The following is a 72,089-nucleotide window of genomic DNA, read 5'->3' as shown; positions in this document are numbered from 1 at the left end:
TCAGATAGCTGTGTAATTTATGTGTTAGAGAAATATGGTACCGATGTGTAAAGTTGTATAAGCAAATACCATATTAGCTAGGGCTCCTTGTGCTTGCCAAACAAATGGTACACAAAGTAAGCGTGTACCCCCCTGAGGATTAATGTAATTATACCCTCAGGTGTTACAGATTACAGCAATCGAATGAAATGTATCACCGAAAACTTTCTTTGTATTTTTGTGAATCAAAAATCTTTAAAAATAAATGTTTTAAGTACAAAGTTAATAACTCAGATACGTGTCCTTTAGCGCTAAATGTGCGTCTTGCTGTAAAATAATTCTGTGGAGGTGTCGTAGTTATCGTCCTCAGAAATCTAAGTTCTGCAGAAGTCAATGTACTTACCTCATCATAAACAAAAGTGAAATGCTATGCGTATGGATATCGTAGTTATTACGTACATTACCGTGATCAAGAAAGTACTGTTCCGTAACGTATTGTTCTGTTACGGAAAAGGCTGTCTCATTGTAACCATACAACAAAAGTTACTACTAAAACATGTTTTACTTTCCAGATTAATGCAGAAAAACTGTGCAGATATAAAACAGGTACAGTGTAAAAGCAATAATATAAATTGTGTCACTCATTAGTAGCGTCGTGATATAATCGTGTAGCTGTCAAATAAACTAACCACTGTGTCATCTCGTATCTCTCAGAATGTACTTTAAATCCAGAATGTATTTTCAAGTAAACCAAAATGTTGCAATATAATCTCATTAGCAGTACCGGTATATGTTCTAAGTATGTAAGCCTTATAGTCGTTACGTAATCGTGGAACTAACAAGCAAGAATGTACACACACAATAACACTGTGACGTCTGTTCACTATAACAAAGCATTCGTAATTTCTGTTTAAATAAGTTCTCTTGGTTCTTGACTGGATTTTTATCTTCAAACATTGTTGCATGTTAACAGATTCTAAGTTTGACAAAGCATACTAGTAATGTAAAGTGAAAAGTTATTTGGCAGAGACAAAGTTAAAAAGCAGATTATCTTTCAATAAACGGTTTTACATGTGAAATGTGATGTAAACCTTTACTCTTCCTAGTACGCAGAGTTTCAACTTCAACGCAATTATCATGTGGTATACGTCGGATTCTGTAAGGTCCATTGTAAACTAGAAAGAATTTGTGACTCAAGTGTTTCCTCTTATGTGACAATGAATGAGCTTTAATGAGAACTTTCTGACCAATACATAATTTCTTTGTATTTGCTCTACCGTGTAGTTTTCTCCTTTTGTCTGCTGCAGATTTTATATGTTTAAAAGCCAAATCAGTTATGTCTTTGTGTCGAATTTTACGTGTATTCGTGAAAGGTACAAGCTCTCTGATTCTGTTCGGTGGTTCTTCATTCTTCAGTACAAGAATAGGTGGTAAAGCAGTGGAGCCATGAGGCATTTAATTCAGCAAGTTTTGAAATAAGTGTAAATATCTGTCCCAGTGCTGATGCTTTCTGTGACAATAAAGTCTGCAAAGCTTATTGATTTCTTTCATAATCCGTTCAGACAGGTTACAATGTGGTGAGTACAATGAAATAAAAACAATTTTGATTTTATGATTCCGAAGCATGCGTGACCAAACAGCAGATCTGAATTGCGGTCCGTTATCTGAAATGACTTTACTAACGTGTCCAACTTCACGTAAGAAATTTTTAACAAAGGCGTTGGATACAGACCGTCCAGTGGCTTTACGTAACGGAGTGAAAGAAACAAATTTTGAAGTAAGTTCAACAGCGACCAGAACGTACGAAAAACCATTCGATGTTCTGACAAGGGGTCCCAAGAGATCAACAGCAGCAAATTCTTTTCATTTAGAAGGAATGATAGGAAACAACGGAGCACGATGTGAGATAGTAGATGGTTTCGCCTTTGGACAAAGTTTACAAATAGACAAGACTCTACGAATTCTCTTTTCCATATTGTTAAAATAGTAAGTCGTTCGAAGAATATGATAACATTTTCGAGGACCAAAATGTGCGTAGCTGAAATGAATGTACCAAATGAGCTTATTAACAAAATTGTCTGGAATGCAAAGTACCCATAGCTTGCCATCAACAGTGCAGCGTTTGAAGAGTATGTTGTTTCTAACCAGATAATACCGAATCTGAGTTTGTGTCTTTTCATGCCATTTACTTCTGATGTCTTTCCAAATGGGATCTTTATCTTGTTCATGAGCAATGTCTTTTAAAGATGTGGTGATGAAATTTTCAAAGGCGACTTTCTGAATGTAAAGAACACTGAAATTTTTCTCGAGGTTGCCTTCTGTGATACTTGTCTCAAGGCCAGCCGGTGCGCGTGACAGTGCGTCCGCAACAATGTTCTCCTTGCCGGGAATGTAGACTATTGTGAAGTGGAATTCTTGCAGAAACAATGCCCAACGTTTTAACCTGTCATGATTTAATTTTGAAGACATAAGAAATTGTAATGCACGATGATCACTGTGTACTTTTTACGTGCTTATCAGAAAGAAAGAAACGGATTTTGTTAAATGCCAAACGATAGCTAAAGATTCTAATTCAGTGACGGAATAATTATTTTCAGATTTTGTTAGTAGTCAGCTAGCAAAAGTAATGGTTTTCTGAACACTAGCATCATTTTCTATGGCTTCTTGAAATAAATGGGCACCAAGACCCACTCTAGAAGAACCCGTGCTAAGGCAAAGATCTTGTGAGAGATCTGGATGAGCTAGTATTGGCGCGTTAAGTAGCAATTCTTTCAAAGAATTGAATTGCAAGTGTGCTAGTTCGTCCCAGTTCCAAATAGTATTTTTTCCAGTGAGAGAACAAAGTTTCAGTGTATCTAGAATTTGAATATTTAGAAAACGACGGTAAAAATTTACAATACCTAGAAAACTGCGGACTTGTTTTCTTGTGGATGGAACTGGAATGGCACTGATTGCTTCTAACTTTTCAGGATCCGACTGAATGCCTTCAGAAGAAATAATATGTCCCAAAAACCTCACCTTTGACCTTCCGAATTCAGACTTTTCCAAGTTAACTGTAATTCCAGCTTCTGCAAAAATATGTAACACGCTGTTGAGGATGCAGTTATGTTGTTCCCATGAGGCTTCTCTATCAGAATATCATCCACATATAAGGTGATGTGACGTTTTAAGAACTCAGGTAATATGGAATTTAGCCCGCGAATGAATGCTGCCGAAGAAATGTTCAAACCAAAAGGAAGTTTCCGGAACTGATAACAAACGCCGAAACAAAGGAAAGCTGTGAATTTTCTACATTCTGGATGAAGTTCGATCTAATAAAAGCTGGATCTGAGATCAATAGAAGACAACACTTTTACACCATTAAAATTTTGAAGAAGTTCTTCCAACGTTTGCGGCCTGTCTGTTTCAGGAATGATGATAGTATTGATTTGTCTCGAATCTAAGACAAGCCTGATCGATCCATTTTTCTTCTCAACAACATGTAATGGTGTAACTCTTCAGGCTTTCCCGCCGATCTAATGCCATCTTGGGTTGTCGGGGGTTCTGCCGGATATCAGCGTCGTACTTGCACGATATTTCCATCACGTAGCTCGTGACCCTCATCAGGTGCGACCTGCGACTGCTCCTCGAGTGGACCTGGTCAAGTATTTATGCCTATGGCCTTCCCCCTCCACCAACGGCTGCAGGCGCTTCCTCTGTGGTCCGCACCCATTCCCTGCGACCTGTTGGAGCTATGCCGCTCCGTTTTTCGTCCGCTGCGGCTCTGGATGTTCGCTCAGCGGTCCGCGCCATCCTGTCCCACGTCTAGGTGTTCCATCTTCGGTCTGGTGCGCCTGGCAGTCCGTCAGGGGCTCGTTTTCCATCTCCATATCTCTGGTTCTTCTGTTTGTGTAGTGTTGCAGCTGACCCCGTTGCTCCTTTAGCAATTCCAGAGCCGGATCCCAGGCTCTGCTTAGCTGGTACCCTGTGTCACGGTTCATAAGATCGTCAGCCATTTTAATTTCTATCGATTCTCTTATAACACTGTCCCAAAATCTGGGTGTTTGTGCTAGAATCTTGGTATCCTCATACTTCATGGCATGATCTAGTTCTAGACAGTGTTCAACAATGGCTGACTTAGTCACCTGTCTTAATCTAGTGTGCCTCTGATGTTCTTTGCACCTGATCTCCACAGTTCTTGTCGTCTGGCCAATGTAGGATACGCCACATTGACAAGGTATATTGTAAATCCCTGGTTTTTGTAACCCCAGGTCGCCTTTGACACTCCCCAGCAGTCCCCGATCTTGTTGGATGGACAGAAAACACACTTGATATTGTGTTTGCGGAGGATCCTACTGATTCTGCCAGAAATAGAGCCAGCATAGGGCAGATATGCCACCTTCATTGCTTCATCTTGATCTTCTTCAGGAACCTGTGGTACAGTGGCTGGTAGGAGTGCCCTCTCAATTTGTCTGTCTGTGTATCCATTCTTGGAGAAAACTGATTTGAGACGTTCCTTCTCTATAGGTAGATTCTCTTGGACTGACAGCGCATGTGCTCTGTGGACCAAAGTCTTCAGAACCGCATTCTTCTGTGCAGGGTGTTGAGAGCAGATGGCCTGCAGATATAAATCAGTGTGTGTTGGTTTTTGGTACACACTGTGGCCAATTGATCCATCTGCTTTCCTCAGGACTAGTACATCCAGAAATGGCAGCTGGGCATTCTTCTCCGGTTCCATGGTGAACTTGATATTAGGGTGGCATGAGTTAAGATGTTCAAGAAACTCATTGAGCCAGTCCATCCCATGTGGCCAGATCAAGAAGGAGTCATCCACATACCTAAAGAAGCATGTGGGTTTAAATGTGGCTGTCTCGTATGCCCTCTCCTCAAAACTCTCCATAAACATGTTGGCAACCACAGGGGACAGTGGGCTGCCCATAGCTACACCTTCAGTTTGCTCTTAATATTGGTTTCTGTACAGGAAATACGTGGATGTCAGTGTATGACTGAACAGGTACAACAGAGCACCGTCAAATTTCTCTGCAATCAGTTTTAGTGAGTCCTTCAGTGGGACCCTGGTGAACAGCGATACCACATCAAAACTAACCATGACGTCCGAATCTATGATGTGCAGTTGCTTGAGGCGTTGCAGGAAATCTTCTGAGTAGCGTATGTGGTGAATACATTTCCCCATATATGGAGACAGGAGACCTTTCAAGTACTTGGCTGTTGTGTACGTAGATGCCCCAATAATACTGACAATAGGACGTAGGGGCACGCCCTCCTTGTGTATTTTAGGCAGACCATACCGTCTAGGTGGCACTGGCACTTTTTCCCGTAGTTGTCTGATGATCTTATCGGGCATCCCTGTTTCCTTCAAGAGAGCACTAGTCTTCTTGGCCACCTTGTCTGTGGGGTCACACTCCAGAAGTCTGTATTCAGGGTCCTCCAGAAATTGGCGTACTTTCTCATCATAATCCACCCGCTACAGGATGACAGTGGAGTTCCCTTTGTCTGCTGGCAGTACCACAATGCTGTTGTCTTCCCATAGTTTCTTGAGTGCAAGCCTCTCCTCGGTTGTGATGTTCGATTTCGGCGTCCTGGCCTTGGTGAGGGCCCTGCAGGTCTGTCAGCGGACTTCCTCTGCCACATTAGGTGGAAGTGTGGCTGCAACTTGCTCCACTGCATTGATGAAACCAGAAATGGGTACGTTTCTAAGGGTTGTAGCAAGGTTGAGACCCTTGCTGAGTACCTTTAATGTTGTATCATCAAACTGTATACCACTCAGATTCGTCACAGTGCGTGTCTTTTGAATCTGCTGTGCTTTCTTACTCATGCGGTCAAACTTTGCAGAATGGCAAGATGAGGCATTCCTTCTAGCACACTCAGCTAAAGACCAGGAGGCACCGTCTACCCAATCCCAATCTTCTCTTGTTAAGGAGGCTGCCATGTACAGATGAATGTGTAACAGCTCCCTGGCTACAACATCTAACCTGTGGCACATATCTCGAATCTTCTCTCTCACCAGTGCCATGCTTGGCTCTGTGTTTTATCTTGTTCGCCGCTCTGGAGTTGATGAGATGTTTAATTCTGGCAAATACTGCTACCACTTCTCCTTCTCGACACCTCAGCAAAAAACTGAGAGAACTCAGCATCTTCCCTTTCTTCTGCCGTAGCTTCTCCAACTTCTTGATATTATGATACATCTTCTCCCCGTAGAGACTTTTGATGTAACTCTTCAGGCTTTCCCGGTGATCTAATGACATCTTGGGTTGTCGGGTGTTCTGCCGGATGTCAGCGTCGTACTTGCGCGATATTTCGGTCACGTAGCTCGTGACCTTCATCAGGTGCGACCTGAGACTGCAATTCGAGTGGACCTGGTACAGTATTTATGCCTATGGCCTTCCCCCTCCACAAACGGCTGCAGGCGCTTCCTGTGTGGTCCGCGCCCATTCCCTGCGACCTGCGGGAGCGTTGCTGCTCCGTTTTCCGTCCGCTGCGGTTCTAGGTGTTCCCTTTGCGGTCCACGCCCATCAAACCCGCTCCTGTGGTTTGATCTACGGTGTGGGGTACCAAGCGTTCCCCCTGCGGTCCGCGCCCGCTCACCACGACCTGTTGGAGCGTTGCCGCTCCGTTTTTCGTCCGCTGCGGCTCTGGATGTTCCCTCTGCGGTCCGCGCCCACCAGTCCCACTTCTGGGTGTTCCATCTTCGGTCTGGTGCGCCTGGCAGTCCGTCAGGGGCTCGTTTTCCATCTCCATGTCTCTGGTTCTTCTGTTTGTGTAGTGTTGCAGCTGGCCCCGTTGCTCCTTTAACAATTCCAGAGCCGGATCCCAGGCTCTGCTTAGCTGGTACCCTGTGTCACGGTTCATAAGATCGTCAGCTATTTTAATTTCTATCGATTCTCTTATAACACTGTCCCAAAATCTGGGTGTTTGTGCTAGAGTCTTGGTATCCTCATACTTCATGGCATGATCTAGTTCTAGACAGTGTTCAACAATGGCTGACTTAGTCACCTGTCTTAATCTAGTGTGCCTCTGATGTTCTTTGCACCTGATCTCCACAGTTCTTGTCGTCTGGCCAATGTAGGATACGCCACATTGACAAGGTATATTGTAAATCCCTGGTTTTTGTAACCCCAGGTCGTCTTTGACATTCCCCAGCAGCCCCCGATCTTGTTGGATGGACAGAAAACACACTTGATATTGTGTTTACGGAGGATCCTACTGATTCTGCCAGAAATAGAGCCAGCATAGGGCAGATATGCCACCTTCTTTGCTTCATCTTGGTCTTCTTCAGGAACCTGTGGTATAGTGGCTGGTTGGAGAGCCCTCTCAGTTTGTCTGTCCGTGTATCCATTCTTGGAGAAAACGGTTTTTAGACGTTCCTACTCTATAGGTAGATTCTCTTGGTCTGACAGGGCATGTGCTCTGTGGACCAAAGTATTCAGAACCGCAATCTTCTGTGCAGGGTAGTAACAGCTGCTGGCCTGCAGATATAAATCAGTGTGTGTTGGTTTTCGGTACACACTGTGGCCAATTGACCCATCTGCTTTCCTCTGGACTAGTACATCCAGAAAAGGCAGCTGGCCATTCATCTCCAGTTCCATGGTGAACTTGATATTAGGGTGGCATGAGTTAAAATGTTCAAGAAACTCACTGAGCCTGTCCATCCCATGTGGCCAAATCACGAAGGTGTCATCCACATAACTAAAGAAGCATGTGGGTATAAATTTTGCTGTCTCCAATGCCCTCTCCTTAAAACTCTCCATAAACATGGTGGCAACCACAGGGGACAGTGAGCTGCCCATAGCTACACCTTCAGTTAGCTCTTAATATTGGTTTCTGCACAGGAAATACGTGGATGTCAGTGTATGACTGAACAGGTCCAACAGAGCACCGTCAAATTTCTGCTGCAATCAGTTCTAGTGAGTCCTTCGGTGGGACCCTTGTGAAGATCGATACCACATCAAAACTAACCATGATGTCCGAATGTTTAATGTACAGTTGCTTGAGGCATTGCAGGAAATCTTCTGAGTTGCGGATGTGGTGAATACACACTAGATTAAGACAGGTGACTAAGTCAGCCATTGCTGAGCACTGTCTAGAACTAGATCATGCCATGAAGTATGAGGATACCAAGATTCTAGCACAAACACCCAGATTTTGGGACAGTGTTATAAGAGAATCGATAGAAATTAAAATGGCTGACGATCTTATGAACCGTGACACAGGGTACCAGCTAAGCAGAGCCTGGGATCCGGCTCTGGAATTGTTAAAGGAGCAACGGGGCCAGCTGCAACACTACACAAACAGAAGAACCAGAGACATGGAGATGGAAAACGATCCCCTGACGGACTGTTAGGCGCATCAGACCGAAGATGGAACACCCGGAAGTGGGACTGGTTGGCGCGGGCCGTAGTGAGAACATCATGAGCCGCAGCGGACGAAAAACGGAGCGGCAACGCTCCAACAGATCGTGGTGAGCAGGCGCGGACCGCAGGTGGAACGCTTGGTTCCCCAGACCGTAGATCAAACCCCCAGGAGCGGGTTTGGTTGGCGCGGACCTCAGAGGGAACTCCTAGAACCGCAGCGGACGGAAAACGGAGCAGCAACGCTCCAGCAGGTCGCAGGGAATGGGCGCCGACCACAGAGGAAGCGCCTGCAGCCGTTGGTGGAGGGGGAAGGCGATAAGCATAACAACTGGACCAGGTCCACTCGAGGAGCAGTCTCAGGTCGCACCTGATGAAGGTCACGAGCTATGTGACCGAAATATCGTGCAAGTACGACGCTGATATCCGGCAGAACACCCGACAACCCAAGATCTCAACATGTAATGGATTGTTGTATGAGCTTACTGCAGGCTCAATAATTCCCTCGTCAAGCATAGCTTGTATTTCTGTTCTAACATGGTCCATATGATGTGCCGGAATTACGTATGTTCTAAAATAAAATTTAGTATGCTCACGAACACGAAATTGGTACTGAAATCCGTTGTTTCTTTCCTGTTTTGTGAGTAAAAACTGTGGAATGTGGTTGTAAAATCTAAAATTAGGTCTTGCCTCTCAGTGTCATTACAATTCTCAATTGTTTGAATTTTATTCTGAATTAACTGATTAGTATCAAATACGCCGTCAATATCATCCCTGTCAGTACTTGCAGAGTGACTGTTAGTGTCAAGTTCCGTCGAAAATTCCGAACTGTTGTCTAACTGGAGGTGAGGCCGATTAATTTCTTTGTCATGGTTTGAGAGCCAATCTGCAAATTTCAAAGCTGTTGACTTACCTTCTTTCTCTAAACTTATTTCGGCATCGTGAAAGTTTAAATTGCTTTGTATTCATTCAAAGGGTCTACTCCAAATATAATTTTCTTCGAAAATAATGGAACAATAAGAAAGTTCATAGAGAAGCTGTGGCTTTGACAAAAGAATTCAAATGGTTAAAATGGCTCTGAGCACTATGGGACTCAACATCTTAGGTCATAAGTCCCCTAGAACTTAGAACTACTTAAACTTAACTAACCTAAGGACACCACACACATCCATGCCCAAGGCAGGATTCGAACCTGCGACCGTAGCAGTCCCGCGGTTCCGGACTGCAGCGCCAGAACCGCTTGACCACCACGGCCGGCTGACAAAAGAATTCTAAGTTGGTTTGTTGGTGTACATCTACACTATTTCCAAAGATTGAACCTTGTAATTTAATCTTACGTAACGGAAGTGTGGGGCAATCGATCGATTTGTTGCATTTGCTAAAGGCTGTTTCACTAATTACTGAAATGGGACTGCCAGAGTCAAGTACTGCCGTAAATTTTATGTCAATTAATGTAATTTAAATTACAGGAAATGCACTGTTGTTATGTTTTATGTCAGGTTCCTGGAGTAAGATGACACTAATATCTTCCATTTTTACGTAATTACTAGCTATGGCAGCTGAGTCGTCTGTTTCATAAGTACGTTTTGTGGCTGCCAGCGGTATGAGTCATTGCCTATTGTCTCTTTGATGGCGGGCATCGTTATTGGGATTTGGAGACCTAACTTCTACAAATTCACCTTGTCGAGGGGGCCCTGCCCTGTTTGAATCCCGCCAATTCTGATGCAATTCATGTCTGTCGTTACGATCATATCGTCTGTAGTCATGTCGGTAGACTCCATAGTTTCTTTCTTGTCGGTCACGTGGTGCAGAATTTCTCCCTGAATCGTAACTGCAGGCTGGACCGTTGCGTCTGAAGTTATTCTGTCTCCCTTGATAATAATTATTTTGGTTCCCATATTGTCTGTTTCTCTGATTCTCTCTGTGATAGCCACTACCACGGAGAGGTGATCTTTCCCTGTGATTATTACTGCGCTGCCAACAGTTGTCATATGGGTGGTGTCTGTTTTGGTCACGATATGTGTGGTGAGAATAGCCTTGTCGTATCCAGTTATTATTTCTTTCATCTTGGAATTGTGACGGATGTGACCTGTTATTGTTGTGCTACTGTCTTCGCGTTCTGTGATTGTCAGTGTCAATTTCCAATTCTTGTTAGAGTCCCTGAAAAGATTAAATGTCGTCTTTGCAACGTCGTGCCAAAATAATATGTCGTAAATGTCCAGGTAATTTGATTAAGCAAATGCAGATGAGTTCTGAGGGGCTGTATGGGTTTTACAGGTACTGATTCTTGTGCAACATGTCTCCAAAATATCACAAGACTGGACAATTCAGATTGTTCGTAATGTTTCATCATTGTGATGCTATGTTTTACTTGGTCTTGTGTAGCTTGAGACCAATATGCTGAGAGGAAGGCATGATAAAATTCTCCTTCACTGTGACAATCGTGAATGACCGATCGCATTCTTACAGCTGGTTCATTCTCTAAATAGCCACACATAAATTCTAATCTGTGCTCTAATGACCAGTTAGGAGGAAAAAATGAGAGAATTGATGAAACCACGCTTGTGGATGAATGTCGTTGCCGGAATTCTTAAATGTTTTGAATTTACGTGTTGTATTAAACAGCTTATAGTCAAAATCATCTTGTCGGCGAGTCGCATATAGGTCAGTGTTACTTCGTTTCGGTGGTTCCATCGCAAAATTCGGTGAACCTTGCCAATTTCTTTCATAATTTCCGAAGTACCCCGTGTTATTATTTTGTGGTTGTTCCGTATTTCTATGTCCCTCTTCCCGTATTGGAGCTCCAGTGTCCTCTGAAATACGTAATTCTTGTATTACCTGTGACAGCTGATCTTGTACTACCCGAATTTCTCTTTGGTGTTGCGCATTAATTTGATTCTGATTTTGTTTGAATTTCCTGATTTGTTAGCACTCTTCTGTGTCATTAAAGACTACCGGTTTTGTGTCATTCAGATTACCATCTACCTTAGTAGATAAATTACTTAGCTGATCCGAAAGTTCGACTACTTTCTCTGATAATGAACTAATTTCCTCCATGTGTCTTTCTGAACCAATTTTCAGAGTATCTACTGTGTCCTTTAAGTTTTCCTGAGTTTCGGCAACTTGCGTAACCGAATCGGTAGATGCAAGTGAGTCAGTTTTAGCTTGCAAGGTCTCGTGATTTTCATGAACAATAGTTTGCAGTTCTTTTATGGCTGCTTCGTGATTTTGTAATGCATTTTCATGCTGCGAAAAAATAGGTTGAAAATGCTCACAAATTTGTATTTTTACGTCATTACAGACTTTTTGACATTTCGCTTCAATGTTATGTAACTCAGTAGTTAAATCTACACGTGTTTGTTCAAGCGTGATGTCTAACTTCCGAAGATTTTGTTCCATTGTGTCTAACTTTTGAAGCTTTTGCTGTGTTTGTCTCTGATTTTGTTCCATTGTGTCTATGTATATGTCTCTGATTTTGTTCCATTTGTTGCATTAATTGCAATAATAATGCATTAGTGTCTGGAATCTGTTTCTCTATGCTTTTTGGCAGTGCATTTTCACCGGCAACATTCACATTTTGTCAAGCAGAAAATGTATCTTGGCTCATTTGAGAAAACGGTGAGGACCCAAAACCTGAGTCTACAGTAATTGCAATATTGTGTTCTGTCATTTCGGATTCCTGAGGCGAGCTGTTGCCGACCGATCAATCGATAATGCTTCCCTGTTCACTATTTGTTTGACTGTCTACGCCATTATTTGCCGCCCGCTCCATTTCCCTATGCACAGTTACCAAATTACTACTTTTAATGTCTGTTAATTCATTACACAGTGGTGCTGATAAGCTACGCTCGTCGTCACTGTTTATTTCTCAGTTTACTTTGGAGCCTAGTGTTACGTTTTTGGCTCTGAGCACTACGGGACTTAACATCTTAGATCAAAAGTCCCCTAGAACTTAGAACTACTTAAACCTAACTAACCTAAGGACATCACACACATCCATGCCCGAGGCAGGATTCGAACCTGCGACCGGAGCAGCCCCGCGATTACGTTTTTCACACGCCATTATTGTCACAATATTTCAAACGATAACACAGAAAAGCACAATTTGAAGAGCAAAATAAGAAAACTCATTAGCATAGCACTGAAAATAATATCTAGTTAATTGCAAATGCAGCTGCGAAATACTTGGTGCAAATCTACTTGCATGCCACAACTGTTTTACTGTACATCAACGAAAGACTGCAACTACAATGGAGATTCTCTCTACAATTACGCGCTAGCAATAACCAAAATCTACACTAATTACACAAACTACAAGAAAAAATCAGTAGATTCCAGTGAGGTATCCTCGGCTAAGGGTCGACATATGAAACGTCCCCTTATAAAAATTACACATGACTGTGCTTAAACTGCCACATAATATTTTTTAACACAACGCAATCTGACTTTCAATAATCCCTACAGGAGAATGGCCCTGACTAAATTAACCTATACGTTTCACAAATCACTTACCTCACGAAAATCTTCGTTACTGAAACTACTGCAATACAGCGAGCGCCACTACTGCCGGCTAAATAAAAGATTCAAACTACTGAAGGCACTAACTACTGATAGGCACAGTTAGCAAATGAAAGATTTTGATAGAGAACAAACAATGTATTTACCTTAATAGTGTTCAAAAGTCATTATATATGTAGCAGTTCATGACATCCAGTCTTACAAATGTTCTGTTTCTGATAGACACACGTCCAGATCATCCGCTCTCAAAAATCCGCCATCTCACTTCCCCACATCCACCACTGCTAGCGGCTCACCTCCAACTGCTCAGCGCTACGCGCTGTTAGCAGCCAACTGCCCTACACTACAATAGCAAACTCCAACAATGCCACCCAGCCACAGACTGCACACAGCACAGCCAGTGATTTTCATACAGAGCGCTACGTGGCGGTGGCGTTATCAATATAAGAACCTATACAGCCTACTTACAACATATCCAGTTGGTGTGACAAACATCAGTTAGCCCTAAATATGGAAAACTGTAAGCTGATACGGATGAGTAGGAAGAACAAACCTGGAACGTGTGTATTACTAGTGTCCAGCTTGACACAGCCAAGTCATTTACATATCTGGGCGTAACATGGCATCGTGATATGAGGTGGAACGAGCATGTGAAAACTGTGGTAGGGAAAGTATATATTAGTCTTCGGTTTACTGGGGGAATTTTAGGAAAGAGTGGTTCACATATAAAGGAGACCGCATATAGGACGCTGGTGCGACCTATCCTTGAGTACTGCTCGAGTGTTTGGGATCCATACCAGGTCGGATTGGAGGAAGACACTGAAGCGGTTCAGAGGAGGGCTTCTAGATTCGTTAGCGGTAGGTTCGAACAATACGTAAGTGATATGGAGATGCTTTGGGGACTCAAATGGTAATCTTTGGAGGGAATACGGAGTTCCTATCGGGAACACTATTGAGAAAAATTAGAGAACCGGCATTAGAAGCTGACTGCCTGACAATTCCGCTGCCGCCAACACACATCGCGCATAAGGATCACGAAGATAAGATACGAGAAATTAGGGCTCATGCATAGGCGTAGAGACAGTCGTTTTCTCTCGCTCTGTTTGCGAGTGGAACAGGGGGGGGGGGGGGGAATACCAAGTAGTGGTGCAGGGTACCCTCTGCTACGCATCTTACAATGGCTTTCGGAGTATCTGTGTAGATATAGATGTAGGTGTTGTAGGTTGTATATAGTTGTAAACTATATACAAAACAAGGAGAACAAGAATGGTCTCAGGTTTGTGTGGATCTCAGGTGAGCGTCAGAGGCTTAGGAGTCTTGACGACAGACTCCAGTTATCATATGGTGGCCTGTATACAAAGTTTCAAAAATCAGCATTAAATGAAGGATGTAGTAATGTGCTCTAGACATATGAACTGGCAATACAAACTAAGACTAACGGCGCAGGAAGAGACATTTGATCAGTCAAACTTCCGACCACTCCAAATGCGAAACGAAAGGAAATTAACCACCATGACATGTGGTACAATGATAGGAAACCTCTCCCATGAAATTGACAGTGACTTAGAAAACATATATTTGTATATGTAGATGTAAGGTGTTTTCAAAGAAACTATGTGTGGTCACTGTGGCACAGATCTTCCCAGTGACCAACGCTTCATTCTTTCTCTTCTTCACGTTGCCTTTTCCGGCGGCCACAGCCGTTATGAAACCCATCAAATGAATTCGCAATTGTAGGTAAAGCCATTGTAAGATGCGTATCAAAGGGTACCCTGCACCACTACTTGTCACCCCCCCCCCCCCCCCCCTCTGTTCCACTCGCAAACAGAGCGAGGGAAAAACGACTGTCTCTACGCCTACGCATGAGCCCTAATTTCTCGTATCTTACCTTCGTGATCCTTATGCGCGATGTGTGTTGGCGGCAACGGAATTGTTAGACAGTCAGTTTGAACAACCTACGTCCTCAATTATCTGCTGGTTGTATTCCAATCTTTGTCTTCCCTTCATTTACTACGCTCTGCAGATCTCTCTGGTACCCTGATGTCTTGTTACATCATCCTGTTCCTTCTAGTTACCAGTGTTTTCCATATATTCCTTATCTCGCCGATCTTGTGGATAACCGCCTCTTTTCTTACCTTACTGATCCATCAAATTTTTAACGTTCTTCTGTAGCACCACATCTCAAACGCTTGAATTCTCTTCTGTTCCGATTGTCTCACAGTCCGTGTTTCACTATCATACAGTGCTCTGTTCCAAACGTACATTCTGATAAATGTCCACTAAGGCCTATGTTTCATGGTGGTAGATTTCTCTCGGCCGGGAATGCACTTTTTCCCAGAGTGAGTCTGCTATTTTTGTACGTCTTGCACCGGCCATCATGGGATATTTTGATGCCTAGGTAGCTGAAATCCTACAGTTTATCTACTTCGTGATCCACAATTCTGATGTTCTCATTTGTGCTACTTCTCGTTACTTTCTTCTTTCTTAGATTCACCCATAATCTCTATACTGTTAGAATTTTCGTTCCATTCAACAAATCCTGGAATTCTTCTTTACTTTCACTGAGGATATCAGTATCATCAGATAATCTTAGCCTTTATATCCTTTTAATCTTGAATTGTAATCCTACTCTGGAACCTTTCTTTGATTCCCGTCATCCACTTCTTCGAAGTACAGATTGAACAGTATGGGCGAAAGACTACGTCGCTTTCTTACACCCTTTTTAAACCGAGCACATGGTTCTTGGTCCTCCACTCTCATCCTTCCCACTTGGTCCTTGTACAAGTTGTATAATAACAAGCTTTCCATACAGTGTACCCCTATTTTCATGAGACTTTCCAACATGTTTCGCTATTTTACGTTATCGGACGATTATTATATGTCGACAGATCCTACACACGTTCCCTGATTTTGCTTCAGTATTGCTTCCATTAGCAACAGCAACGTCAGAGCTGCCCCTCTGGTGCCTTTACAGTGAGGTGAAAGAAGTCATGGGATAGAGATATGCACATATATGGATAGAGGTAGTATCTCGTACATAGGGTACAAAAGGGCAGTGAACTGGCGGACGTGTCATTTGCACTCATGTGAAAAAGTTTTCGACGGGAGTTTGAATGCGGAAAGGTAGTTGGAACTAGAGGTATGGGACGTTCCATTTCGGATGTCGCTACGGAATTCAGTATTCCGGGATCCACAGTGTCGAGAGTGTGCCTGCAGTACCAGAATTCACGCATTATGACATATCGCGGAGAGCGCGGTGGCCGACGGGCTTCACTAAACCACCGTGAGCAACGGAGTTTGCGTAGAGTTGTCAGTGCTAACGGACACGCAACACTGCAAAAAATAATCGCATAAATCAATGTGTGACGTACGATGAACGTATCCCTCAAGATAGTGCGGCAAAAATTGGTGTTAATGGGCTACGCCAACAGAATCTCGACACGAGTGTCCTTGCTAACGGCACGAGGTCGCCTACAGCACATCTCCTAGGCTCCTGACTACATCGTTTTCATTCTAGACGCTGGAAAACCTTGGCGAGATCAGATGAGCTCCGATTTCAGTTGGTAAGAGGTGATGATACGGTTCGAGTGTGGTGCGGACCTCACTAACCCGTGAACCCAAGTTGTCAACAAGACACTGTCCAAAGTTGTTGTTGCTCCATAATTGCGTGGTCTATGTTTATATGGAATGGACTGAGTCCTCGGGTAGAAATGGTTATGTTCTGTTAGTTGCAGACCATTTGCAGCCATTCGTGGACATCAGGTTCCCAAACAACGATGGAATTTTTGTGGCTGAAAATGCTCCATGACATCAGGCCACAGTTATTCACAGTTGGTTTGAAGAGCGTTCTGGACGATTCTAGCTAATTATTTGGCCACCCAATTCGCGCGACGTGAGCCTTATCGAACATTAATAGGACATAATCGAGAGGTCAGTTCGTGACCAAAATTCTGTACTTGCAATACTGTGCAAATTATGGGTTGCTGTAGAGGTAGAGTGAATGAATGTTAACGCAGAGTACTTCCAACGACTTGTTGTGTCCACACCATCTCGATCTGCTGCACCATCTATATCTAAATCTACGTGATTACTACGTGATTGTTACTCACAATTAAGTGCCTGGCAGGGGGTTCAATGAACAACCTTCAAACTGTCTCTCTACCGTTCCAATCTCGAACGGCGCGCGGGAAAAACGAGAACTTAAATTTTTCTCTGCGAGCCCTGAGTTCTCTTATTTTATCGTGATGATCACTTCTTCCTATGTAGATGGGTAGCAACAGAGTGTTATCGCAGTCGGAGGAGAAAACTGATGACTGAAATTTCACGAGAAGGTCTCGTCAAAACAAAAAGCGCCTTTGTTTTAATAATTGTCACCGCAACTCATATATCATGTCTGTGGCACTATCTCCCCTAATCGCGATAATACAAAACGAGCCGCCCTTCTTTCAACATTATCGATGTCATCCGTCAGTTCCACCTGAGGCGGATTCCACACCGCATAGCAGTACTCCAGAATAGGGCGGACAAGCGTAGTGAAAGCACCCTCTTTAGTAGATCTGTACAACCTTCTAAGTGTTCTACCAATGAATCGCAGTCTTCGATTTGCTCTACCCACAACATTATCTATGTGATCGTTCCAATTTAGGTTATCCGTAAATGTAATCCCTAAGAATTTATTTGAATTTACAGGCTTCAAATTTGTGTAACTTATGACGTAATTGAAGTTTAGCGGATTTCTGTTAGTATTCATACAACTTCACACTTTCCTTTAATCAGGTTCAAAAAAATGGTTCAAATGGCTCTGAGCACTATGGGACTCAACTTCTGTGCTCATTAGTCCCCTAGAACTTAGAACTAGTTAAACCTAACTAACCTAAGGACATCACAAACATCCATGCCCGAGGCAGGATTCGAACCTGCGACCGTAGCGGTCTTGCGGTTTCAGACTGCAGCGCCTTTAACCGCACAGCCACTTCGGCCGGCAATTAGGATCAATTGTCACTTTTCGCACCACACAGATATCCTATCTAATCCATTTTGCAATTCGTTTTGGCCGTCTGATGACTTTACAAGACAGTAAATGACAGCATGAACTGCAAATAATCTAAGAGAGCTACTCAGATTCTCTACTATGTCGTTAATATAGCTCAGGAACAATGGAGGGCCTATAACACTTCCATGGGGAACGCCGGATATTACTTCTGTTTTACTCGACGACCTTCCGTCTATTACTAAGAACTGTGACCTTTCTGATAGGAAATCACGAAACCAGTCGCACAAATGAGGCGATATTACATAGGCACGAAGTTCGGTTAGAAGACGCTTGTGAGGGACGGTGTCTAAAGCCTTCTGCAAAACTAAAAATATGGAATCAATTTGACATCCCTTCTCGGCAGCACTCATTACATCATGAGTATAATGAGGTAGTTGTGTTTCACATGAACGATGTTTCCTGAATCTGTGCTGACTATGTGTCAATAAATCGTTTTTTTTAAGTACTTCATAATGTTAGAACACAATATATGTTCCAAAACCCTACTGCAAATCGACGTTAGTGACATGGGCTTGTAATTCAGCGGATTACTCCTATTTCCCTTTTTGGGTGTCGGTGTGACTAGAGCAATTTTCCAGTCTTGAAGTACGGAGCTTTCTGTGAGCGAGAGGTTATATGCAATTGCTGAATATGGAGCTAATGAATCAGCATACTCTGTAAGGAATCTGACTGGTATACAACCTGGACCGGAGGCCTTGACTTTATTAAGTGATTTAAGCTGCTTTGCTACACCGAGGAAATCTACTTCTATGTTTCACATCTTCGCAGTTGTTCTCGATTGAAATTCAGGAACATTTACTTCGTCTTCTTTGCTGACGGAGTTTCGGAAAACCGTGTTTAATAACTCTGCTTTGTGCCACTGTCATCAGTGACTTCACCGTAGTTATCGCGCAGTGAAGGTATTGATTGCGCATTGCCACCGGTGTGCTTTATATATGACCAGAATCTCTTTGGGTTTTCTTCCAGATTCCTAGAAAGAGTTTCGTTATGGAAATTATTAAAATTATCTTGAATTGAAGGACGTGCTATATTTCGAACTTCTGCAAAACTTTGCCAATGTTGGGGATTTTGCATCCGTTTAGATTTTGAGTTTTTTTTTTTTTTTTTTTTTTTTGTTGCTTCTTCAACAGCGATCTGATCCGTTTTGTGTACCATGGGGGATCAGCACCATCACTTATTAATTTATATGGTGTATATCTCTCAAATGCCGTCGATACTATCTCTATGAAATCCTTACACATCTTTTCTACGCTTACGTGGTCAGATCGGAAGGAGTGGAAACAATCTCTTAAAAAGGCGTTAAGAGCATTTAATCAGCTTTTTTAAATAGATGTACTTTGCGTTTCTTTTTGATGGTTGTGGCTGTTAACTTATTCAGCCTGGCAACAACTGCCTTGTGGTCGCTAATCCGTGTGTTCGTCATGATACTCACTGTTTGTCGAGGATTATTTGTTGCAAAGAGGTCAAGTATGCTTTCGGAACCATTTACGCTTCGAGTGGGCTCATGACCTAATTGATCAAAATAATTTTCTGAGAAAGTATTCAGTACAATTTCGGATGACGTTTTATGCCAGCTACCGGCTTTAAACATATAAATTTTCCAGCATATCGGCGGTAGATTGAAGTAGCCACCATCTATAATTGTATGAGTGGGGTACCTATTTGAAATGAGGCTGAAGATTTTTTGAGCAGTTCAGCAACTAGATATTCTGAGTCGGGTGGTCGGTAAAACGATCCTATTAATAGTTTAGTCCGATTGTCAGGTACAACTCTACCCACACTATTTCGCAGGAACTGTCTACTTCAATTTCACTACAAGGCAAGCTACTTCTGACATCAGTAAATGCTGCACTACCACCTGTATTTAATCTATACTTTCTGAACACTGTTAGATCGTTTGAAAAAATTTCGCTTGAACATATTTCGGACTTTAGTCAGCTTTCCAGACCTGTAACTGTTTGAGCTTCAGTGCCTTCTATTAGAGCATGTAACTCTGGTTCTTTCCCATTACAGCTACGACAATTTACAACTACAATACCGATCGTTTATATAACTACCTTACTGTGTTTTACCAGCCCTCTTTCAGACGGACGCCGTTTCTGTGGTTTCATTAGACCTTCTAACCTAAGAAACCGTCCAGTGCCTCCCGCACAGCCCCCGCTACCCGTGTAGCCGCTTCCTGTGTGTAGTGGACCCCTGACCTATTTAGCAAAACCAGGAAACCGACCACCCGATGGCGCAACTCAAGGAATGCAGCCTACACGGTCACGAACCGCCTGAGCCTCTGATTCAGACCCTCCACTCAGCACGCCGGGCAAAGGGGTGTCCGACACCATATTAGGAGGTGTTCCTTGCCTTTCGTCGCCTCACTGTATACACTGCACAATAATATGGTAAACATTAATCAAGTTTACTGATGAAAAGTGTCTAGGTATTGAATTAGTTAATTAGTAACACAACATTTGGTTCGAACATATCTTATATTAAACAGAATTTGTTACTATCAATAGATTTTGTTAGCCCTTTAAATATATTTCACTAGAAACTACTTTCTTTACTTTGCAAAATTATTTGTTATTCATGAGCTTTGGCGTCCTTTGAATAAATCACATTAAATAAGTTATTTCTACATGTCATAAGAACTGCTACTCAATACAGATGTCGATACTCCATCAGAAATTTCATTACTGTAAATAAATTTTACTTTGTATTAAATTTTCTGCCCATCACTAATGTTTGTGGTCAATAAGAAAACATAATTAAACCAACTATTTCCCCTTAAAATAAAATTTGCTTTCGATCACTAATTTTGGGTGTCCACTAAGTACACAGTGCTTGGGTGCACACTTCCTTTTTGTAGCTGCTAGTGAGTACTCTGTGCCACCTATTAAATACATTACTTGTTTTTAACGTTCTCATTGCGCTTCTAAAAGCGTCACATTAAGAAAAATTATTAGAAACTGAAACTTACAAAAACAAATTTAAGTACAGTTGGAATTATAATTTTAGTCTTTTGATAAATACTGCTTCTATAAACAAAAAATAGTAATGTTTAGATTAAATTCCATCAAAAAACTTATTAATTAATAACTAGTGACCTCCTAGATATTGGGTAAGTTAGATAGTAAGCTTTAGTGTGAGGCGTTATTTGCTCATCTAAAGCGTATTTACAAAGGAAATTTCGTGATTCAGTTCACTTTATTCCTCATCTGCTGATGTATTCATTCTTTGTTTTAACAATTCTCTTTTTTTATCTAATGAAATGCCTATATTAAGTGGAATTTCAAGTATCTTTTCTATCAGATTTTTCTAGTTAACTACCAATTGAAACTCCTTCTGGAGTGAACCTTGTATGCTTGCATATTAACTGAATCACAGTGACTTCAGAATGAGACATTAATTTTCCCTGCGCATCCAATGAGTATGGTGGCAATATATTCCGTAATGTCTGTCTAAAACACGCATACAGAATTCGGTATGGTTACTTTGTAGATTCTACGTTGATATATGGTTCGTTTGCAAAAGTTTTTGTTCCATAGATTCTTTCCGTAATTTCTAAAAACATTGGGGACCATTGTCAAATAATACAAGCTTAGGATCCCCATTTTCAACAAAATAATGAGGCATTTTTTAGGAACAGCTGTAGGTGCATTATTTTTGGTAGAAGGTACCACAGTTGAATGAATTCTTAGGAAACTTCCAATACTACTGATATGGAGGTAAATTTCCCTTATGTTTTGGGCAGGGGGGTTGTAGGGTCAATATTTCTATTGTACCTTTTGGTTTGCTGCGCTACATGGGACCGTAACTGTTGCCGTTTGCCACTTCAGGTCTTTGACAACGGTAGTACGACTTCTTGAGCTAATAGCCTGCCATTAAATCAACACAGATAACAAACCTCAGTAGTGTTTCATGAAGACATTCCGAGTGTTCCACTTCTCTCTTTACTATGTTGTTTAACATAGCTGCATCAGTTACTGTCCCAATTCATCCATGTTTCTTCTTAAAAATAATAAACGTTTCATTGTATTCACTATTGCTTCATTCCATCATAGCCCATAATAACACACTGAGGAGCAGTGATTTTCGTGCATTACAATTTTGACCTAATTCTGCTTATATTAGGTCACTGATTCCAAAAATGTTTTCAGTTTTGTCACATCAACATTAGGTTTCTTTTTAGATACAGCTTATTCTCATCACACTTCAGTCTAAAGACACTGGTCTGCATACAGAACTACATCACTTGTATACAATTAAATACCGAAGACAATTGGTTGGGTCAAACACTTTCTTTTCTATTAAGAAACTTTATCAACTTAGGCACCATTATTTATAAATAAGTCGTATTACCTTAATTATGTGGCGTTTCATATCTGAACCCTCACTGTTGCGATTTCCTACGAAGCACTGACCTTCGACGTTCATGTTGGACGTTTCAGTAGTAGACTACCATTATGTGTATCTCATCCACGATACCATTTTTCCATTCAACTTACTTCCAAGTGAAAACGGGCATCATAGTCCTCGCTTAAATGACCAAGACTACCTTGATATCAGTCCAAATGACTGTGCAGTTAGTGTATGCTCAATTTGTAACAAGTTCACAAGAAGAAGTGATTTTCTCTCCACTACTTCTTCATATTTAGGAGCCTGATACGTACCAAACTAATTGTTCACTACCATACAGAATTGTTACCACTCACCTACCTCTGTCATTCATTTAGAGTTGAAATGTCTGCTCATTTATGAGTTTGAAGGATTCTTAGCTCATACTGCTTTTGTTTTCTCCATATTCAATGCAAGAAATTTTGTCGATATGTAGCGAAAAAAAAAAAATACATCTCTGACCAGAACCTTGATTCACAGTTTCGTTAACCCAAGTCTTATACGCAGTGGTGGTAATATGATGCAGTTTCTGCCACCCAAAGGGTCTATGATGATGTTTCGTTCTCCAACCATTAGTCTAGCTCTAAGAGGTCACTGTCTTCTCACCCTGTGTTAATCTTTGACTCTAAGAGCCCCACAGACAAATAAAGCATGTGTGCTTGGTGTCCTCCCCCCTCCTTCTTGTCCCAGAACAAACTTCATATCCTAAAATCGCCACAAAAAAAACAATAATTATCTTCCCCTGAACTGTGGCTATTATAGCTTGTATTCAAGCACAGAAAATGAATGAACAATTTGGGTAGATGTGTATTTGTTCCCATTAAGCAAAGGAACACATTTTAGGCTGCAATTGGCATTATATGTAAAGAACCGCTATTCATTTGGTGTGTATTTTCATTTTCTTACAACCAGTTTCATTTACAGAATACGCATTTATTTTGTATTTCTCTTTTGCCAATAGAATGTGAGACTCTTATTCCCAGCAACCCATAGTATTTCTCTGCCACCTTAGAAGCTAACAATTCCGACGACTCTTTTGGAAAACTTGGCTCTCTCCTAAAGTCGTTCAATTTTGTTAAAGCCGATTGTAGCTATGAAAGTCCTGGCAAATCACTGTCATTCTCCTGTGCATGGCTTACATCTGATTCGTTCTCTTCTTCTGATGACTATAAAAGACTTAAATATTCGAACAAGCACCACCTCTGCATGTTTTGCGGAGGGTGGATCGGGATGTACTCACATTTTCTGATTGCTTCAATTGACGCTATTTAAATTTACTGAACAAAACTAACAGTCATTTCTTATCGGCAAATACTTGGTACCTAAAATTTCAAGCACTTCTTATTGCCATTTCCACTGCCGTAGTTGCTCTGTGCATGATTTACATACAGTATGCGGTTACTGAGTCAAATGTAGGTCTCCCAGCTTTACTTTGAAAGAACCAAAATAGAGCCTTTTTATGGAGTTAAGTTGAGGTTTTTCTTTTCTGAATGAATGTGTACTCGCAGCCGATGAAATAGTGCAACAAGAAGTATTCATAAATTTTCTTCTTAACTAAGCCATGTTATTCCAATAAAAAGCAGAAGTAAGTATCAGAATAGTGAAAGTATTTGTATAACAAAACGTAACCAGAGCGGGATATATTCCGTTAGTATTATGCAAACAATCAGTTTAGAAATGGCGGGGTAAAACAATGTAATCATAACAGCAAAGTATAATGATATCATCAATATCTCATAAACTAGAGCTGCTAGAACAAAATGAACGACATTTTCGCAATCAGCAACACCAATATACTCAAGATCATTTGAAAAAGTTCAGGAAAAATGAAAAAAAAATCGTATCCTAGTGGCACCTTATCAATTTGATCTTTACTAATGGAAGTAGAGAGGAACATTCGAAATACTTTCATTCAGCACTTGATGTTGTTTATGAGTCCAGTCTTATGAGGAAACATTCCAGGATTCCTTTTTAAAATGCTTTATTGCCCACGTTTTTGTACTGTGGTAAGATCTGTTATTTCATTAACTATTTCCTTCATGTAATCTGCATGTTGCTTACTACTGCTCAGATATTTCACGTGTTAACCCTCCAAAACTTCACACGGACGAGCATTTGCACGATCGACTTCCATTTGCAAAGCTGTAAATTATTGTTGATAGTTCTCATATTCTGATTCCTCAAATTCTGAACCTCCCAGTCTTTTACCTATCTAGACTATTTGGTCTTTATATTCAGTTATTACGTTTTGTTAAATAACCAATCAATTTGTAAAATCACTTCTGCACTAAGTGCAGAAGCCACTAACATCATGCTCTCATATGTATCCTTGTATCTTGAAATCACTAAGTACTTGCGTTTTATGGGGCTGCTAGCTTCACCATTTGCCTCCACAGCTTTCACACCAGCTAAAGTCATAATAATTAGTCCTGGTTTATTCTTTATGTATTCGGAAAAATGATGGTGGAAATGCAGTAACCTGTCTGTCAGTATAAAGAAGCATTTGTAACTTTATACTCCATATTTTCAACGGAATAAGAGTCTCTTGTGCTATACTATTCTATTTTCCTTATCCTCGCACATCATACCGTCATTGATCATCGATTTATTCCAGTTTATGTTATTCACTTTCCCAAAGAGTCTTGCAGCTTCTGATAGCCACATCTCACGCTATCTTCACTTGTTTCTGACCACGTATAATTCTGTCTGGATGTTTCCTTTTCTTTATTAGAGTTTCAGTTTCTCGTTTTTGGACTGGTATTAAATCAAGAGTGTTAATTTTGTATTTTATATTACGTTAGTCACTGCACAACACAGCGACTCTGAAACAATTGGGTCTGAAAACATCAGCTTTAATACCATATATCATGTAATCGTCATGGATTTCAATCACACATATGCAGTTGTCTGGGACTATATCATATCGCCTTTCGGCAACAGTTTGTTCCACGTTTGCTTCATTAGCCAGAAACACTGCATCTGTAAAGCAAATAATTTCATCGTCCATCTGCCACTTTTTTTCTAAGTTCGTTTTTTTATGAGTAAAAGTTTCGTCTTCATCAGCAGCTCACACACTTTGCACTGGACTTGTAATTTCCTTACACGTTATATTTTTGTCTTTAACAGCATGCGAGCTGTGTATGCTTCTTCTTATTTCAGCATGCGAGATGTATATGCTCCTTCTTATTTCAACACATTCTTCTTCTTTCTTATCGATTGATATCACATTATGGATGGATGCCCTTTCATTTCTCATTACACTCAGCTTAATTTTTTAGTCGGTTGCTTGTGAAAAGCCGGCTGCGGTGGCCGAGCGGTTCTAGGCGCCCAGTCAGGAACCACGCGACTGATACGGTCGCAGGTTCGAATCCTGCCTCGGGCATGGATGTTTGTGATGTCTTATGTTAGTAAGGTTTAAGTAGTTCCAAGTTCTAGGTGACTGATGACCACAGCTGTTAAGAGTCCCATATTGCTCGGAGCCATTGGAACCATTGCTTGTGAAAATCTTTCCATCCACATTCCTTCAAACCTTTTTTACAGGTATCAGTCTGTTTTCGCCAAAGAATGAAGCAGTCCTGATGGCTTTAGTTCAGTAAAATCCTCGAACTTGATTTCTGATAAACTGTTGTTATCTTTTCTCTCTAGATTAAAGAATGCATTTTTATTTCCGACTGTCTTTGTATCAGTATTTCGTGGAACGGGTGAAATGGTGCACTAAAGGGATAAAAATATCTTGTAAACAGAAAAGGGAAATTTATCTTATTGCTAGGATGAGTAATGATCCTCAAACAGTGGAACATTATAAAAACTACTGCTCTGTATTAACAAAAGCTATTAAAAAGTCCAGAAGTAAATGCATTATGTCTGCAGTTATCACATCTGATAATAACATTAAAACAGTTTGGAATACTGTGAAAAGGGAAATAAGGCAACCGAGAGCCAAGGTATACTGTATGTCTATCAAACACAATGAAAAGTTTGTTGACAAGAAGCCATTTTTTAAGTGTTGTAGAGAAAATAGGATCCAGCTATTCATTAGAAAATGCAAGGCAGTTTATGGAAGAGGCAATAACTATGCAATTTGGTAAAACTGAAATTCAACCCACTTGTCCTACTGAAATTAGGAAAATAATAAATTCACTCAAAAGTAAATGCTCACAAGGAATTGATGGCATTTCCAACAGATTACTTAAAGCTTGTTCCCAACAAAACAGTAGGATTCTTAGCCATGTATGTAGTAACTCACTGAATTTTTCCAGATTGACTGAAATACACTATTGTTTATTCATTGCTTAAAGAAGGGGATAGATCTGTCGCTAACAACTACCACCCAATCTCACTTCTGACAGCTTTATCCAAAATTCTTGAAAAAGTAACGCATTCAAGAGCAGCGTCACATATTTCTGAAAATGAAGTACTTACAAAATGTCAATTTGATTATCATAAAGGCTTTTCAACAAAAAGTGCTATATATGCTTTCACTGATGAAATATTAGATGCATTGAATAACCGAACATCAGCCATTGGGGTATTTTGCGATCTCTCAAATGCTTTTGATTGTGTGAATCATGAAATTCTTCTAGATAAGCTTAAGGATTACGGTATGAGTGGAACATTGCACAAATGGTTTAATTCATACTTAACTGGTAGAATGCAGAAGGTTGAAATTAACAGTACAGATAGTCTGCAGAAATCAGCAGAAACCTCCTATTGGGAAGGTCTCAAGAATGGTGTGCCACAGTGTTCAGTCTTGGGTAACTTATTGTTTTTAATTTATATTAATGATTTGCCACTTTATATTCACGAAGATGAAAAGTTAGTTCCTTCTGCTGATAGTATAAGTATAGTAATCACACCCAAGAAGCAAAATCACCCGAGGAAATTGAAAATAATGTCTTTCAGAAAATTAGTAAGTGATTGTCTGCAAATGGAGTCTCACTAAATTTTGAGAAAACACAGTCATTCAATTCTGTACAGTAAATGGTATAACACTATTGATAAATGTAGACTGTGAACGGAAGCCTGTTGCTAAGGCAGAATACTCAAAATATCTGGGTGTTAGCACTGAAGAGAAATTGAATTGGAAGAAACACATTGATGATCTGCTAAAACGGTTAGGTTCAGCTACTTATGCTATTAGGGTTATTGCAAAATTTGGTGGTAAACATATCAGTAAATTAGCCTACTATGCCTGTTTTCATTCACTGGTTCGTATGGGATCATATTTTGGGACAATTCGTCATTAAGAGAGATAGTATTCATTGTACAAAAGCGCGTACTCAGAATAATAGCTTAAGCCCACCCAAGATCACTTTGCAGACATTTATTTAAGGAACTCGGGAGATTGACAGTACATTTGCAATACATATATTACTAATGAAATATGTCATTAATATCCCATCCCAATTCAAAAATAACAGCTAAGTGCATAGCTTTAACACTAGAAGAGAGGATAGTATTCACTATTCTGGATTAAATCTCACCTCGGCACAGAAAGGGGTAAATTATGCTGCCATAAAAATCTTTGGTCATTTGCCAAATAGAGTTAGAAGTCAGACAGATAGCCAACCAACATTTAAAAGGAAATTAAAAGAATTTCTGAATGACTACTCCTTCAACTCAATAGATGAATTCTTAGATATGAATTAGTACCTGTAAAAGTTAATTAACTAAGTTAATTGTTTTGTGTGAAGAAAATTTAAGTTTAACTTACACGTTCCACATCATTACGAAATGTCGGATTCATGATCTATGGAACAAGGATTATTGTGTGTGTGTATGTATGGTTATGGTGACGCCATCTTTCTTCCGGACAGTTGATCTGCCCACTACACCCATGGTCTGTGAGAGCCTATCATGAGTACCCACACCCTTTTTACTGCCTGCCTGCAGTGACTCATTCCTGTAAACACCTGCCATAATAACTGCGTAGCCTCCGAAACTTTTCTTTTATCATCCCGTGTGAGATACTTGCTATCTATGTTATACTAACGATTCTTATTTCAGGCCAGATAATACTCTCTGTGTTTGTTCTGCCTGCAACATATGTGGCCGCTAATTTTCCTTCTCACTTTTGTTGATATTATGCGGTACGAAACCTCTACTGTGTTTTGATGAGTTAACTCTGCCTTATCCTTTTCCCCCAGGCAACAATGAGTCGTTATTTTTCACTGTCATTTCTCCCACTATTATTCTGTTCAACTCGCTTATTAAACTGACGGATATCGTCACTTCCTTCCCAACTATCCACATCCTTGATACATATCAAAAATGCAGCAAAGTTATTATACCTTAAGTGCTACTTGCGTATCGTTTACAACGTTCCCAGACGATTCCTAATGCCGAACGCCTACTCCTAAGGTGTGCCAATCTACTGAAACAAGTGTCACAAAAGTCTTCCATGGAGTTCCTGCCATTGTTGTTGTGCATTCTTATCGTAATAGTTTCTCATCATAAACAGTCATCTTTCTGCTAGGATCAATACTCAGTAAGAAACTCATTTGAATTCACTATGCGTCATTTAGTCACTACACAAATTCAGTTCCTGCTAATACACTTATTACCACATCAATCCGTTCTTGATCTGTCACGTCTTCAGAAAAGTGCTTATCAGTGTTTTAGAAAATCGTTGGGATGACATTCAGTTTTTTCCTTATGTCGGTCAAACAACTCTCCATCATCCCAAACCATATTGTTAGCAAATCTATCTAACAGTTAAGTTGGTTTGTCTTTAATTTTATTATCAAGATCAGAAATTTTATCTTAAATATCAGAAGTGATTTTAGTACACTTGTGTTTACAAGCAACAATCAGTTTATTCCACTCATTATTAGCATCAGAAAAGGCTCTTATCAATCTGAAACCGTCTGTGCTATTTTTTTTGGCAGTTTCAGCAGTTGTGATGGACACTTAATATTAAATTTTGTCTCAATCACAGGTTTAATTTCCATTTCGAATGTTTCGTTAATGGCATTTATCTGACGCTGCACAAATGCAACATAAGTATTTGGATTGTCCTTTTCTACTTTAATATTTTTAATTTCTGTATTCGAAACTCCTACCTTCTTCCAACATTTTCGGTTTTCCGTCTATTTTTTCTATCCTGTTACTTGATCTGGTTATGTGTATGACTACTCTGTGCTTTCATTTGACAGTTAAATTCATAAGTTTGTTCCTCCATTTTAGTACTCCATGCCTTAATTTGAATACTCTCTATCACTATGCAAATTAAAGTCCGTCCGAACAGGCTTCGGAAGACCATAAGGTCACTGACCAACAGCAGTGTAATCCTCAGCAATAGACGGCACTGGATGCGGAAAAAGAGGGGAATGTGGTCAGCACACCACTGTCCCAGCCAAACGTCAGTTCTCGTAACCGGAGCCGCTACTTCTCAGTCAAGTGGCTCCTCAGTCGGCCTTACAAGGGCTGAGTGCACCTTCGCTTGCCAACAGCGCTCGATCACTCCTCCAAGTGTTAAATTAGCTTGACAGCTGTTTACTTCTTTGATCTCACAGGAAAGAGTGCTACCACTGTGGCAAGGTCTTTGGCTTGATATGGCTGTCTATTACGTAAAACTTCAAAATGTCAGTCATATATCACTGTGGTTCGGCATTTTGGTCTCGAAGAAACGCAATATTCCGTTCTCCATCATTCGTTTCTCCCTCAAGTTCATCTGCAGATTTTGCCTCGCAACTACTAGGAGTCTATCTCACATTTCATTCAGCGCTCTCTGCTTCCCCACGCTACTCGCTGTGCTCTGCCGTTGTCTACTCATTCTTCTTGATGCAGCAGTTAGGTCACAAATTATTATTATTAATTCCCATGATGTATGAATACTGCTGGAAGCTCACACCGTTGCACACCAATTATAGCAGCGGACCGTGACGCCAGATGACAAGTGTAATGATAACAAAGTTTCTGAAGTACAATGTTTAGCCGTGCCTCAGTAAAATTCAGTTAATGTTATCCTTTTACAGGATTTTATTTGTGTGTGAACGTGCGTCTAGAGCAGTAAGTAATCGAAGTATGAATCATGTTTCCCGACATAGAAATATGTCATACGGGAGACTAACACAATAACAGGTGAAACGCCCTCTAAACCCGCTGGGCAGAACAGGTGATTAGGAGTGTGGAAATAGCCAAATAAGGTGTCGGTCAGCCGAATCTTTAGAACTACGAGTTTCAAAAGGGCAATTATTTCACGGCTGAAGGCCTCCAAACAAGAAATCTTAAGGCAACAAGATAAATCTCAAGTGGTAAAAACATGCAGTTAAAATTGCAAATAAAATAATTAACATATATATACACAACGAGCCTGAGAGGCTCAAGGCAAGGGTGAATAGATAAACATAATAAACATGGAATACAAAGGGCTGAAGGCTACCCAATAAAATTTTCAAGCTTTTAAAATAAATTACCACAACTTTTTAAAGGCAGAAGGGAGCAATGATTTTTTTTTTCCATAAGGAATTAAGTGGCTTGCTGAAGGCCCAAAAGTTATTTTCCACAATTCAAAAATACATAAAATGCTGTAAAAGCTAGTAATTTGTTTTAAATCACTGGGTATGAGACATTATAAACAGACAATTAAACACCAGTGAGAAGGACAATAAAGAAAACGACACTCAGAAACCACCAAGGAGGTCGGTCTGCCCTTGTTCACTTACGTGAGACAGGTGGTGAGCCCAACTACACTAGATCCGTCAGAACCCAACCAGTTGACAGCCACGGACCGACCGACAAAACGACTTGCTTGCCACCAATCGGAACATGAGAACTCAAACACAAAAGGTTACGAATGTGATTATCCACAATGAAATATGTATTAGCTGTCAATCCTACACACCATGTTGGACAGCGACAACAGGTGAGGAAAGGACAGTGCCTGAAATAACGTTAGTGGCCACGGCAGGTAACCGGAACGCTAACGTCCACAAGGCATAAAATTCCGCTGGTGCGCTTGAATTGTAGTCAACCAATATAGTTAATTTCACCACATAGCGGCTAAATTTCAGCAATAGAAACACTCGATGTTGCTCACAGGAAAACCTCCCCAACAGCGAACTACCGAAACGAACCATCGCAAGATGAATTGACGTGGCTTGGGTAGTTGAAACCACTACTCAACTTTGACGTCCTGGGTCTGTGAACTGCGAAGCTCGTAGCGATCGAACAGCTCCACACACGCTCCGACACTGTGCAGGGACCGCCAGCGGACCCAGCCGACTGCACCGCGTGGAGGTAACTTCCCTGGTCCGCAGCAACCGACCGAGTTGCTCAGAATGCCGACAACATCTAAAATCGTCGTCAGTGGAAATAACGGCAACTACACACACAACCTGACAAACGCTTGCACGAAAACCTGAACGGTACGCAACAGTAACTAAGCACGCGGTTCCAGGCACTACAGTCTGGAACCGCGCGACCGCTACGGTCGCAGGTTCGAATCGTGCCTCGGGCATGGATGTGTGTGATGTCCTTAGGTTAGTTAGGTTTAAGTATTTCTAAATTCTAGGGGACTGATGACCTCAGAAGTTAAGTCCCATAGTGCTCAGAGCCATTTGAACCATTTTTTAAATTAAGCACGTACGAAGACAAATCGGGAGTGGATGCAAACACACACAGCTGACTCATGAACCATCGGCGAGCCAAAACGCGTCGTCCGGTAGGACGACCGACCGACGATCCACGAAGAATGTGGCCTGGCTCAAGTGATGCGTGGCGGCAATCGTAGGGCGAGCCATCTCGACGCAGACCTCACTGCTGCTCCAACCCGACTGCACTAGTGCTATATTGCAACTCCTCGTCTGGCAGGTCCGGACTGCGCTCCAGACGCGTTCCAACTGACTCGCAGCCCGAACTCGCGACCCGAACTCCCTATCCGAACTGGCTCACGACAGACAACGACTGCGAAGTAATAGCAGTCGAGAAAAGATATTACGAAAGGGGATATATCGATACGCGCTTCTAGCGCCAGTCACGGTTAGGTAAAGCAGCAACTCAGAGACAGTAGTAATTTAAATTGTCGTAGTCATTTGAAGAATGTTAAAAACAGGGTGTAAAATACATGATGGCGGGATCTCAACGGCTCAACGGGATTCGAACCAATATTGCTCAGTTAATAGTACCTGTTAGTGGCACAATAAGCAAAAGCGGTCGCCAGCATGGAACGGACAAATTACTTTGGAACAAATGTTAATGTCTTTTATACTTAAAGAACAAAAGCTAAACTCACATTCTATTTCAAAATGCAAAACAAAGATAGACGAGAACACTATGGATAGCTCAATCATTTACTATCACTTTACATTGGACAACTGATGAACAAGAAAGGAAACAATAAACAGTTCACATTTGGTACCGCATTTTCGGATAATATTATAATTTAGATTATTCCACACTGTTTTATACAGAGAAATACTAATTGATTTTAACCGCGTGGGATTAGCCGAGCGGTCTTAGGCGCTGCAGTCATGGATTGTGTGGCTGGTCACGACAGAGGTTCGAGTCCTCCCTCGTGTATGAGTGTGTGTGTTTGTCCTTAGGATAATTTAGGTTAATTAGTGTGTAAGCTTATGGACTGATGACCTTAGCAGTTGAGTCCCATAAGATATCACACACATTTGAACATTTGATTTTAACTGATTTTGGACCAGACGGGTAGTTCCATGTTTGTGGTGTGTAAGATGTACAGGGATAAGAAAGGTAAAGCACAAAAAAAGAAAAAAGTTAGTAATACAGTTACCTACGTAGTTCACTGAATACCTCAAAGTTAACAGAATTACTGAGATCTATTGGACGCTTAGAGAGGCTTTCTTTTATTTGACCGTTTAATTTACTTTTATGGAACACTTTGAAAAATGTTGCAAACTACTTTAGAACAGATAGAAACATCAACCTTAAAACTTAAATAGGTTCCATCAATTTTAAAATCTAGAGGTGCATTTAACGCTAAATTTTTAGAAAACAAATACTCAAAATCATCGAAAAATTAAAGGCAAAGCAAGCCATAAACTGGCAGTTAGACCAATCCCTTTTACAATAGGTGAATATTAAGCAACTCGTTTTCTAAGGAACTTGGAATTACCTTCAAATGGTCTGTCGGCTGGTATCACTCGTACATGACGCATCTGTTATTGTCAGTTGACTTTACGTCAACACAGCTTCCGGCATAGTAATAACACAACAACTGTTAAGCACTTATACTACCAAGCAAAGTTAATAAAATACGTTAACCCCTAATAACATTAGACCTTGGTGTAGTTACCCGATTTAGAGGCAAGGATTTTAATTTACCCAAAACGTTACATAACTATAGAAGACGTTAGACAAGTCAATGACCAAACCAACTGGTTAAAGCAAGGAAATTAAATTACTTAATAAGTCGAAACAAGGCAACGGGAGTAGACAACATTCCATTAGAACTACTGACGGCCTTGGGAGAGCCATTCCTGACAAAACTCTACCATCTGGTGAGCAAAATGTATGAGACAGGCGAAATTCCCTCAGACTTCAAGAAGAACATAATAATTCCAATCCCAAAGAATGCAGGTGTTGAGAGATGTGTAAATTACCGAACTATCAGTTTAATAAGTCATAACTGCAAAATACTAACGCAAATTCTTTACAGACTAATGGAAAAACTGGTAGAAGCCGACCTTGGGGAAGATCAGTTTGGATTCCGTAGAAATGTTGGAACACGTGAGGCAATACTGACCCTACGACTTATCTTAGAAGAAAGATTAAGGAAAGGCAAACCTACGTTTCTAGCATTTGTAGACTTAGAGAAAGATTTTGACAATGTTGACTGAAATCCTCTCTTTCAAATTCTAAAGGTGGCAGGGGTAAAATACAGGGAGCGAATTCAATATGTATATTGAGCAAGCAGTAAAGGAAACAAAAGTGAAGTTCAGAGTAAGTATTAAAATCCATGGAGAAGAAATAAAAACTTTGAGGTTCGCCGATGACATTATAATTCTGTCAGAGACAGCAAAGGACTTGGAAGAGCAGTTGAAGGGAATAGACAGTGTCTTGAAAGGAGAGTATAAGATGAACATCAACAAAAGCAAAACGAGGATAATGGAATGTAGTCGAATAAAGTCGGGTGATGCTGAGGGAATTAGATTAGGAAATGAGACACTTAAAGTAGTAAAGGAGTTGTGCTATTTGGGGAGCAAAATAACTGAAGATGGTCGAGGTAGAGAGGATATAAAATGTAGACTGGCAATGGCAAGGAAAGCGTTTCTGAAGAAGAGAAATTTGTTAACATCGAGTATTGATTTAAGTGGCAGGAAGTCGTTCCTGACAGTGTTTGTATGGAGTGTACGATAAATAGTTTGGACAAGAAGAGAATAGAAGCTTCCGAAATGTGGTGCTACAGAAGAATGCTGAAGATTAGATGGGTAGATCACATAACTAATGAGAAGGTATTGAATAGAATTGGGGAGAAGAGAAGTTTGTGGCACAACTTGACTAGATGAAGGGATCGCTTGGTAGAACATGTTCTGAAGCATCAAGGGATCACCAATTTAGTATTGGAGGACAGCGTGGAGGGTAAAAATCGTAGAGGGAGACCAATAGATGAATACACTAGGCAGATTCAGAAGGATGTAGGCTGCAGTAGCTACTGGGAGATGAAGAAGCTTGCACGGGATAAAGTAGCATGGAGAGCTGCATCAAACCAGTCTCAGGACTAACGACCACAACAACAATAATAAGGGAAGATGCTTAAAAATTTAAATATGAAAAAACAGCAACTCATTTGCTTGGTGGCCTACACTCTTTAAATGTATGGAGATCTTTCCGTCTTGTTACAAACTGGAACTAAATGAATGTCTGGTAAGGAATATGGTGAACATCACACACATTTCCTTTAGTACACATTTAACGGCAGCATAAGTACTTACCGAACGTTAAGGCAAGGTGAAGGAGATGCACGAGAGAGTGGGAAGTGGGAAGAAGGAGAGGGAAGAGAGAAAAGGATGTGGGGGGGGGGAGGAGGCGTGTGGTAGAGAAATGAAGGAGAATGGGATGGACATACAGAAGACTGGAAAAAATTAACGCCCAGACCACCCGAGTTTCTCATCTAGCTTTTAATGAAATAGGAATAAATACTGGTGTTGGATGCGTTGCCGAAATAAACTTAGGAGCCAGTGGGAAAAGGAGAGAGTAGTCCGTGAGCGATCACCTTCAGACCGTGGGCTATGGCGAACCGGGATGGTTTGCCCGCCAGGTTGGGCCGCCACTGGTCGCGGCTGCCTATTAGCCGCGGTTGGCAGTGCGGGTGGGGCCGCCGCTGTCGCCGTTGTCAGCAGACCCAGACCCTGCGAAGGCGACGCACCGCCTCGTCTTGAGAAGCCGTTAATTAACTTGGCCTGCCCTGCTGCTGCCGTCAGATCCGCTCCAATGTGATTAATCCACCAAATGTTCCACTGAGAACTCAGTACTGCAGTCGCCCATTGTCTTCCTCTCAGGATAAATCGCGTGATTTTTCATATAGTTCCAGAGTTACAATATTGTTCCGTCGGTAATCGTGTTCATTTATAACTTTCTCCCATATACACTGCCTTATACCAAACCTTTAATGGGTATAAAAGACTCATTCGACGAGTGCGCAAAATAGCAGAAACTGCTATATTCCTGTCTTTCTGACAAACCGCGTTTTGCAGCAATGATTTTGGTTCTAAAGGTGAGCTGTGCACCAGGATAAAGACGATTATCCGAATTAAAAAAATAGTGAGTGATCCAGAGAGTGTTTAATCACTATCCTGAGAGCGTTCTTAGTTTCCCTGAAAGGTCATTGTTACAATCAAGGAATAAAACAAAGAGGATTGAACCTCCCCATGTTTTTCATAACAGCATCTAAGAACATTATTTCGTTAACATTTTCACCTTGCACACAGCACCTATTAGGAAGATTACTATGGTATAAAAAAGAGAAAAACCTCAAATCCTTAGACAAATACCTATACGCTGAAAGAAACGACAAGTAATTTACTATATGTACAAGAAGGAACAATAAACATGCTATTTTTTGCCACTAATTTTAAATCAGTTTATCACATAGCCAATGAGCGAAATTAAAAGACATTGATATTAGGTAAAATGGTTCAGGATGGCCATACGCGAGTTATAAGATCTGTTATTCGTTGTTAAAGTGATCAACAAATGTCGGACTTGTGGAGTGGAATGTGGATTCAAGTAACCATACAATACGAATTTAGAAGTAAAGTAACACAAGACACTGCTATTCTTCTCGTTTTTAGATGTGTACAAAGTTACATAATTGATTTCAACAGCAGGATGTTGTCAGCTCTAGCACTGCTCAAGAGAACTGCAATATTTATATCCACTTTTACGTTGCTACGGCAGTATAGACATACTAATGTGTGTGCATTTTCTTAGATCCAGAGTGAATAAGTTATAGATGTTTACATATGTTTCAGTGATCGCAGCATTTTTTTGCTATGGTCCGTATTCTTTCCTAGGACAATATTCGTAACATACACTACTGACCACTAAAATTCCTACACCTCGAAGATCTCGCGTTACAGACGCGAAATTTAATCGGCAGGAAGAAGATGCTGTGATATGCTAATGACTAGCTTTTTAGAGCATTCACACAAGGTTGGCAACGGTAGAGACACCTACAACGTGCTGACATGAGGAAAGTTTCCATCCGATTTCTCACACACAAACAGCAGTTGACTAGCGTTGCCTGGTGAAACGTTGTTGTGATGCCTCGTGTAAGATGGATAAATGCGTACTATCACGTTTCCGACTTTGATAAAGGTCGGATTGTAGCCTATCGCGATGCTGTTTATCGTATCGCGACATTTCTGCTCGCGTTGGTCGAGATCCAATGACTGTTAGCAGAATATGAAATCGGTGGGTTCAGGAGGGTAATACGGAAAGCCGTGCTCGATCCCTAGCAGTCGTATCACTAGCAGTCGAGATGACAGGCATCTTATCCGCATGGCTGTAACGGATCGTGCAGCCACGTGTCGATCCCTGAGTCAACAGATGGGGACGTTTGCAAGACAACAACCATCTGCACGAACAGTTCGACGACGTTTGCAGCAGCATGGACTATCAGCTCGGAGACCATGGCTGCGGTTACCCTTGACGCTGTATCACAGACTGGAGCGCCTGCTATGGTGTACTCAACGACGAACCCGGGTGCACGAATGGCAAAACGTAATTTTCTCGGATGAAACCAGGTTCTGTTTACAGCATCATGATGGTCGCATCCCTGTTTGGCGACATCGCGGTGAATGCACATTGGAAGCGCGTATTCGTCATCGCCATACTGACGTATCACCCGGCGTGATGGTATGGGGTGCCATTGGTTACACGTCTCGGTCTCCTCTTGTTCGCATTGACGGCACTTTGAACAGTAGTCGTTACATTTCAGATGTGTTACGACCCGTGGCTCTATCCTTCATTCATCCCTGCGAAACCCTACATTTCAAGAGGATAATGCACGACCGCATGTGGCAGGTCCTGTATGGGCCTTTCTGGATACAGAAAATGTTCGACTGCTGTTCTGGCCAGCACATTCTCCAGATCTCTCACCAATTGAAAACGTCTGGTCAAAGGTGGCCGAGCAACTGGCTCGTCACAATGCGCCAGGCACTACTCTTGATGAACTGTTGTATCGTGTTGAAGCTGCATGGCCAGCTGTACCTGTACACGCCATCCAAGCTGTGTTTGACTCAACGCCCAGGCGTATCAAGGCCGTTATTACGGCCAGAGGTGGTTGTTCTGGGTACTGATTTCTCAGGATCTATGCACCGAAATTGCGTGAAAATGTAATCACATGTAAGTTATATTATAATATATTTGTCCAATGAATACCCGTTTATCATCTGCATTTTTTCTTGGTTTAGCAATTTAAATGGCCAGTAGTGTAATCTCGCCACGTAGTTCGTACAGAAAATGAGAACTGGAAAAATACTACAGTAGTTAAATAACCAGTTAATTCTTCGAGTGAAAGCTTGTATCTGTTACCCTGTTGTACTTTCCATACACAAGGTCAACATGACTTAAACTTAGAAACTGCAGGTACGGATTCGTGACAGAAATGGAGGAAAAAAGGTGTCATGAACATGTCTCCGGAAACGGACGATGTGCCTGCAACGACAACAGATTATCCCGAAATACAGTACAGAGCTGCAACGCATCCTTGTCACAAATAATGTTCTAAGTGGTCTCCATGGGGCTGCAGGTGACGGGGTTAGTAGGGGTTGTCAGGCAGAATACACATAATCCTACTTTGGTTTACACCATGTTGTCCGCTCATTTGTCTGGGGCTTCAAGTAGGGTTCGTCTCAATATCCTGTAGAACTCGGTCCTCCAAATCTAGTGTACGCATTGTCCGAGGCGTTCCAACTTGTTCGACTCAAATTTATTACAACAAATTGCATACCAGAAATGTTACCAATCTCATTATTACGTCTGATGGCTAATGCACGTAGTAAGTTCGTCGTATTCACGAATTCCTCTTCAAAGTAACATCCCGTACTTGTTATTTCACACAAAATGACATTAAAAATTTAAGTTGTTCGCGAGCAGCTAGTTGATAATATGTATGAACTTCAAAAGACACGACGAACCGTCTCGTTCTGCATATGGATTCAAACCTAGGTCATGCAGAGTGAGCAAACATTTCGTGACTGACGGAAACTAACAGTCATTCCTGATTAGGCATACAGAGAGTGATATACCTCGATTTTAGAAAGTATCAGTTAGCATATATCAACATTAAATTAAGTAACGCAAACATTTTTAACAGACGCGAATTCCTACCCAGCATCTATTGTCCCTGTTAACGAACCACGAGAGATGTTACAAATTGCTTTTTCGCAAGTAACTTACTTGAAATGCTGTGAGGTAAAGCTTTGTGTTGGACAGGGATTCGAACCCAGAACCTAATCGGATTGATATCGAAAAACAGTCAACTGTGACGTATCGGATTTTCGCGACAGTAGCTAGATGTTTTAACTGAAATGACGAGATGAAACATTATTTTTTTCCTTTCCAGGACTCCAACCCGGCACCTATCGCTGTTATATTCTAGAGAAAACGAACGTTAAGTAAGGGTTTGTTGCACCAGCAGCGACATGTGAGCATGTTTGAACTAGAAATAATATGACAAAGAGTTTAGTGCTCACTGGGAATAGTCTCACACATATCGATGTTGTCTACACACAAAGAGATGTCAGCTACCGAAATTTTCTCCACCAGCTGCTCGGAATATTATGTTGAACTTATAGTCATCTCTCAAATAGCTCTGTGTCTTACTGGGAGTTAAAAACGTCAGGTACCGTTAGTGTTGACAACGAATGAAAATACATAAAAATCAAAATTATTATCCCCAGCAGATAGGTGTTCTCATGCTAGAGCTTGTTAATACATAATGACATCTTTAGTGCTGGGCCAGGATTCCAACCCATTCACACGTAATATGTGGAGATGTCGAGGAATCTGCAGTTTTGAACAAACAACAAATTGTAGCAGAACTGTATTTTCACGATGGGATCAAATTCCATGTTAAGTGCGGTCTGAGTTGCATTCCCAGTTCAGAACCAATTTTATCGACATACAGAATCCCAGATAAAAGATGGAATAAGTGTCCTGTGACCCTACATAGCGTTTGTTTTGTCACTAGAAATAAATAACTAGTTTAATGAAGGTTACTGGTGATAGAGATTCTACAAGTCGCCACTCCATACTTTACTTTGGTTCAACCTAACGTCCACTTGGTAGAGAAGGAATTATATCTTCTTCGCTTGGTGTAGCCAGAAGAGAATGTAATCTGTCTCTCCCTATCTAAAATCATTGACAGAAGTGGGAATTGAAAGCAGACCATAGGTATAAGAACCTACCATCAGTCCAACAGGCCACCAAATCCTCTTCTCTGAGGCTCATTTTTCTATCGTAACGCCGTTGCGTCACACTGGATGAGAATTCAGACACACAGGCTCCCTGTAGTAACTTGCAGCATGTTCAGTAAATTCATTTACTTGGTTGACCGAATCACCATGAACTAGCTGCCTTGGCTACACAGCGCATACATTTGACTCTATTTTGTAATCACCGGAACAAAATCACGTAACTGCCACCTATACAGAACTGCCAACAGTGTAGGATGCAGAAATTTAAATAGAAAGTGTTCCTTTCCACTTGAGCTGTTCTATTGCGCTATCTGTTCGTAGAAAACGTCGTTCAGTGCAAAAGAAAAGCTGTAACTGTTTGTCTCTCAGAAGTCAAGACCCAGCTATATCCATTATCTCACAGCGCTGTGGAATGCAGAAGTTGTGGCGGAACTGTTGTTGAGCTCTGGAGTTGTTGTAGCTACGTGTCAGCTAGTAGCGTAGATAAGATGCCGCGAGTTCGAATACATTCTCTGTTACATTTTTTAAAACGCAGTTCTGCTGTCTGCTGAAGTTATCAATCTAATGAAACTTTGAACATAATTCCCATCACTTCTCAACCCAAAGTAGTCGCATTTGGAAAAAGGGCTAACTTCTGAGACATTTTGTTCTTCTCAGGTTTAATAGACAGTCATGCAGCAGATGCATCTCGAGGATGTGTAGGGACAGCGCATCGTGCCATAATATGTGAGAAAAGTATTTTCTACATTAGCTGTCGTGTGGTAGTGGCATTTTATTCTTGTCAAACCTTCTTTGACAGCTTTAACTTAGAACAAGTTTTCTACATGCACATAATCAATAAACTGAAGGTGCAGTGTCAACTGTTATAGATAACATCAGAGAATTCGCATACATCGTTGATGATTAATTTCTCTATCAGGTTTACTATTGTTTTAACAACACTAAAGGAAACCTTACAGAAATTGTGCACTGTATTATAAGAAATGAAATAAAACTACCCACGATAACCTTACGACGAAGGTCTGTTTTTATAAAACTTAGTATCTGTACACAAGCGTGCCTCTATCGACATGAATTAGTAAAATACTACTCACTTAGATTTTGGTTGGGTCTGTGTTTAATTGGTATGCTGTGTCATACTCAAGAGGAATGCAAATGTGGTATTTCATAAATATAGTTATGTATTCCTAGAAACCCATAATTTGCTTGTCAGCAGCGGAAAGAGGCGTTACCTGTTGTGCAGCATTGTAAGTTTTTCACCATTGCTCTATGAATCGAAAGCATTTTCTTGCGATTTCGTTATTGATGTTTGATCTGACTGCTTGTAGCTCTTTCACAGAAGGATCAAAACGTTAGAGTCAGTGAGACTGCAATTGAGAACCATAACAGACGCTTTTTCACAGTTCAACGCGTTACCACAGAGCTGGCGAAGAGGTACGTGTCTTGGTTTCCTCTTATTAGGCCAATAGTGGCTAGAACTCGTAAACCGCTATTTAAAGGACGGGTTTAGTTACGATTTCCACCTACAACGACTTTCCTTGGCTGAAAACTGTAATTTTTACAATCTTTTGTTACACCTCAAGCGATAATAACTCAGATTATTCAATGGAAATGACAGGTAAAATCAAGTGAACTTTGAGGCTTAATTCCTTGCACACCAGGAAGTAACTTGTCGATCTCAGAGTTGCCAAACATACGTTGCCTTGTTGCCAAATCTCAGTTACAGTACCAGCAGGAAGAAGAAGAACCAATGTGATCCTACAGCGGGCTGGGAAGTGACCATAGCTGGTGTCTCCAAATCGCGGCCGTTACGGCGTGGAGTACGTAATGCGTCTGATTCGCATTTCTGTAACCAGGTTTAGGGCCTGGATCGTATTTACTAACAATACTCTGAACTGACTGCAAAGTAAGCATCATAAATCAGTAACTCTCATAGTTGTTTTTATATTTCTTTCGCTAAGTGTACCCAAAACTAAGAAACCCATTCACAGGCGTTTTTGTGCCTCGCCGTATGTAAAGAAATCTTACTTTAAAATTACACGTTCCACACCATTACGAAATGTCGTATTCATGATCTATGGATCAAGAATTAATCTAATGTAATCTAATCTAATCTAATCACATCATACAATAATATGACGTCTGGCGACCGAAAACACATATCGACAAAGTTTTTATCGCCCCTTTTCTTGCGGTGCTGAAGTTTTGAGTGTAATTCAAGCGAATGCGAGTTTTGCAACTGTGAAATACTTCCCTATATTTGTAGAAGCGAGTATTAAATTTTAACTAATATTGCGAAAATTTTGTACTTGGATAGCTTCGAATGAAAATCATTCTGTTCATTTCAAAGGAAAACTATTGATTTTGTACATCATTGTCTGTCATACACAACTTGAAACAGGTCATGGCGACCAAAACATGTGGAAGAATTGACAGCGACGTATATCGGAAGGCAGTAAGATCTCTTGCCTTTTGGTTTGTCAGTACTCGATAGCCATTTCTAGGGGCGAGTAACTGAGGAAAGGCAGCGCGGTTTTGTTACCAAGTAACGTCTTCGTCAATAACTTTTGTTTTAATGTAATCTACGAGTAATTGCTGATGTTTGATATTAACATGAAAAGGATTCCGTAGCCAGGGAAAGAAGCTGTTCATGGGAAACTATTTCTATAGTGACCAAAAGGCGTTAAATGATCTTCAAGCACATGAGTTCCAGCAGTGGTATGAATAAAATGATAGTAATAATAACAGTAATAATCGAATTATCCGGTAACTTCACACTTCACAGTGGATTTTCTCGAACTAAGAAATTCGCTGAATTTGTGAAAAATCAGAATGGCTTCACATCGAGCCTATGGTGCCTAGAAGAGTCTTTACATTCTGCTGACATGAGAATAGCATAATCTCCGCTTCAGAAGCTTGCTTCTACTTAACCATTTAATAGACTCGCATTTTTTCCACCGTGACAAATTTTGTAAGCCAAGCACATCATCCGTTACAGCACACTCCTGGGGTTGTGAAATGGGGCCACAATGGTCTGGTGGAACGAACTATCACAGGTGCAATGCGTGGGTTCAGGCATTTACTTTTAAGAGGCACAAACAGATTTATTTTACGTCTGGTAGCATCAAGAGAAAGACGTTATGATCCAGAATACGCATTGAAAATCACGTTCCTTCATTACCAACTGGGCAGATCCGGTTTACGTTGGGAAATGACATAGCGGAAGTCATGGTAAACAGAAATACAGTCGCCAGTAAACTTACTTACGTTAGAAAATTTTATTTTATTTGATGAACCGATAGCCATTTAAGGGAACAGGGCTCTTATTTTACTTGCACTTGATTGAACTAGAGACGTTGAAAAATTTGGTGCTGGACTGTTATTCGAATTCGTATGTCCTCTTTCGAGGATCTGAATCTGTCGGAACAGTATAGTTCAATCATTTCGTTTCTTTTCCCAAGACTGCAATCTTCTCTAGGTCTCCTCCAAAGGTACGTATGTGGGTCTGAACCCTGATCCAGTACAAAAATATTCATAATTTCATTTCAAGCTGTATCAAGCGCACACCTACCTGCTAGTGAAAATAAACGCGCATTTTTAATGTCTGTTCATCTGTTGCCAACAATCGCAACAGGTGTCGTTATTTCTGGTCAAAGACGCACACATCTTACTGTTGGTGAGTAAGCAACTGATACTTAAGCTATATTCGTCGATGTACGGTAGGTGTGCAGTTCGATTGTCGCTTAGGCTCAAACGTTTGTATCCTTATTTTAGATTCAAACACCTAGCAGCTCGTAAGAAAAACCGATACGTAACATTTGATTTTTCGTAGTTAACAATCCGATTGGCTTCGTATCTCCATCACAGAACTTCACATCAAGCACTTCATCTTTAAATGCATGCACACTTTGTTACTTCAGAATGGAGGTATATCAGACATCTTTCGTGGTTAGCTAACAGGGACGAAAGGATCTTGATAGGAGTCACGGCTTATTACAAAAATTGTCGTCTTTTATTTTCAAGTTTAGATTAGGTTACTGGTATTGGCAAATATTTTGGTAATTCATGAATCTTCATGGCTAGTCATCAATATGATGTGATTAGATTAGATTAGATTACATCAGATTAATTCTTGTTCCATAGATCATGAATACGACATTTCGTAATGGTGCGGAACGTGTCATTTTAAAGAAAGATTTCTTTACATACCATGATTCAATTTCTTTTCAACAATTTTTTACACACCCTCTCTCCTTCTTTTTTATTTCTCTCTATGTCTCTCTCTCCCTCTCTCTCTCTCTCTCTCTCTCTCTCTCTCTCTCTCTCTCTCTCGTTCACACACACACAAACGCACACACACACATTCATTCTTTTTTTTTATTTGTTTGTTGTGATCGACTATTGGTGGGGCACGAAACGCCTGTGAATGAGTTTCTTAGTTTTGAGTACACTTACGAAAGAAATTTAAAAAACTACTATGAGAGTTACTGATTTATGAGGCTTACTTTGCAGTCAGTTCAGAGTATTATTAGTAAGTAATATCCAATCCCTAAACCTGGTTACAGAAATGCGGATCAGACGCATTACGTATTCCACGCCGTAGCGACAGCGACTTGGAGACACCAGCTATGGTCACTTTCCAGCCCGCAGTATGATCACATCGGTTCTTCTTCCTGCTGGTACTGTAACTGAGATTTGGCAACAAGGCAACGTATGTTTGGCAACTCTGTGATCGACGAGTTACTTCCTGGTGTGCACGGAATTAAGCCTCAAAGTTCACTTGATTTTACCTGCCATTCCCTTGAATAATCTGAGATATTATCGCTGGAGGTGTAACAAAAGATTGTAAAATTACAGTTTTCATCCCAGGAAAATCGTTGCAGGTGGAAATCGCCACTAATCGCGTCCTTAAATAGCGGTTTACGAGTTCTAGCCACTATTGGCCCTATAAGAGGAAACCAAGACACATACCTCTTCGCCAGCTGTGTGGTAACGTGCTGACCTGTGAAAGAGCGTCTGTTATGGTTCTCAGTTCCAGTCTCACTGACTCTACCGTCTTGATCCCTTCTGTGAAAGAGCTACAAGCAGTCAGATCAAACATCAATAACGAAATCGCAAGAGAATACTTTCGGTTCATAGCGCAATGGTGAGAAACTTACAATGCTGCACATCAGGTAACGTCTCTCTCCGCTGCTGACAAGCAAATTTTATGTTTCTAGGATTACATAACTATATTTATGAAATACCACATTTGCATTCCTCTTGAGTATGACACAGCATACCAATTAAACACAGACCCAACCAAAATCTAAGTGAGTAGTATTTTACTAATTCATGTCGATAGAGGCACGCTTGTGTACAGGTACTCAGTTATATTAAAACAGACTTTCGTCGTAAGGTTATCGTGGGTAGTTTTATTTCATTTCTTATAATACAGTGCACCATTTTTGTAAGGTTTCCTTTAGTATTGGTAAAACAAAAGTAAACCAGTGAGAGAAATTAATCATCAACGTTGTAGTTGTTGTGGCTTTCAGTCCTGAGAGTGGTTTGATGCAGCTCTCCATTCTACTCTATCCCATGCAAGCTTCTTCATCTCCCAGTCCCTACCGCAACCTACATCCTTCTGAATCTGCCTAGTGTATTCATCTATTGGTCTCCCTCTATGATTTTTACCCTCCACGCTGTCCTCCATTACTAAATTGGTGATCCCTTGATGCTTCAGAACATGTTCTACCAAGCGATCCCTTCTTCTAGTCAAGTTGTGCCACAAACTTCTCTTCTCCCCAATTCTATTCAAAACTTCCTCATTAGTTATGTGATCTACCCATCTAATCATCAGCATTCTTCTATAGCACCACATTTCGAAAGCTTCTATTCTCTTCTGGTCCAAACTATTTATCGTCCATGTTTCACTTCCATACATGGCTACACTCCATAAAGATACTTTCAGAAATGACTTCCTGACACTTAAATCTATACTCGATGTTAACAAATTTCTCATCTTCAGAAACGCTTTCCTTGCCATTGCCAGTCTACATTTTATATCCTCTCTACTTCGACTATCATCAGTTATTTTGCTCCCCAAATAGCAAAACTCCTTTACTACTTTGAGTGTCTTATTTTTTAATCTAATTCCCTCAGCATCACCCGACTTAATTAGACTACATTCCATTATCCTCGTTTTGCTTTTGTTGATGTTCTTCTTATATCCTCCCTTCAAGACGCTATCCATTCCGTTCAACTGCTCTTCCAAGTCATTTGCTGTCTCTGACAGAATTACAATGTCATCGGTGAACCTCAAAGTTTTTATTTCTTCTCCACGGATTCTAATACCTACTCCGAATTTTTCTTTTGTTTCCTTCACTGCTTGCTCAATATACAGATTGAATAACATCGGGGAGAGACTACAACACTATGTCACTCCTTTCCCAACCACTGCTTCCTTTTCATACCCCTCGACCCTTATAACTGCCATCTGGTTTCTGTACAATTTGTAAATAGCTTTTCGCTCCCTGTATTTTACCCCTGCCACCTTCAGAATTTGAAAGAGAGTATTCAAGTCAACATTGTCAAAAGCTTTCTCTAAGTCTACAAATGCTAGAAACGTAGGTTTGCCCTTCCTTAAAATAGCTTCTAAGATAAGTCATAGAGTCAGTATTGCCTCACGTGTTCCAACATTTCTACGAAATCCTAACTGATCTTCCCCCAGGTCGGCTTCTACTAGTTTCTCCATTCGTCTGTGAAGAATTCGCGTTAGTATTTTGCAGGTGTGACTTATGAAACTGATAGTTCGGTTATTTTCACATCTGTCAACACCTGCTTTCTTTGGGATTGGAATTATTATATTCTTCTTGAATTCTGAGGGTATTTCGCCTGTCTCATACATCTTGTTCACCAGATGGTAGAGTTTTGTCAGGACTGGCTCTCCCAAGGCCTTCAGTAGTTCTACTGGAATGTTGTCTACTCCGGGGGCCTTGTTGCGACTCAAGGTCTTTCAGTGCTCTGTCAAACTCTTCACGCAGTATAGAATCTCCCATTTCATCTTCATCTACATCGTCTTCCATTCCCATAATATTGTCCTCAAGAACATCGCCCTTGTATAGACCCTCTATATACTCGTTCCACCTTTCTGCTTTCCCTTCATTGCTTAGAACTTGGTTTCCATCTGAGCTTTTGATATTCATGCAAGTGGTTCTCTTATCACCAAAGGTCTCTTTAATTTTCCTGCAGGCAGTATCTATCTTACTCCTAGTAATACTCGCTTCTACATCCGTACATTTGTCCTCTAGCCATCCCTGCTTAGCAATTTTGCACTTCCTGTCGATCTAATTTTTGAGACGTTTGTATTCCTTTTTGCCTGCTTCATTTACTGCATTTTTATATTTTCTCCTTTCATCAATTAAATTCAATATATCTTCTGTTACCCAAGGCTTTCTACTAGCCCTCGTCTTTTTACCTACTTGATCCTCTGCTGCCTTCACTACTTCATCCCTCAAAGTTACCCATTCTTCTTCAACTGTATTTCTTTCCACCATTCCTGTCAATTGTTCCCTTATGCTCTCCCTGAAACTCTGTACAACCTCTGGTTTAGTCAGCTGATCCAGGTCCCATCTCCTTAAATTCCCACCTTTTTGCGGTTTCTTCATTTTTAATCTACAGATCATAAACAATAGATTGTAGTCAGAGTCCACATCTGCCCCTGGAAGTGTCTTACAATTTAAAACCTGGTTCCTAAATCACTGTCTTACCATTATATAATCTATCTGATACCTTTTAGTATCACCAGGATTCTTCCATGTATACAACCTTCTTTTATGGTTCTTGAACCAAATGTCAGCTATGATTAACTTATGCTCTGTGCAAAATTCTACCATGTGGCTTCCTCTTTCATTTCTTAGTCCCAATCCATATTCACCCACTACATTTCCTTCTCTCCTTTTCAAACTACCGAATTCCAGTCACCAATGACTATTAAATTTTCGTCACCCTTCACAATCTGTATAATTTCTTTTATTTTATTATACATTTCTTCAATTTCTTCGTCGTCTGCAGAGCTAGTTGGCATATAAACTTGTACTACTGTAATAGGCGTGGGCTTCGTATCTATCTTTGCCACAATAATGCGTTCACTATTGTGTTCGTAGTAGCTTACCCGCATCCCTATTTTCCTATTCACTATTAAACCTACTCCTGCATTACCCCTATTTGATTTTGTGTTCATAACCCTGTAGTCACCTGACCAGAAGTCTTGTTCCTCCTGCCTCCGAACTTCACTAATTCCCACTATATCTAACTTTAACCTATCCATTTCCCTTTTTAAATTTTCTGACCTACATGCCCGATTAAGGGATGTGACATTCCACTCTCCGATCCGTAGAACGCCAGTTTTCTTTCTCCTGATAACGACATCCTCTTGAGTTGTCCCCGCCCGGAGATCCGAATGGGGGACTATTTAACCTCCGAAATATTTTACCCAAGAGGACGCCATCAACATTTAACAATACAATAAAGCTGCATGCCCTCGGAAAAAATTACGGCTGTAGTTTCTCCTTGCTTTCAGCCGTTCGCAGTACCAGCACAGCAAGGCCGTTTTGGTTTGTGTTACAAGAGCAGATCAGTCAATCATCCAGACTGTTGCCCTTACGATGTATGCGAATTCTCTGATGTTATCTATAACAGTCTGACAATACACATGCAGTTTATTGATTACATGCATGTAGAAAACTTGTTCTGAGTTAAAGCTGTCAAACAAGGTTTGAAGAAGGATAAAATGCCACTACCACACGACAGCTAATGTAGAAAATACTTTTCTGACATATTATGGCACGATGCGCTGTCCCTACACATCTTCGAGATGCGTCTGCTGCATGGCTGTCTATTAAACGTGAAAAGAACAAAATGCCTCAGAAGTTAGCCCTTTTTCCAAATGCGACTACTTTGCGTTGAGAAGTGATGGGAATTATGTTCAAAGTTTCATTAGATTGACAGCTTCAGCAGGCAGAAGAATTGCGTTTTAAAAAAATGTAACAGTGAATGTATTCGACTCGCGGCATCTTATCTACGCTACTAGCTGACACGTAGCTACAACATCTCCAGAGCTCTACAACAATTCCTCCACACCTTCTGCATTCCACAGCGCTGAGGGATAATGCATATAGCTGGGTCTTGACTTCTGAGAGACAAACAGTTACAGCTTTTCTTTTGCACTGAACGACGTTTTCCATGAAGAGATAGCGCAATAGAACAGCTCAAGTGGAAAGGAACACTTCCTATTTAAATTTCGGCATTCTACACTGTTCTGTTTAGGCGGCAATTACGTGATTTTATTTCGGTGATAGAGTCAAATGTATGCGCTGTGTAGCCAAGGCAGCTAGTTCATGGTGATTCGGTCAGATAAGTAAATAGGTTCTTAAACCTATGGTCTGCTTTCATTTCTCACTTCTGTCAATGATTCTAGATAGGGAGAGACAGATTACATTCTCTTCTGGCTACACCAAGTGAAGAAAATAAATTCCTTCTCTACCAAGTGGACGGTAGGTTGAACCAAATGAAAGTATGGCGTGGCGACATGTAGAACCTCTATCACCAGTAACCTTTATCATACTAGTTATTTATTTCTAGTGACGAAACAAACGCTATGTAGGGTCACAGGACACTTATTCCATCTTTTATCTGGGATTCTGTACGTCGATAAAATTGGTTCTGAACTGGGAATACAACTCAGACCGCCCTTAACGAGGAATTTGATCCCTTCGTGACAATACAGCTCGGTTACAATTTGTTGTTCGTCAAAAACTGCAGATTCCTCAATAACTCCACACGTTACATGTGAATGGGTTCGAATCCTGACCCGGCACTAAAGATATCATTATGTAATAACAAGCTCTAGCATGAGACACCTATCTGCTGGGGATAATAATTTTGATTTTTATGTATGTTCATTCGTTGTCAACACTAACGATATCTAACATTTTTAACTCCCAGTAAGACACAGAACTATTTGAGAGATGACTGGAAGTTCAAGATGTTATTCCGAGCAGCTGGTGCAGAAAATTTCGGTAGCTGACATCTCTTTGTGTGTAGACAACAACGATATGTGTGAGACTCTATTCCCAGTGAGCACAAAACTCTTTGTCATATTATTTCTAGTTCAAACATGCTCACATGTCGCTGCTGGTGCAACAACCCATACTTAACGTTCGTTTTCTCTAGAATATAACAGCGATAGGTGCCGGGTTGGAGTCCTGGAAAGGAAAAAATTAATGTTTCGTCTCGTCATTTCAGTTAAAACATCTAGCTACTGTCACGAAAATCCGATATGTCACAGTTGACTGTGCTTCGATATCAATCCGATTAGGTTCTGGGTTCGAATATCTGTCCAACACAAAGCTTTACCTCACGGCATTTCGAGTAAGTTACTTGTGAAGAAGCAATATGTAACATCTCTCGTAGTTCGTTAACAGGGACAATAGATGCTGGGTAGGAATTCGCGTCTGTTAAAAATGTTTGCGTTACGTAATTTAACGTTGATTTTTGATAACTGATACTGTCTAAAATCGAGGTATATCACTCTCTGTATGCCTAATCAAGAATGACAGTTAGTTTCTGTCAGTCACGAAATGTTTGCTTATTCTGCATGACCTGGGTTTAAATCCATATGCAGAACGAGACGGTTCGTCGTGTCATTTGAAGTTCATATATATTCTCATCTGGCTGCTCGTGAATAACTTAGATTTTTAATGTCATTTTGTGTGAAATAACAAGTACGGTATGATACTTTGAAGAGGAAATCGTGAATACGACGAACTTACTACGTGCATTACCTATCTGACGGAATAATGAGAGTGGTAACATTTCAGGTATGTCATTTGTTGCAATAAACGTGAGCTTACAAGCCTTATGGACAGTCTTATCTGTGATAAGATGTTCCCTGATATTTGCAGCATCGTGGTATTACTTTAAATCTTGAATTATTGCGACACAGAGCAGTGTTTTATAGTGGTGTCTTGTTGGAACCATTTTCAATAGTCAAACGACTGTACCAAGGACTGATTAGAGGACCTGCTAGACAGTTGCGTTATGCCGGTTGCATGCGAATCAGGCGAAATGCAATTCAGGTCGTTCCGATAGTTTTGAGCATGACTGTACATATGGCCTCTTTTATTCCATTTTGAGTTCGGAGTCGTCCCTGCTGTTTGACTGTCTTATTAACATTCAGCCCGTATTTTTTGCATAGTTTATATCTATGCTAAGCACAAATCATAATTTGCTCAATGGATTCTCTTTGCTTTGTACTCAAAAGTATCGCATGTGAAGCCCATGCGTGAAATTGAAACTGACATGAAGAATGTGATGACGTGTATTTTACGTGTTACAGTGGTTTATTTGAATATGTGTGCCGTTTACAATGCATCAACTTATACGTTGACCGAGAAAAGCATAAGGATCATAGGATTGAAGAGCAACATCCCCTGAAACCAATCCAAGTATTTACGTCTTTTTCATCTTATGTCTAAGAAGATATAGGCATATTTTCATGCCTTTACTATAGAAACATCATAAAAGTGGATACAGATATTCGAATGTTATAATGCAGTGTCACTCGAATATCTGAATCTTCGAATGTTATAAAGCAGTGGCCAGATTCAGAAGGATGTAGGTTGCAGTAGTCACTGGGAGATGAAGAAGCTTGCACAGGATAGAGTAGGATGGAGAGCTGCATCAAACCAGTCTCTGGACTGAAGACCACAACAACAACAATGCAGTGGTGGAGCTGACAAAATGCTGCTGATGAAACTTTCATGTAGGTGGGAGCGTTAGCCATCTGAAGACAGGCATAAAGTCACAAAACTGGTTATAGCTCTGAAATACAAGCATTTTAAGAGAATTTGTGGCAGGATGAGTATTTCACCATCAACCAATAATTACAGCGCAGATCTCCAGATGCAGCATGCATAAAATGAAATAAAAATAAAGAGTGTTGTAGCAGTTGTTAAAGAAGACGTGTTGTTGTTATTGTTGCGGTCTTCAGGCCGAAGACTGGTTTTATGCAGCTCTCCGTGCTACTCTATCCTGTCAAGCCTCTTCATATCCGAGGAACTACTGCAACCTACATCCTTGTGCACCTGTTTACTGTATTCATCTCTTGGTCTCCTCTGTGACTTTTACTCGCCACTCGTCCCTTCAGCACTGAACTGGTGATTCCTTGACGTATGAGAATGTCTTCTACCAACCGATTCCTTCTTCTAGTCAGGTTGTGCCACAAATTTCTTTTCTCTACGATTCTGTTCAGTACCACCTCATTAGTTACCTCATCTACCCATCTAATCTTCAGCACGCTTCTGTAGCACCACATTTCGAAAGCTTCTATTATCTTATTGTATAAATTGTTTATCGTCCCCGTTTCCAAACATATCTACACTCCATACAAATACTTTCAGAAAAGACTTCCTGACACTTAAATCCACACTCGATGTTAACAAATTTTTCTTCTTGAGGAACGCTTTTCTTGCCTTTGGCAGTCTACATTTTATATCCTCTCTACTTTCACCATCATCAGTTATTTTGCCGTACAAATAGCAAGTCTCATCAACAACTTTTTTGTCTCATTCCCTAAGCATCACCTAATTTAATGCGACTACATTCCGTTATCCTCGTTCTTTTGTTGATATTCATCTTATATCCTCCTTTCAACACACTGTGCATTACGTTCAACTGCTCTTCCATGTCCTTTGCTGTCTCTGACAGAATTATGATGTAATTGACAAGCCTCAAAGTTTTTATTTCTTATCACTGGACTTGAATTCCTACTCCAAATTTTTCTTTTTTTTCTTTTACTGCTTGCTCAATATACTGGTTAAATAACATCGGGGATAAGCTAAAATCCGTCTCACTCCCTTCTCAACCACTGATTTCCTCTAATGCCCCACCCCTTCCTGTACAAACTGTAAATAGCCTTTCGGTCCCTGCATTTTACCCTGCCACTTTAAGAATTTGAAAGGGAATATTCCAGTGAACATTGACAAAAGCTTTCTCTAAGTCAGCAAATGCTATAAGCATAGGTTTGCCTTTCTTAACCTACCTTTTTTGATAGGTCTTGTGGTCATTATGGTCTCGCGTTTTCCTCAATTTCTCCGGAATCCGAACTGATCTTCCCCGAGGTCATCTTCTACCACTTTTTCCATACTTCTGTACAGAATTCGCGTTAATATTTTGCAACCTCGACTTATTAAACCGATAGTTCGGTAATTTTCATGCCTGTCAGCACCTGCTTTCTTTCGAAGTCGAATTGTTACATTCTTCTTGAGTCCCAGCGTATTTCGACAGTCTCATACTTCTTGCACGCCAGACGGAAACGTTTTGTCATGGTTGTTTATTCCAAGGCTATCAGTAGTTATGACTCAATCTCGTCTACTCCTGGGTTTTCGTTTCGACTTAAGCCTTTCGATGCTTCGTCAAATTCTTCACACAGTATCATATCTCACACCTCATTTTCGTCTACGTCCTGTTCCTTTTGAATAATACTGCCCCCAAGTCTCTTTCCCTTGTATAGATCCTCTATATACTCCTACCATCTTTCATCTTTCCCTTCTTTGCTTGGGACTGGTTTTCCATCTGAGCTCTTGATTTTCAAACAGGTGGTCCTATTTCCTCGAAAGATCTCTTTAATTTTCCTATAGATGTTACCTATCTTTCCCGTAGTGATACGTGCTTCTAAATCCTTACATTTGTCCTCATACCATTGCTTCTTTGCCATTTTACACTTCCTGTCAATATCTTTCTTGATAGGTGCTTGCTCTGAAACTCTCAACAATCGCTGGTTCTTTGAGATTATTCAGGTCTCATCTCCTTAAATTCTTACTTTTTTGCAATTTCTTCAGTTTTAATCCTCAGTTCATAACCAACAAAATTGTGGTCAAAATCCACATCTGCCACTGGAAATGTGCTACAACTCAAAATCTAGTTCCGAAGTCAGTGCCTTATCATCATATAATCAGTCTAATACCTTTCGGTGTTTCCAGGTCTCTCCTACGTATACAACCTTGTTTCATGGTTTTTAAGCCAAGCGTTAGCTTTGATAAAATTAAACTCTGAGCGAAACTCTACGCTACGGCTTCCTCTTTCATTCCTTTCCCCTCGTCCATATTCACCTACTATTGTTTCTTCTCTTCATTTTCCTACTATCGAATTCCAGTCCCCCATGACTTACATTTTTATCTCCCTTAACTATGTGAATAATTTTTTTTTTTTATCTCGTCATATATTTCTTCAATCTATTCATCACCTGCGAATCTAGTTGGCATATAAACTTGTACTTCTGTAAAGGGTGTTTGCTTCGTGTCCGTCTTGGCTTCAATAATGCGTTCATTAATATGATGTCATCGCATATAGAACCTATCATGTTACTGAAAATGCTAATAAAGACTTCGGCAAATCTACTTGTCACCCTCACCTTTTAGTTTATATACACGTAGTAGACGTAAGTTACTACTACTTAGCTACTACTTGGCTTACCCGCTTTCCTATATTTTTATTTCATTATTAAACCTATTCTTTCATTACCCCTTTTTGATTTTGTAATTATAACCCTGTATTCACTTGACCAAAGGTCCTGTTATTCGTGTCACCAAACTTCAACTATATTTAACTTTAACCTAACCATTTGCCTTTTTAGATTTTCTAATCTATCTGCCCGATTAAAGAATCTGACATTCCACGCTACGATCCGACAGAAAAGTACCGTAAGAGAGGGCTACGCGTATATAGAAGTACTTCATCTACTTACATATAAGATGAAACAGTTGCACACGCTTACAAAATATGTTTCTGTGGAAGCTGCGTTTTCTTACTATGATCCGTATGCTATTCTAGGGAAACGTATAAGCTTTTGCATTGAAACAGTACACACATTTTGGAGGCGGAAAGAAGAAACCAGATCAACGCTTGGGAGAAGAAGTTAACTGGAAGGTTTCCAGAAAAGAAGAGAATAACAGAAGAGATCGGCAACTGTTTAATGTCTGCCGTTAACTACTTAAAGTTGAAGTTTACTGTTTGGACCCATGTTAAATATTGGGAAGGAGGAGTGAGCGAAGAGCGTTACATCTAGTGAAGTTACAAATTATTTTATGTGTCACGGAAGAGAATAGTGTACGCTAGGTGTACCAAAGAAACGAATTGTTTTCTGGATCATTGTCTACTGAGTTGACTTTTGCAGTCAGTGGGCAATTTAGAACTGTTTAGCAATTTTTATGTCATAGTACAGCACTGTTGAAAAGGGAAGTCTTAAATAAACGTGCACCGGGTCTATAAAACTGCGAGGGATGACATACCCGTGGCTTGTTTAAATGGGACTGGTAGTGAAATGGAATCCATAAATTGCCTCATTAGCAATGACCAATGTAGAATCGACAGGCGACGAGATGGTGGTAAGATATAACAAGGAAACGGCATAAGTTAGCTACTGGATGCCAGAGAGGTTGCGGTCTCAGGATATTCGACGGCATGTAATTCCACACTGGGGAGAAATTCCGCTGTAGCCCGGTCTCCCTAGAAGTAGCAGTTTTGCGTTTAGAGGAACAGAATACGTACCTAGAAAACACGTCCTCTCTGGGAAGACTGCAGAAACAATGTTATTTTTACCAAAGTGTTAATTTACTGTACATTTGCGAGGTATGGCGTGGCAGGAAAGAAAAGGACAACAGAAATCACTAAATCAATAGCTTGACGCGGTGTACAAATAGACAGTTATATTTATTTGATAAGACAGTTTTCGGGTCGTTCATATTTTTATCCTCTTATTGCCACGTGCTATTGAACTAGTCCACTTGAGAATGACTTGAAAACTGAAATAGTCCAATAGTACACTCTCAGTGAAATGAAAGGAATAAGCAGATAACGACTATGGCAGCCTCTAAATAGGTTTCAGTGACTGTAGATCGACGGTTTTGGAAAAAGCGAACTGAGTGGACAATAATGAAAATTGCTTACTCATTAGTTTTAATGAATTTCGAGATTTGCAGCATCTTAATGCAACAAGTGTTACTTAAACCATTATTCAGAGTATATAGAACTAATTAATGATTACATAACGCAAAATAATCAGTAATACTACTTAAGACTTTATTTAGTCTAAAAACAGCTTTAGAGGTTCTAAGGTTGCCGTCAGGTAACGCTTACCTTTCGAAACAACAGATGAGATAAGCATAAAATACAGACACTGCTTCATAACACTAGTGTTATGTGATTTCTATATTTACAGTTAAGCGAGGGAATGTGCTGAAGAGTTTTGACAGACAGAGTGATTTACAGAAACTTTAAGCGAATGAGGGAGGGTGGGGTTATAGTTTCGACTGTGTTTGCTAATTGTACCCACTCACATCGTAAATCCATTCGTTATTCGCTTCTTCCCTTGGAGTCTAGGAACAGTAGCTTGAGTATTGCTGTAATAAACGATAAATATCAAGGGGAACAAAGGAGTGCCAATCACAAAAATTCAAGTTTTAACCTAGTATAATCCATTGATGTATTCTTTAACATTTGCGCTACACAGGGCTGCACTGTTACACTCTTCACAAAATAACAAGTATGTTGGTACACTGATACATACAGTAACACTACAACACAACACATTATCCAACACTGAAATTCATATGCGGCGTTCGTGGCAATATGGGTAATCCAAGTTTCATTTACGGGTGCGGAAGAGATGCTCGCGGGCATCTAATCATGTTCTCGCGATTGTTTTCGTGGCTTTTGACTTCGCCAACCGCGCATTACGTCTCGTGAGGTACACGAATGATTACACAGCATCAAACACCTTTATAGTCACAAAATTTTCTTCTTCTCTTAACCTGATTGCACACCACGCGCACGGTTAAACACCACTACGTGACTCCCTCACTCGTTCTGGCTCGAAAAAACAAATTAAGCGACCATACCAATGTTATCATAATCGATATGAATGCTACTCGATACCTGCTTACAAAACGTTATTCATTCCCATCTGTAAACAATGACAATAAAGAAGGGCACCTCTACACAGATACTCCGCAAGCCAACGTACGATGTGTGGCGGAGGATAGAATGTACTACAACTATTCATGCCCCCCCCCCCCCGGTTCCACTCACAGACAAAGTGAGGCAAAAACGACAATCTATATAACTCCGTATGAGCCCTAATGTCTCGTATCTTATCTTAGCGGTCCTAAAGAAACATGCGTGTTGACGGCAGCAGAATCGTTTGGCAGTCAGCTTCAATGCCAGTTCTCTAAATTTTTATTTTCTCAATAGAGTTCCTCGAAAATAAGGATCCCCACGTTAGTTCTCGAAGCATCTCCGTACCACTCACGTGTGGTTTGAATCTACTTACTTACATACTCCTTAGCGCTACAGCCCATGTAGGACCTTGGCCTCTCTGATGATCACGGCCCAATCCTGACTGTTTTCTGTTCGTTTCCTCCATCTCCTGACTCCAGTCTTTCTGAAATCATTTTCCACATCCTCCAACCATCTTTTCTGGGGTCTCCCTTTGCTGCTTTTGCCATCTGGATTACCTGGATAAACAATTTTAACAGCTCGATCCTCCGACATTCGCTGTACGTGGCTCAGCATCTCAATCTGTTACACTTAATTTCAGTCACCAAGGCAGAATATCTATACAGTTCTTCCAATTCCATGTTTCTTCTTATCCTCCATTGCCCCGCCTTATTCACGGCTCCAAAAATCTTTCTTAATATTTTTCTCTCCCCTCTCCTCAAGAGCTCTTCTTTTGCTACAATCATTGTCCATGTTTCTGAGCCATACATTCCCGCCGGTCTTATGACTGTTCGATAGACAGTCACCTTCGATTTTCTGCTCAGGATCCAGTAAGCTCCATTTCCTGCAGCAATCCTAGATTTTATTTCTTCTCTTATTCTGCTATACTCAGTAATCAGCACTCCCAGGTATTGGAACTTCTCACATCTCTCATAATTACCTCCGTTCAACTTAACATACTTCTCTTTAACAACAGCATTTTTTCCTGGAAGCAAAGAGATACTGTGTTTTTATGTGGTTTATTCCCAACTGTTCTGCTTCCTTTTCCAGTCTGCCAAATCGTTCTTCCATTTCTTTAAAACTTCTAGACAGCATACACACACCATCGGCATAACCTACATTTAGGTTCATACGGTTAGAGTGCGACCTCGGTTATCAATCTCCACCTTTCCCGTAACTCTCTCCAACACTATGTTGAAGAGTAGTGTGGATAATACATGACCCTGTCTTATTCCATCGTTGACCTCAAATGCTTTAGAAAGTTTTCCTTCTACTTTCACCTGGCATTTTGTGCTGGTTAGGGTCATTTGTACCAGTCTGATAAGTTTACTTGGAAATTCCATCTCCGTTAAGGTGTCTTATAGCTTTTTTTTCTTTTTAACACTATCATAAGCCCGTTTAAAATCTACAAAAAGCTGGTGTACATCCACATTACATTCATAGCACTTTTCCATTGTTTACACTATAATGAAGATCTGGTCAGTTGTTGATTTGCCCTGTCAAAAACAGCACTGGTAGTCTCCGAGTATTTCTTCTGTAGTTGGTGCAAGTCTCATAGCAATGACTTTGACTAATACTTTGTACAATACCGCGATAAAATTCACAGTTTGCTTTGTCCCTCTTCTCGTGAATGGGGCATACAATGGCCTTCTTCCAATGGTCTAGCAACTCTTCCTTTTTCCCTATTTCCACTATCAGTTGATGTACCAATCTTGTTAGATGTTCACCTCCACCCTTGATTATCTCTGCTGAAATGTTGTCGTTACCTGGAGCCTTATTATTCCTTAGGCTTTTAATTTCTTTCCTAACTTACTCTATTGTTGGTATAGGTACAGGTCTTTCATCCTGACTAACACTCTGCCATGGTTTGTGACCCTCTTTTTCATTTTCTTCCAGAACTTCTCTTTCTGTAGTGACATTCAGAAGCTCACTGGAAAATTTGGCCCATCGGTCTGGAATCTGTTCTTCTCCTCCTATGATATTTCCTTCTTTATCTCTGCAGAATATCGTACGTGGTTGGAACCCTTTCTTCAGTTCCTGAATTCTCTTGTGGAATTTTCTTACTGCTTGATCATTATACTCTTATTCTAGCTCCGTAGTCTCTCCTCTCTAACCTCGTTTCTTTCTTCTGCCAATCCTATCTGCCTCTTTGCATTTCTTCATGAATTCTTCTGCATTATATCTTGTTGCCCTGTTTATCATTTTCTTCCTTGCCTCATTTGTCTCTTCCACTGCCTCTTAACGATGTTCATCGTACCATTCTGCCCTTTTCGCCCGTTCTTCTAGACCTAAAACTTCTTCTACAGGTTCTTGGTAGAGCCTCTTTAATTATAATCCACTTCCCTTCGATGCTTTGCAGTGCTTGGGTTTGTTTAGCTTCACACTTTTTCTGCAGTTCTGTTTAATACTTTCCGGATCCCCCTTCTCTTTCAATTTGGAAACATTGTATCTTCGAGGAGCTTTTCTCTTCCCTCTGGAGCTACAGACGGATATGCGTTGACTGTATTTCACCCTTACCATGTAATGATCCGAATCGCAGTCAGCTCCCCTGCAGCTGTCAACTTCAAGGATGTCAGACGCATATCCCCTGCCAATTACCACATGGTCAATTTGATTAAAAGTAGTGCCATCTGGCGAGCGCCATGTGGCTTTCCTTATGTTCTTTCTCTGGTTTGAATCTACCAGTAACAAATCTAGCAGACCGCCTGTGAACTGCTTCTCCTCCTGACTTGATACTGATACGGATCCCAAACACTCGAGCAGTACTCAAGAACTGGTCGTACCAACGTACTATGTACGGTCTCCTTTACATGTGGACCACACTTCCCTGAAAGTCTCCCAATAAATCGACATCGACCATTCGCCTTCCCTATCGCAATTCTTATAGGTTCGTTCTGTTTTATATCGCCCAAATATTTAAACGATTTCATTGCGTCAAGCAAGACACTACTAATACAGTATTCGAACATTGCAGGTTTTTCATTCCACCCATCCGCATTAACTTACATTTTTCCGCATTTAGTGCTAGCTGCCATTCATCATACCAACTAGAAATTCTGTAAAAGTCACCTTGTGTGTGTCTTCGTACATTCCGCCTGCTTACCTCAGTGGTGATCCACAGTGATCCTTTGCAGACATCTGTGCAATTGTTTATTATTTGTATTCTTTCGACTATGTCTTTTGTAATTAGCAGTTCTCTTTAGTTATTGGTTTTTATGGGGGGGAGAGGAGGGAGGGCGTCTGCTGCACTTGATAATCGTCGAGTCGGTGTCGATGTATGTTGTGCTATTTTTCATTTGCATTAGATGTTCAGCAAATGTGGAATGACATATGTTACTTTTTAATGCTCTTCCAGAGTCTTAATATCTCTTATTTAACGTTTCTTGTTGTTTGCCTAATATAAACTGATTTGCAGTTCTGATCTGTTTTTCATAAATGACCATGTTCAAACGGAATACAAGTTTTCTTTGGTAATGAAGAATAAATGTACAATAACGATTTATTTATGGTATTCTGCCACCGGGTGAAGAACGATAGAAGGGCTCGCTAATTGACTGTGTACGTTGCGCTCTTCGAATGACGTCACAAAGGCAGTGGGAAGACTAGTTGTCTCTTATGTGTCGCGACAGATACGTGCAGTGACCTGTTCCACTCCATGATGTCCTAGTGTACCGCAGCTCCCGAATTGTGTCAGAATGATGTGAGAAAGGCCTTGGCTTACGCTATCACTGTAATGCCCTATCAGGTCACATGAATTCACTCTATCACGTACTTCTGGAACGACAAAGAGGATCACTTTCGACCTAACTCCGATACCAGTATCCCTCGAAATGGCTGCAGTTGAGCAGTAATGGATCGGGCTGACCTCCCGACCTCACCAAAGATATTCATGTCTTCCTTCTAAGACGTGACATGTCCCGGTCTTCAGCAGCACACGCAACAAACTGGCCCAAATTCTTTTACTGTATTCGATTCGTTAAGATGCGGAACAGTTTACCTGTTATTCTCTCAACGTTTTAACTGAGCAACTACCATTAAAATTCTGTCACGTACAGTTATATTGCCTGGATAACTAGGCTTTCGGACGTTTTTAAACTGGCTGACATGGGCTGATGAAACAAATCTGTATAGCACGTTGATGGACTGTAAAATGTAGGCCGGCCGGAGTGGCCGAGAGGTTCTAGGCGCTACAGTCTGGAACCGCGCGACCGCTACGACCGCAGTTTCGAATCCTGCCTTGGGCATGGATGTGTGTGATGTCCTTAGGTTAGTTAGGTTTAAGTAGTTCTAAGTTCTAGGGGACTGATGACCTCAGCAGTTAAGTCCCATAGTGCTCAGAGCCATTTGAACAATTATTATTATTATTATTATTATTTTGCAAAATTTTGCGCCACGTCGGTGCCAGTGTAATTAGTGCAACTATGACATCAGTGCTGTTTCGGTTAACTGACCAGAGTGAACGCATAAACAACCAGGATAACAGCGCTGTAATGCACAATAGCAATATTGAATGATGTCATTGGTTTTATAAAAGTAGATTCTAACGCTCTGACGTGTATACGTTTCGTAACTTTTTTGCAAGTTTAAATAAAGAACAATAATTCCCTACTTCCGATTGCTGCTAGACATACTGTTCATTCTTTTCTAAACTGTTTTCGCGTGTGTAGTATTCTGGGATCTGCGACTGCCACTTTTCTGTTTAATATACTTATCCGTTCTGTTTATCGCCCGACAGGAATTTTCAGTGGCAGGCTGTGAATACTACTGTTCGATGCAACCGTTTCGATTAATGTGTGATATACTACGACAAACGGAAGCATTTCGATGCATAACGTCACACAGTCCTCTTCAGCGCACACTGTCGCTTGCGAATTGTCTTAGGGGAAGAGGTTAATTCCCAAAGTTATTTTTCTTTGGTGTCATCCTTTATCCCGCTGTAATGGTACATTTTTGTGCACAGAAATGTACGAAGTTCTCTTGAGGGAAATTTCAAAACTTTATCTACAGTTTTTGGTCTGTAAAGAAACAGGAGTATCATGCGGCGATACCAGTTACGCTGCGAAGCCGCACTAAACTCTGATATACGATACATTTTGCTGTTGCCCTACCACCTGATCCTCTTCTGGAGTACTATTTATAAAAGTCCAAGATGTCTGCCAAAGTTCGTAAACTAATAAGGCAACATATGGTCATTTACCAACCTAATCCATAGCTACCTTCACTGCTAGGTATCGCCGTCTTCTGTCACACCATCATTCTACACTGAAGAGCCAACGAAACTGCACAACACCTAATATCTCGCAGGGCCCCAGTGAGTACCCAGAAGTGCCGTATCACGACGTGTCGTGGACGAGACTAACGTCTGATACTATGAATCCTGCAGGGCTTTCCATAAATACGTGAGAGTGGGAGGAGGTGAAGCTCTCTTCTGGACAGTATGATTCAAGGCATCCCATATATGCTTAATAATGTTCATGTCTGGGGAGTTTGGTGGCCTACTGAAGTGCATATACTCAGAACAGTGTTCCTGGAGCCACTATGTAGCAATTCTGGACGTGTGGAGAGTCGTATTTCCCTGCTGGAATTGCCCAAATCCGTCGGATTGCACAATGGACATGAACGGATGCAGGTGATCAGACCGGATGATTACGTACGTGTCACCTGTCAGAGTCGTATCTAGAAGTGGCAGGGGTCGCATAACACTCCAACTGCAGACGCCCCTTACCATTCCAGAGCCTACATCAGCTTGAACGGTCCCCTGCTGACATGCAGGTTCTGTGGATTAATCTTAGGCGCAGATTGTGTACATTCCACAGCATTACTGTTTCGTCACGTACAAATGTTGGTACTTGTCCCTGGTTGCTCATCACGTTCACGTTCGAATAAATGAAAAATTTCGTGAAATCATTGTTTTAATTCAGAGGCACTCAGGGATGTTATGAATAATGACATTAAAAGTGAACGCTTTAATTCAGTTATAATTGCATATCATAAAAGTGTGTGTCAGTGTGTAAAAGAGGAGATAGTTGTATGCAGACGCATGGTTTGCCAGTTATTGGACTCTATCACTTTTCGATTGGCATACCCCTCTGCTGTCCTTTGGAGATTGATTACACCTTTACAGATTATATCTTTTAATAAGAATTATTAAAAGACATCGAAATAAAGAAAAATGTCAAGTAAAGATAAAAGGTATTCCCATTAAGAGGGCAAAAACAACCTACAATATTGCTGGCTGATGGAGACATCTTATACACTACTGGCCACTGAAATTGCTACACCACGAAGATGACGTGCTGTAGACGCGAAGTGAAACCTACAGGAAGAAGATGCTGTGATATGCAAATTATTAGCTTTTCAGAGCATTCACACAAGGTTGGCACCGGTGGCGACACCTACAACGTGCTGACGCGGGGAATGTTTCCAACCGATTTCTCATTCACAAGCAGCAGTTGACCGGCGTTGCCTGGTGAAACGTTGTTGTAATGCCTCGTGTGAGGGGGAGAAGTGCGTACCATCACGTTTCCGACTTCGATAAAGGTCGGATTGTAGCCTATCGGAATGCTGTTTATCGTATCGCGACATTTCTGCTCGCGTTGGTCGAGATCCAATGACTGTTAGCAGAATATGGAATCGGTGGGTTCAGGAGGGTAATACGGAACGCCGGGCTGGATCCCTACGGCCTCGTATCATTAGCAGTCGAGATGACAGGCATCTTATCAGCATGGCTGATCGCTGAGTCAACAGATGGGGACGTTTGCAAGACAACAACCATGTGCACGAACAGTTCGACGACGTTTGCAGCAGCATGGACTATGAGTTCGGAGACCATGGCTGCGGTTACCCTTGACGCCGCATCACAGACAGGAGCGCCTGCGATGGTGTACTCAACGACGAACCTGGGTACAGGAATGGCAAAACGTCATTTTTTCTGATGCATCCAGGTTCTTTTTACGGCATCATGATGGTTGCAACCATGTTTGGCGACATCGCGGTGAACGCACATTGTAAACGTGTATTCGTCATCGCCGTACTGGCGTATCACCCGGCGTGATGGTATGGGGTGCCATTGGTTACACGTCTCGGTCACCTCTTGTTCGCATTGACGGCATTTCGAACAGTGGACGTTACATTTCAGATGTGTTACGACTCGTGGCTCTACCCTTCATTCGATCCCTGCGAAACCCTACATTTCAGCAGCATAATGCACGACCGCATGTTGCAGGTCCTGTACGGGCCTTTCTGGACACAGGAAATGTTCGACTGCTGCCCTGGCCAGCACATTCTCCAGATCTCTCACCAACTGAAAACGTCTGGTCAATGGTGGCCGAGCAACTGGCTCCTCACAATACGCCAGTCACTATTCTTGATGAACTGTGGTATCGTGTTGAAGCTGCATGGGCAGCTGTACCTGTACACGCCATCGAAGCTCTGTTTGACTCACTGCCCAGGCGTATCAAGGCCGTTATTACTGCCAGAGGTGGTTGTTCTGGGTACTGATTTCTCAGGATCTACGCACCCAAACTGCGTGAAAATGTAATCACATGTCAGTTCTAGTATAATATATTTGTCCCATGAAGACCCGTTTATCGCCTGAATTTCTTCTTGGTGTAACAATTTTAATGGCCAGTAGTGTAGGTGGCAGTTGTGGTGCCCAGGTGTAGCACCGAGTCCTCGATAGGTGACAGCTTCTGCGCATCGAACCTTCGTACCTTTCGGTTGTCCACTTATAAGCAACATGGGCGCTGACGCCAATTGTGACAACTACACCTAGTGTGGATGTACAGCGTACCTATATACGTTCTAATTGTTACTGCGACTATTGTATTATTGTTTAAACGCATTAATCCGCTATGATCCACATCGCTGTAGTCGAGTACTGGCAAAAGTGGCGAACTGCGACCATTGAGCATGCAATGGAAAATGTTCAAAAATCGGCTGTATGAGTACCGCAAGCTCTAGGTGAAAATACAAAATTCGGCGGGTGGCCATATTTGCATGTCTTCTTGCTCGTCACCAATTGCCTAGTGAACAACACCGAAAATTTCTACCATGTATCATTATTGGTGGCGAGAAATGGTGTCTTTTTGCTAACATAAGGAAAAGGAAGCAATCGTTGAGCCCAAACAAAGAAGCAACTTCATGCAAAAAGACCTGCATGCATCCACTACAGATAATGCTACACATCTGGTGGAACAGCGACGGTGAGATGGAGTACAAATTGCTCTCCCGAGATGTAACTATCAGTGCTGACATTTGTTGTCAACTGAGACGTCTTGCAGACGCATTCCAAGAACATCGACCAGGAAGACTGCATGATGTGATGCTACTGCTTGATAATGCTCGTCACCACTCTGCTAGACTGACAAAAAACGCTACACAGGACTTGGAAGTCATTCCTTCAAAAATGGCTCGAAGCACTATGGGACTTAACAGCTGAGGTCATCAGTCCCCTAGAAAGCACCACTTAAACTTAACTAACCTAAGGACATAACACACATCCATGCCCTTGGTAGGATTCGAACCTGCGACCGTAGCAGCAGCGCGGTTCCGTACTTATCTCTCAATTCGCTGAAACGTCAGTCATAAAATAATTTTAATTTGAGTATAGGTTTTTCAGAACCAGAGTGTGACTCACAACCTGTAATTAATACTCTTTTATTGATAACCGCACAGAGTTTCATAGTTAAAGTCAGTGCCCTAGATGGATTAATTTTTAATCAATTATTTAAAAAATTGACTAATATTAACGTTGCAACAAGGCTAAGCTCTTTGAGGTGTACCAGCAATTATTTAAATTCCTTCAGTCATGGAAAATACAAATATATAGTATACGTGTTTGTTTTAATTTACATGATTCCTTATTAGCCACTTTACCTTAGTTTAATCTCGTTGATGACATTACAATCCTCAGTGGAAGATAGAAGTAATTTTTAAGACCTGTTGAATGGAAAGAACAGTCTGACGAGCACATACAATGAAATCAGAGAAAACCGAAGGAAGTCGGCAGTAATGTGGAGTAGCAGATGTGAGAAGAGCAAGAAGCGTAATATTAAAGAAATCAAAAAACAAAAAACGAGACGATTAAAGAAGAGACCACAAAGTAACTCAGTGGAAGAAATCTGCAACCTTGGGAGCAATATAGCATTTGACGGGGTAAGGACAGCATTAAAGGTAGACTAGCGCAGGAAACACGACATTCCTAGGCAAAAGAAGTTAACTAGTATTAAACTTTTGACCTAACTGTGATGAAGAAATTTCGGAAAATGTACGTTTAGAGTGCAGCATTGTATATAAGTGAATCATGATATATAGGAAAAGCCGAAAAGACGAGACTGTAAGCGTTCGATCTACAGCAGGATCTTGAAAATCAGGTGAACTGCCAAGATAAAAAGACGAGGAGCTTCTTCGCAGTATCGGCGAGAAAGGGAACATGTGGAGAGAACTGATGGTAAGGAGTGGCACAATGATAGGATTGTGTTACCACATCAGGAAATAGCTTCCTCGGGTGTTTGGGAAAAAGACTTTGGATTATTATGTATACTTTGGGCAGCTTCTCTTTCTTATTCTGAAATAGACAACTACAAATTTTTATTCGTAATGAACCAGATTCATCTTCAACTTTACAAAATTTGCAGTATGTAGCATAGCTTCGATATGTTTTAAAGTACTAACCCTCCCACATTCTTTTACGATCATTGAAATGTGCTGATCATCCAACCTGAATCTTGACATATGTATGACCCATTAACTTGATTTTTGATGCCATTAATTCACAAACCATAAAAACTGTAATCGCAAACTAATGAACATAATTCGTAAGTGAGATTTATCATCCTGAACACTAAAATTTTTCACGTTTGCTTATGTGATACTGTACGGTGCTGCAAGCACTACGGAAGTGGTGGTGTTGTGTAGTAAGGTGCAGAAACAGGTTAAGGATATTCAACTTTAAACAAGCCACTTTATTTAAACAAAAATCTCGCAGGCACAACACATGCCTCCAATATTTATAGAATGAATTTAACAAGGGATGCAGGAAGTACAGTACTCCAAAAACTCAACAAAGCGATTTCAAAACTTCCATAAAAAGTTCCTCTGCCACCCACTCTATTTTAATTTGAGAAAAGCAACTACAGTCAGAAATTTACTAACAAAACATTAAACAGAAAGTGCTACCAAGATGGCTATTTAAAATTAGTGGAAACGACTGGGGGCAGAATTTAATAAAGTGATCTAATTAATCAAATACCAACTGTGTGCCAGATTAGCTGTTACCGTTTACAGCAAGCAACTGGTGGCAGAATTTAAACGAATAATCCATGCAATAAGTAAACGAGTGGAATATGAACGTGTGGAAAATTACGTAACACAATAATATTCATTCAGTTATGTAGTTATTTCTTAAAAATATGATAATTACGTAAAACAGAGACAATATTTGTTTCACATTCTTTGTTAATCTATGTCATTCTTTTCTTTTGTTTTGTACATATTTGTCGTCTTCTTCCGATGTACATCGCAGGACGCGTATCGATTTGAGGTCTGTTAAATGAAAAATATTTAATGCAAACTTATTGTACTTTTATGTTCATTTGCTAGTAAAAACAAATAGAGCCAAATGCGTTAAAACTATTTATGATTAATTATTGAATATTCACTTTCTGTTTTAATTATAATTTTGTATTAATTGTTTTATCATAGCTGCAAGAAGCGCAGCCATTGTTAGTTGCGATTAAATAACAACTGCGTCTGTACTTCTAGTTGAAAATAGCATGGGCTTGTGTTAAACTAATTTGCAAAAGAAAAATTAATAATTTTTTTATTGGTAGCATCAATTTAAATGATTTATTGGGAAAAGGAAAATCTTATTCAAAAACAAATCCTCTATCTTTTATTGGCCGCCATCTTAACTTTTATCACTGCGGCTAATTTAAATTACTTGAAACTGCAAATTTTCAGTTTTCCGATGTGTAAGAAATAAATGTGCACCGGTGGTACTGAACTCTATTTAGAAAAAAAAAAAAAATTAATCGAATGAGACTGCATTTTCTAAGAACAGTGCTGATGGTATTTATTGTTGAACAAGATTTCATTGCTGATGTATGTGGCCAAAATTAAACTACTCACGAATCACAGACAGAAGTATTTCTGGTAGCATACGTCAGTGTTGTGTGCGGGTGGTATTATGTGGTTCCTTTTCATGATCAATGTGCTAAGAATAATTAAATCCATCGAAGACAAAAATTATAAAAGCTCTGATGTACGATCTGTAATTTTAGTGATATGAACACAGCTTACAGTCAACATTATTACACTACGTCAGGTGGAATTCTTGTGCAATTTGAACAAATTAATTATCGGGGAGAAGTTGTAGTTAGAATAATGCATTTTACATGTGTATAATATTGTCAGTATCATTTACAAAATCGAATCAATGCAACTGCTAAAAAAAAGCGGAGTGAATTCAAACCACAGAATACCATAGAGTATCGTATCATCCATATTCATTGCGCTTGTCGATGTTGGTGATACACAAAAACCGCCACACTGGCGTCCAACATGGGGCCACCAATGCACATTTGTTCATTTAAATTAAATAATAACACAAAAAAATTTGTAATTTATTACAGGTATAAATTGCCACAACAACTTATTAATTATTTGTATGTATTGTTTTTCACGAACATTGACACCTGTCCACCGAGTTGCTGTTTCTACTAATACTACAGCTGGTGCGACAGACGAATCAAATAGAGCACGGCTGAACACTTCAGAAGAGTACAAAAGTAGGAACAGGGAACCATCTCTGCTTCATTAATTTTGCAGTTGCACATGGGCAACATTCATTGCATTCAACTTACATTCCTTTTTTTTGGTGATATGTTACAATACAGCATCAACGGTCTATTGCGGTCTAACTGTGTTGGTGAGGTAATAAATTTATCCACAGGGCAGTGACTGCGTCACTGCAATTCACTTTGGAGGTCTGGCGATCGGACTTGTCCCGTACCACCCTCTGACGGTGACAGTACTACATGAGTCATGCATAAAAATTTAACCTAACGTGGGCAGGTATGATTGGAAAGTATTTGGAGGGCTAGTCCAGCCAAAGGGAACGTCCGTGGTGGGCGTGCCAAACCTATCGTTAGCCATGGTCGGAATCCGATTCCTCTAGGATGGTTAGGGGAACTGGATGTCGATGCCAGCGGCGTGTAAGTGTGGTCCCAACGTGGCGTAACCCATGGACAGTGTCCCGCAATACATCCACTTTCTCATAGAGCCGCCGCGCTTTGTTGCGTATGGTCGTCGATAGGGGGACGATATCCGCTTCCTCGTGGAGAGTGACAATTCTCGTGAGTGGCGGGGTGTGCAGGCTCTACCTGAGCACCTTGTTTGGCAGGAGCTGCAATGTCCGCATACTGGTGACGCTAATCGTGGCCCATGCAGCAGATCCATACGTGAGGGCAGGCAGGATAACTGTTCGGTAAATGCGGAGCTTGGTATGCAGGTTAAGTTCCCTACTGCGAAAGAGCGGGTACAAAGCACTGGTTAGCTTTTGCCCCTTGTTGGTGACATACTCCGCATGACATTGGAAGAGCAACCTGTGGTCCATCTGGACCCCGAGATAGGTGGTTGTCGGGGACCAGGGCACCTGCACACCTGCAATCGAGATATTGCGGCGGAGGACTGGGCGCCGTTTCGTGAAGTAAACTGCCGAAGTTTTGGCGGCATTGAGAGCTATTTTGTTTGTCCGGCACCAGGTGATGGTGGCGTCCACCTGTTGCTGGAGGCGGGCGACGACGGCGTCAGTAATGCGGCCAGTGGTGTATAGTGCTGTGTCGTCAGCATATTGTGCAAGGTGGCACTCGGGGATGACCGGCATATCATTGACATGGATATTAAAAAGGATGGGAGATAGCACCGATCCTTGCGGAGTGCCTGCCGACAATTGGCGAATGCCAGAACGCATTCCCCGTTGAGCCACTAGGAATGTCCTACCACGGAGGAAGTCATCCACGATCTTGACATAAATATCCGCTATAGAGGTCTGTGTCAGCATCTTGTGTACGAGGTTGTCTTGCCAGATCTTGTCGTAGGCGTTTTGCAAGTCCAGAAAAACGGCAGCTGTCGACTTGGCAGTGTTGAAGCCTTTGCTGATGTGTTCAGTGATCCGTAGGACCTGAAGTTCAGCAGAGAGGTTCGAAGTGAATACAAACTGTTCAGGACGGATCGTCCCAGCTGCCGCAAGAGGTTGGGAAAGTCGGTGAAGATCACAGATTCAAGGACCTTCGCCATAGTATTTAGGAGGCTAACGGACCTGTTGTTGTTGGGGCTGTAGGGTCCTTGAACCTCTTGGGGATCGCAATCAGCTTGGCTTGTTTCCACTGAGGGGGGAAAAGGCCAGATGTGAGACAACAGTTTAAAATCTTGGTGAACAATATGAGTGGTGCGCGGGGAAGGTGGCAAAGATGTTCATTAAAAATTCCGTCCAATCCAGGGGCTGACCGGCCACGTTTCCGTCGAAGAATGCGCTGAATTTCTGCCATGGACGTAAGAAGGGGAGCAGACTGGGGTGGGCGGTTGCGGAAAGCAGCAACAGCTGTCAGGACTTAATATTCTTCCTGTAGTTCGTTCGGAGAAGGATCCTGGTCCAGAGGGCGGTTTGGGGCCTCAAACGCATCTGCCAGCGTTTCCACAATTTGGGTATCATACGACAAGCCCGCTGCTGTGCGAATAGGATGGGCAGTCGCTGGCATAGAACGCCACAGGGTGAGAATGACAGCCCAGTCAAATTTTTGGTGGAGTAGGAAAGTGGACATCCTGTCTTCCCACTTCTCAGACCTCCATTCGGCGAGCCGGTGGCTGAATTCGCGTTGGAGGCGTCTCATTTGGCGTTTGTCCTGAGGGTCACGGAACTGTTTCCACCTCTTGCGCTAGCGGTTCTTTTGCACCTTCAGCTCTCGTAACAGAAGGGGCAAGTCGTCTAGGGGTGTTAAATTTCGACGTGCAGTGGAGGTGGAGAGTGTCACTGCTTTCTGTATTTTGGTGGTAAGGTAATCCACAGCGCGGACTATATTGACTGGTGTTGTCAAATCGAGGTCGTGTCGAGTGGTGTTATTAACCCAGATAGTCCTGAATTATTTGTTTTTCAAAAATTGATTTATATCTTATCTACATTTATTCACAAGGTTGTAAGGAAGAAAGTAAAAACATTTTTGAGTATTTATTTTTATTTAGTATTTCCAAAAATGGGCGTCCTTCCAGAAGGACGCCAGGACAATAAGGGAACATGTTTTGTAAAGTATATGACATTGCACCAACTTGTTTTGGTTTTTATACTTTCAAATAAACATAAATAAATTTCAATTATGGGCTAAAACAGCTAATAAATACAAAAGACAAAGAAAATAACCTATACACATATTTTATGCAATAGTAGGATAAGACAAAAAGCAACAAACATGAAGTGGTTCGTCACATTTTACGCACATAGTAGTAGTTTTTTGTGGCAACTTCGACATTTCAGCTGCTTCTTCTTTTTTGTTATCTTGCCGGTTGGTAATTCAGCAACATAATGTTCTCTTCCATCAAATCTAGAATCTAGTTTTGCCATCTTACTAGGACATCCTCTGCTGGTAGTGACTCTTTTGATACTTTCAAGAATTGCAGTGACAATTCGACGACTAAATGTCAGATGATCTATGGGTTATTCGTTGTGCTTGTAAAGATCCCAGGCATTTTGCTCTGTAATATATATAAAATGTGCAATGATCGGGAAATACCACTTTTCCCCTCATATAGAGCATCTATATAGGGATTCATTTTGGTCAGTTCGATCTATGTCTTCCATATGAGTATTGTAGGAGTGTA

Source organism: Schistocerca cancellata, chromosome 6 (assembly GCF_023864275.1).
Source record: "Schistocerca cancellata isolate TAMUIC-IGC-003103 chromosome 6, iqSchCanc2.1, whole genome shotgun sequence".
In the NCBI taxonomy this organism is placed as follows: Eukaryota; Metazoa; Arthropoda; class Insecta; order Orthoptera; family Acrididae; genus Schistocerca; species Schistocerca cancellata.
Note: the sequence above shows the minus strand (reverse complement) of the source record.